The sequence below is a fragment of the Rhinoderma darwinii genome, chromosome 1 (assembly GCF_050947455.1).
Source record: "Rhinoderma darwinii isolate aRhiDar2 chromosome 1, aRhiDar2.hap1, whole genome shotgun sequence".
NCBI lineage: Eukaryota > Metazoa > Chordata > Amphibia > Anura > Rhinodermatidae > Rhinoderma > Rhinoderma darwinii.
In genome coordinates, this window is record NC_134687.1 from 219,574,291 (window position 1) to 219,646,379 (window position 72,089).

General features: G+C 43.1%; 1 long non-coding RNA gene across 1 annotated transcript; it reads left to right on the plus strand.

Annotated features, from left to right (window-relative positions):
- Positions 1 to 20,736: 20,736 nt before the first annotated feature.
- LOC142740031 (uncharacterized) lies at positions 20,737 to 22,314 on the plus strand. Its single transcript, XR_012880620.1, has 3 exons — positions 20,737 to 20,815; positions 20,910 to 20,958; positions 21,446 to 22,314. It is a non-coding gene; the product is annotated as an uncharacterized LOC142740031 (long non-coding RNA).
- Positions 22,315 to 72,089: the final 49,775 nt, after the last annotated feature.

Sequence of the window (72,089 nt, forward strand, 5' to 3'; positions counted from 1 at the left end):
TGGGGTCCTACTGAAGGCCCCCAGGTCTACCAACATTGTGCTCCTATTATAAACAATATACTGCACTACAAATGTAGTGCAGTATATTGTGCAAGTGATCCATCAATCACTAATTCAAGTTCCCTGGGGGACTAATAAAAAAAAAGTAGAAAACAGTTATGTACAACAAAAAAAATGTTCAAACACCCACATTTCCCATTTTCCACCTAAAGTAATGTAAAAAATTAAACATAATTGGTATTGTTGTGTCCACAAAAGTCCGAACTATTTGGCTAGATTCACACGAGCGTTGCGCATCTCAGACGTGAAAAATGGCTGTTTTCCGTGCTTTTAAATGAGGGATGTGTTATCACGCATCCCCCATACACTAGAGTCTATGGAGGGATGCGTGAAGCGCAAAAAAATAGGACATGTCCTATTTTCCCACGGACCCTTCTCATGTTCCATTGAAACAGTGGCCGTGTGAACGGTCACATTCAATTATATATGTCCGTGTGATGGTCGTTGTTTTAACGGCCGCCACACGGACGTATAACACATTCATGTGAACAAGGCCTTAGAATAAAACATTATTGTAACAAAAAACAAATTCAAAGCGCCAGAATTTATTTTTTGTCACCTCGGCGCCAACAAAAAATGTATTATTACGTAATCCAAAAGTTCCATGCACCCCAAAATGATACCAGTAAAAACTACAGCTCGACCCGCAAAAACAAGCCCTCACACAGTTAAATAGACTTATGAATAAAGTTATGGGTCTCAGTAAATGGCGACACAAAATTATTTTATTTTTAACACTTCATTTTTTCTTTGTAAAGCAGTTAAATGTTAAAAAAAAACTAAATTAATTTGGTATTGCCGTAATTGTAGTTAACATGTCGGTTTTTTTTAACCACATATAAACCCTGTAAAAATGAAGCCCAAGAAACATTGGAGAAATTGCAGGGTTTTTTTTTATCATTCCACCCTACAAAGATTTTTTTTCCAAGATTCCCTGTACATTAGAGATTCCCTGTACAATAAATGGTGCCGTGAAAACTTACAATTCGTCCTGCAAAAAATAATCCCTCATATGGCTTTAGCAACGGCAAGCGTTTGAAAAATAATATTCTGGTATTATGTTTAAATGACGCTCAAATATTGATATATTAGAAAATAAAAAAACTTTACATGTGGTGTCCCTACTTTTTCACATTACTGTATGCTAGCAATATGCCATCATTTACTATAGTGGGAAAATTCCTCTAACAATTTTTCCGAAATCTCGGCCAATATGGAGGTTTTGCAGCTGTTAATCAGCTGTAGGTAACCGCTCGAGAACAAGCGTACTGTAGCTCCTAACTGTTACATTTTTTGCGGGAATGTTCTACAAAACGTCCCTCGAGGGTGGGGCTTATACAAATATGACCAAATAGTTCAATAACCAAATTAATAAAAAGAGAAAAGGCTTAATTCTAACCCCGTCCTGTCCCTGTCTCTAACCCTGCACCTGCTGAAACTAGAATTATCCTGGCTTAATTGCCTATGAGATCACAATAGGATTTCTTCCAATGTGAACCATGGACGTACAACCAAAGAAAATCCAGCAATGCTTGTTTATAAATAAACTCACAGAGCCTATGCTATATAGATAAAAGTATTGGGACACCTACACATTACAACTACACTTTTATGACATCCCATCCTAAATCTATAGGTATTAATATGGAGTTAACACCTATAATTGTATACCACCTGTATTTAACCTCTTGAAAAAGCTGACAAACACGTGTCAGGGTCCTGAGGTCGTGGTCTTCAGTGCTTCTTATGGGTCAGTAGTATATTGTGGCCATACTAGGGGTCATGTATGAATTATTTAGTGTGTTTACAATAATTCATATAGATTTGCTCTCTTTCTAATAGCTTACATTGATGGTAACATATTTGCTTGTGTGATTTTTATCTGTTTTCTTTGTGCCTTATTTGGGGGTTGAGGTTTAACCCCATATTTTGTCCCATTTGGGTCATTGGTGCTTCATTGGTATTTTTGTTTCACAGCATTTATATTTGGGACCTGTTGATTGCACTTTATAACTGTTGACTTTACATTGTACTTATGACCATCACCTCTGTTTTTATGTGATTTTAATTGTTTTTGAGACAACCGTTTGTTACTGGATGTAATAAAGGTGTATTGTATCAAATATGTATTTGATTACTATAGAAGGTGGTGCTATACAATGATTATGTGTGGTATACCTCGTCATGTACTAAGAGGGACATCAGTTTCTTGCATAGGGTTAATTAATATGGAGTTAGTCAGCACTTTGCAAACAAAATAGCTTCCACTCTCCTGGGAAGGCTTTCTACAAGATTTTTAAGTGTGTTTGGGTATGTTCACACGGCCTATTTTCAGATGTAATTCGGGCGTTTTACGCCTCGAATTACGCCTAAAAAGACGGCTCCAATACGTCTGCAAACATCTGCCCATTGCTTGCAATGGGTCTTAAGATGTTCTGTTCAGATGAGGTGTAATTTTATGCGTCACTGTCCAAAGACGGCGCGTAAAAAGACGTCCACGTCAAAGAAGTGCATGTCACATCACTTCGACGTAATTGGAGCCGTTTTTCATTGACTCCATTGAAAAACAGCTCCAATTACGTCCGTAATGGATGCCGCGAAAAACGCGTGCATTTGAAAAAACGTCTGAAATTCAGGAACTGTTTTTGCCTGAAAACAGCTCCGTAATTTCAGACGTATTTGGTTAAGACGTGTGAACATACCCTTTGTGGGAAATTTTTCCCATTCATCCAGGAGAGCATTTGTGAGACACTTATGTTAGACGAGAGGGCCTGGCTCACAATCTCCGTTCTAGTTCATCCCAAAGGTGTTTAATTAGGTGGTCAAGTATTAAGATTTTCCTTCACTGGAACTAAGGGGCCTATGCCAACCCCTGAAATACAACCCAATAGCATTATCCCTCTTCCACCAAACTTTACAGTTGGAACAATGCAGTCAGGCTGGTAACGTTTTCCTGGCATTCACCAATTCCAGACTCGTTCATCTGACTGCCAGATAAAGCAGCGTGATTCGTCACTCCACAGAACATGATTCCACTGCTTTGGTTTCCAATGGTGGTGTGCTGTTCACCACTCCATTTACGCTTGGGGATGTAAGGCTTGCATGTAATGGCGGATCATCAAATGGGGGGTTTTAAAAGCTGATGAAAAAATATATAATGGCTACTGCTGGCCGCATTACTACCTGCTGATGAAGACATGGGGGGGGGGGGGGGGGATACAGAGTACAAAGAGTCTGTGATCATATTAGCGGTGAAGCGGTGCCAGCCTGCCTCCTACAATCAGGCCACCTGACCCTATGAAGATAACACTTGCCGGCGCCTCTGAGTCTCTCCTTTTGTGGGCGGTGCTCCGGAGGTCCTCCGAGGCTGTGTCTGCGTAGCACTGCATTGGCCGCTGCAGAGCTCGTCTGTCAGAACTTGAGTGGCACAGTGACAGCCTGACAGGATAAAACCCTAGCCTAGCAGGAGAATAGGTTCACTAAGGCAGCAGTCTGGCTATAAAAAGTCCAGCAGTACTGTGTCAGTCAGACTCCTTATTACAGCCACTGCCAGTGTGTGCCGATCCCTTCCTAGAGGCAGAGGTGTCATTATTTCTTGTTAGGTAAGTTTTTCCCTTCTAAGGCTGTGCTGCAGTGGGCCCTTGAATAACTGTGTCATTGGTGATCGGTTTAAAAAAAAATAAAAATAAAATACATAATATAGGGTTATTCTCATCTTGGCAAATAGCTGCCGACATGGGAATAACTGGCCGCAGGTTGTGGTCACCAGGTTGGGCCTTACAGAAACAGGTAGACGGTGCTTTACATTGTTTCCGTAACTCCCATACAGGTGAATGGGAGCTACGGACGCAGTTTAAATCAGCAGTGCTATGCTGTTTCTGCAGCTCCCATTCACCTATATGGGAGTTACAGAAACAGTGAAGAGCAGCGCTGCTCACTTGTTTCCGCTAGTCCAGCCCTGGTGGCCGGAACCTGCGGCCAGTTATTCCGGTCTCGGCAGCTATTTGCCGTGATGGGAATAAACCCTTTAAAGGAGAGACCCCCCCCCCCCCGCACTCCTTTAGTAGAAGTGCAGAAAATGTCACAGTTGGGATTAAAGAGTTTCTTCTGAATGGGGGGAAAGGGGCCAAGTTGTGTGAACAACCCAGGGCCCATGGTACACTTTAATCTGCCACTGCTTACATGCAGCTGTTCAGGCATGGAAACCCATGCCATGAAGCTCCCGTCACACAGTTTTTGTGCTGATGTTAATGCCAGAGGAGGTCTAAGCACTCGATGAACCCGCTCTGTAATGTTACGTATTCTGAATGCTTCCTATTTAACCCCTTAAAGGGAATGTGTTGCCAGCAAAACATGTTTTTTTTTTTTTTAGTTAAACAATTAGTGTGTGGGTGATTAAACATTGTTCTAATTTTTTTTATTTTTTTCACTTGTCAGGAAATATTATAAATTGGATTCAATTTATAATATTTCCCAGCACTGGTCACTAGATGGAGCAATTCCCAAAATTGCAGCATTGCATGTGGTAAAGCAACCACATTGCTTTATGCTGCAAAATTGGGAAAAAATCCCTCGCTCTAGTGAGCTCTCAGAATCCCCCCTCCTTTATCCTGGCTAGTGCCGGGAGAAACGAGGGGTTTGAACGGTCTAACCTCCTACACTGTGTGTCGCCATTTTTTGAGCTAACACACAGTGTAGAAGGTTTACATACACTAGTAAACACACAGTATAACACTTACATACACAGAAATCACTTACCTGCTCCAGTCGCCGCCGCTCCCTCCGGTCCGTCCGCTCCGTCTGCTGCCGCTGCTCCATGTGCACAAGTCCGGAAGCCGCGACCGGAAGTAGTAATCTTACTGTCCGGCCGCGACTTCCGGTCCACAGGAAAATGGCGCCGGACGGCGCGCATTTCAAATTGGACTGTGTGGGAGCGGCGCATGCGCCGTTCCCACACACATGGCGTACACAATAGTGGATGGAACGGGCCCCGTTCACATTCCCTATGGGACTGGAGCTGCAGTATTCCATGTCTGTATGTGTCGTTAATCGACACACACAGAAATGGAAAAAAAAATGGCAGCCCCCATAGGGAAGAAAAAGTGTAAAAATAGAAAAAAGTAACGCACAAACACACAAATAAATATAAACGTTTTTAATAAAACCCTAACATAAAACTGATATAAAAAAAATAAATTTGGTGACACTGTTCCTTTAAGGACTAAGCCTGTTTTGGCCTCGTGGACACAGCCGATTTTTGCGAATCTGACATGTTACTTTATGTAGTAATAACTCCGGAATGCTTTTACCTATCCAAGCGATTCTGAGACTGTTTTCTCGTGAAGGTTGTACTTTATGATACTGAAAAAATGTGGTCGTTAAATTCAATATTTATTTGTAAAAAACACAAATTAAGAGAAAATTAGCAAAAATCTGCATTTTTCTAAATTTTAATGTATGTTCTTGAAAAACAGATAGTAATACCACACAAGATAGTTACTAGTTAACATTTCCCATATGTCTACTTTATGTTTGCATAGTTTTTTGAACGTCCTTTTATTTTTCTAGGACGTTACAAGGCTTCGAACTTTAGCTGCAATTTCTCACTTTTTCAAGAAAATTTAAAAAGGCAATTTTTTCAGGGACCAGTTCAGTTCTGAAGTGGCTTTGAGGGCCTTATATATTAGAAAATCCCCATAAATTACCCCCATTTTAAAAACTGCACCCCTCAAAGTATTCAAAACAGAATTCAGAAAGTATTTTAACCCTTTAGGCGTTTCACAGGTGATAAAGCAAAGTAGAGGTGAAATTTACAAATTTCATATTTTTTTTACGAAATTCATTTGTAATACAGTTTTTTCTGTAAGGGTATGTGCACACGGTGAGAGGCTTTTACGGCTGAAATGACAGACTGTTTTCAGGAGAAAACAGCTTCCTCGTTTCAGCCGTAATTCCTCCTCCTCGCGTTTTGCGAGGCTTCTCTGACAGCCGTAAATTTTGAGCTGTGCTTCATTGAGTTCAATGAAGTACGGCTCAAATTACGTCTGAAAGAAGTGTCCTGCACTTCTTTTGACGAGGCTGTATTTTTACGCGTCGTCGTTTGACAGCTGTCAAACGACGACGCGTAAATGACAGGTCGTCCGCACAGTACGTCGGCAAACCCATTCAAATGACTGGGCAGATGTTTGCCGACGTATTGTAGCCCTATTTTCAGACGTAAAACGAGGCATAATACGCCTCGTTTACATCTGAAAATAGGTTGTGTGAACCCAGCCTCACACAGAAAGTTTTACCAGACAAACGCAACTCAATATTTATTGCCCAGATTCTGCAGTTTTTAGAAATATCCCACATGTGGCCCTAGTGTGGTAATGGACTGAAACACATGCCTCAGAAGCAAAGGAGCACCTAGAGGATTTTGGGGCCTCTATTTTATTAGAATATATTTTAGGCACCATGGTTTGAAGAGGTATTGTGGTGCCAAAACAGTGGAAACCCCCCAAAAGTGACCCCATTTTGGAAACTACACCCCTCAAGGAATTTTTCTAGAGGTATAGTTAGGGTATGTTCACACGCAGTGTTTTTAGACGTAATTCGGGCATTTTACGCCTCGAATTACGCCTGAAAAATCGACCCCTAATACGCCTACCAACATCTGCCTATTGCTTTCAATGGGAATTACGATGTTCTGTTCCCATGAGCCTTTATTTTACGCGTCGCTGTCAAAATACGGCGCGTAAAATGACGGCTCGTCAAAAGAAGTGCAGGACACTTCTTGGGACATTTTTGGAGGCGTTTTTCATTGACTCCATTGAAAAACAGCTCCAAAAACGGCCGTAAAAACAACTGCGAAAAACGCGAGTTGTTAAAAAAACGTCTGAAAATCAGGAGCTGTTTTCGCCTGAAAACAGCTCCGTATTTTCAGACGTTTTTGCTCACTGCGTGTGAACATACCCTCAGCATTTTAAGCCCACAGGTTTCTTGCTAAATTTATTGGAACTGGTCTGTGAATATGAAAATCTACTTTTTTTCTGAAAAAACATACAATGTTTTAGTTTTTACAAGGAATAAAGAAGAAAAAGCACCCCGACATTTGTAAAGCAATGTCTCCCGATTACCGCGATACCCCATATGTGGTAATAAACCTCTGTTTGGACCCACGGCAGGGTTCAGAATTGAACGAGCGCCATTTGGATTTTGGAGCGCAGATTTTGCTGGAATGGTTTTCGGTGCCATATCGTGTTTGCAACCCCCTGGAGGGACCAAAACAGTGGAAACTCCCCAAGAGTGACCCCATTTTGGAAACTACACCCCTCAAGGAATTTTTCTAGGGGTATAGTTAGCATTTTGACCCCACACGGTTTTTGCAGAATTTATGGGAATTATGCAGTGAAATTGAAAATCGAAATTTTTTCTAATAAAATGTAGTGTTAGCTCAGATTTTTTCATTTGTACAATAGATAAAGGAGAAAAACCACCCCAACATTTGTAAATCAAACTCTTCTGAGCACAGCAATACCCCATATGTGGTAATAAACTGCTGTTTGGACACACGGCGGGGCTTAGAACAGACAGAGCACCATTTTACTTTTGGAGCTCAAGTTTTGCTGGAATGGTTTGCGGCCCCATGTCACATTTGCAAAGCCACTGAGGGGCCAAAATAGTGCAAACCCCGCAAAAGTGACCCCATTTGGGAAACTACACCCCTCGTGGAATTTATCTAGCGGTATAGTGAGCATTTTGACCCCACTGTTCTTTTGCTGAATTATTGGAATTATGCAGGGAAAATAAAAAATCGACATTCTTTCCACTAAAATGTTGAATTTTTTTCATTTTCACAAGAAATAAAGGAGAAAAAGAGCCCCAACAATTGTAAAGCAATTTCTCCCGAGTACGGCAATACCCCATATGCTGCTTGGACACACGGCAGGGCTCAGAATGGCAGGAGTGCTACTTGGCATGTAGATTTTGGTTGATTGTTTTTTGGGCGCCATGACGCATTTGCAGAGCCCCTGAGGTGCGAGTGCAGTACAAACCCCTGAGAAGTGACTCCATTTTGGAAACTATACCCCTCAGGGTAATCATCTAGGGCTGTAGTGAGCATTTTGATCCCACAGGTGTTTTATAGATTGTATTAGAATGAGGCAGTGAAAATGAAAAAATATTTTTTTCCCATAAATATGTAGTTTTGCACCCAATTTTTTTCCCACAAGGGGTAATTGGAGAAAAAACAACACTCAATTTGTTACCCAATTTCTCCTGAGTACGACAATACCCCATGTGTGGCCCTAAACTGTTGTTTGGGCACATGGCAGAGCTCAAAATGGAAGGCGCGCCATTTGGCTTTTGGAGCGCAGATTTTGCTGGACTAGTGTACGGACGCCATGTCGCATTTGCAGAGCTTCCTTAGGTACCAGAGTAGAGTGTAAATCCCTGAGAAGTGACCCCATTTTTTTAAACTACACCCCTCAAGGCATTTATCATTTGACTGGACATATGACAAGGCTTAGGAGTGAAAGTCGCATGTGAGGCCTATTTTGGTGATTTTCGCAGCATTAGCCCACAGTGGCAGGGCTCTGGGGTCAAATAGTAAAGCAAATCCCCAAGTAGTGACCCCCATTTTGGAAACTGCACCCATGAAGGCATTTTATTAAGGGGTGTAGTGAGCATTTTGACCACAGTTTTTTTTTTTCTATTAGAAATGAATTCTCAGTGGATGGTGCAAAGTGAAATTTGCAAATTTCCACAGGTCTATGCCATTTTAGTGCACAATATGTTGTGCCCAGTTCGTGCCACTGAAGACAAATACCTCAAACTGTTAAGAGGGTTCTCCCGGGGTTGGGCGATGCCATATATGTGGAGGTAAACTGCTGTTTGCGCATGCTGCGGGGCTCAGAAGGGAGGGAGCGCCATTTGGCTTTTGGAGCACAGATTTTGCTTAGTGGTAGTTTTGTTTGGGGTTTTGCTGGTATTTCAGTTTAGAATGTGGGGGCATATGTAATCTGTGCGGGTTACATCAGGGCATAATAAGAGGGAATAATGGGTAAATAATATTTCATAGATCTGTGGCCAGTGTTGCATTGATAAATGGTGCCAGATGTTATCCACTTTTGGACACTGCACATTTAGCGTTGCTATATTCTGAGAGCCAGAACTTCTTTATTTTTTCTTCACCGGAGCTGTGTGAGGGCTTATTTGCTGAGTTGCAATCTGTAGATTTCATTGGTACCATTTTGGGGTACATGGGATTTTTTTATAACATTTTATTTCATTTTTTTGGCAAGCAAGGTGACCAACCAGCAATTCTGATGTTTTTTTGGTTTTTTTTTTTACGGCGTTCGCCATGCTCTATGAATGACAGTTTTACTTTATTCTGCGGGTTGGTACGATTACGACAGCGTTTGCACAATAAAATCCTTTTTGTTTCAAATTTATTTTTTGTGTCACCATATTCTGAGAGCCATAACTTTTTTTATTTTTACGTCAAAAAAGGTGTTGGAGGGCTTGTTTTTTGCGGGACGGACTGCAGTTTTTAATGGTATAATTTTGTGGTACATGCAACTTCTAGATAACTTTTTTTTATTCTGTTTTGCGAGGGGTAGTGACTAACAAACAGCGATTCTGGAATAATTTTTTACTTAATTTTCTTACGGTGTTCACCGTGCGGGTAAAATAACGTGATATTTTTATAGTTTGGGTCATTACAGACGCAGGGATACCACATATGTGTACTTTTTTTTTATGTTGTTCGTTTTTTCCTATTATAAAAGACTTATTAATGGAAAAAAGGCTGTTATAGTATGTTTTAACATGAAACTTACTTTTTTTTACAACATTTTTATTAACTCGTTGTAACTTTTTTTTTTGTCCCACTAGGGAACTTGAAGGCATGAAGCCCTGATCGCTATTCTAATACACTGCACTACGTACATAGTGCAGTGTATTAGAGCTGTCAGCTATTCACTGACAGCAAGCCTATTAGGGTATGTTCACACGGCAGCCTCCGTTACGGCTGAAATTACGGAGCTGTTTTCAGGAGAAAACAGCTCCGGCATTTCAGACGTAATGGCAAGTGCAGGTGCTTTTCGCTGCATCCATTACGGACGTAATTGGAGCTGTTTTTCCATGGTGTCAATGGAAAACGGCTCCAATTACGTCTCAAGAAGTGACAGGCACTTCTTTGACGCGGTCGTCTTTCTTACGTGCCGTCTTTTGACAGCGGCACGTAAAAAAAATGACCGTTGGCACAGTACATCGTAAAGCCCATTCAAATGAGGAGGGTGCCGGCGAGTGAAGAAGAGAGAGGAGAGGGATAGCAGAGCAAGTGCCCGGACAAGAGGAGAGAGAGCGCAGGACAGGTGTCCGGACAGGGGAAGTGAGAGCTGCAGGGAAGGTCGCTTGGAGAGAGAGAAAGCAGGAGCCTGACAACACGTGGGCTCCCCACTGCAGCCTTTGCAGGAAGAAGAGAGAGAACAGCATGTGTGCTTCTTCCGCAGCCATTCAGAAGGACAGAGGACCGGCCGGAGCACAAGGAGTGTGCCAACAGCCACAGGTACCGATCCCAGACCTTAAGACCCCTGACCAGGAGCTAGAGTCCCGTCTTAGAGAAAGTGCCCCTTTGTCATAGCCAGTGACTGTTCCCAGGAGTGACGTCCCTCGCTAAATACCGCCACCGTATGCACAGAAGACTAGTCCTAAAAGGGACAAACAACTCATCCTGAGCTAGGCCCAAGGGCAGGGCAGTCTTGCTTTCTCATTAACCGCGCCAGTGTCCCTGCGTGTCCTCCAGAGTGTAACCCACTGTAACCCTTGCATGAAACTGTTGTTGATGAATCACCGCCTGTAACCCTTGCATGGAACTGTTGTTGATGAATCACCGCCTGTAGTACTTGCATGGAACGGTTGTTGATGAATATTGTTGGAACAGGAGCAGACAGAAGGAACGGTCGGGTTGACGGGACTTCATTGGACTATTAGCTGGACTTTGTGTAAACCTTAGCGTCAGCCCGCCAGTTCAGTTGCGTCCTAGGGGGTCCACCGTTCGGACCACCGACTGAGGAGAGAGAGGGTTTGGCATGAAAGGTAGAGGATAGCTCCGCAAGGACCCGCGAGGTACATTAGTCGCTGATTCCCATGACGCGACCCGTGGGCCGAGAGTGTGACTCTTACCCTAGGGTAGGCTGCCAGTAGCGGGTAGCTCCTGCCGTGACTGACAGCGGTGTGTCCTTAGCCAAGCCGGCAACGTGGGGTCAGGCACAACCTCTCTCCGGGGGACTTCCAGCAGGATCGAAGTCCTCAACCTCAGGATTCCTGTCTGCTCCATAGAAGAGAATTTATTGTTACCTGCTCGCTGAAGTAAAGAAGTTGCACAAAAGAAGGTGCGTCTCGTTCATTGCGTACCGACCGCTGTAGTGCCTCCTACAAGATGTTTGCCGACGCTTTGGTGCCGTATTTTTGGACGTAATTCGAGGTTAAAACGCCCGAATTACGTCCGTAAATAGGGTGTGTGAACCCAGCCTTAGGCTTCGCCTCCCGGCGGGACTTAATAGGCTTCCGTACTAGGAAGCGATTGTTAGTCTATGGTTGCCATAGCAACCATCTGAACACCCGCGGGTGCCGATGGTTGCCATTAGCAACCATAGGGTGCGATCTAAGGGGTTAATCAGCCGGATCGGAGCCTAGCTCCGGTCCTGGCCGTTAGAGCATGATGTCAGCTGTGACAAACAGCTGACACCCGCGCCCGTGGCAACCATCATGGTTGCCGACAGGCTAGAAGACACTTCGATGCAGCGATCGCTTTGATCGCTGCATCTAAGGAGTTAATTGGCCGGATCGGAGCCTAGCTCCGGTCCTGGCCGTTACAGTGGGGTGTCAGACAGGTGATACCCGGTGGTGATGGCGCTGGCTCAGCTTCTGAGCCAGTGCCATCACATACACCTTCTCAGGGAGCTGTGACTGACCAATCACTGCAATCGCCGGCCGGGGACCGCTGTGATTGGTCCCCTTCTGTCTTACTGTGCCGATCAACTGTCATAAACAGTTGACGGCACAGTTCAATCTCCCTGTCCTTTGACAGGGTGACAGTTTTAGCCAGGACGCACCGGTACGTCCCGGTGCCTTAAAGCACTGCAATACAGGACGTACCGGTGCGTCCTGGTGGGGTAAGGGGTTAAAACAAAAATCACAGTTGATCATGGAATATCTAGAAGGGAATTAATTTCACTAACTCAGTTTTTGTAACGGTGGCATTGAATTACTGTACCACACTCAAATTCAGTGAACTCTTTAGAACGACCCATTCTTTCACAAATTTTTGTAAAGGCAGACTGCATGGCTAGGTACTTGATGTTATACACCTGTGGCAATGGGACTGAATGAAACACCTGAATTTAATGATTAAAAGGTATGTCCAAATAAATTTGTCCATATAGTGTATATCATAAGAGACGGTTCAGAGCTGTGAAGCATGCTCCTTTCTGATCACGCATACAGAGGTTTAAAATCTGGTTCAAACACACTACTCCGCTGTCGGCTCAGGTCCAATAACGTCACACAGTGAGGCACATCAGCAGCGACTGTGATTGACCACCAGAGGCATAGCTAGGGATTTATCACAGGGGGGGGGACACATCTGAGTGGGCCCCCCACACAGTATAATGACCCCTTAGTGTGCTTCACATGGCATAATGCTCCCATAGCTGCCCCCACACAGGATAATGCCTCTATAGCTGCCCCCTCATAGTATAATGACCCCTTAGTGCCCCCCCCCCACATAGTATAATGACCCCTTAGTGGCCTTCACATAGTATAATGCCCCTAAAGCTGCCCCCACACAGGATAATGCCCCTATTGTTGCCTCCACACAGAATAATGCTCCCATAACTGCCCCCACATAGTATAATGAACCCTTAGTGCCCCCCAAATAGTATAATGACCCCTTAGTTGCCCCCACACAGTATAATGCCCATATAGCTGCCCCCACACAGGATAATGCCCTTATGGTTGCCCCACACATTATAACACCCCTACAGTGCCTCCCCACACAAAATAGTGCCCCTATTGCTGTCCCCACACAGTATAATGCCCCTATAGCCATCCCCACACAGTATAATGTCCCTATAGCTGTCCCCACAGTATAATGCCCCTATAGCTGTCCCCACAGTGTAATGCCCCTATAGCTGTCCCCACACAGTATAATGCCCATATAGTGCCTCTTACACAGTATAATGCGCCATAGCTGCCCACATACAGTATAATCCCCCATAGCTGCCCCACACAGTATAATGCACATTAGCTACCCACATACAGCATAATGCCCCATAGCTGCCCACACACAGTATAATGCCCCCATAGCTGCCCCGTACAGTATAATGCCCCCATACAGTATAATGCCCCCATAGATGCCCCTGTACCGCATAATGCCCCATATCTTCCCCCACACAGTATAATGCCCCCACAAGTGCCCTCATACAGTATAATGCCCCTATAGCTGCTCCATACAGTATAATGCCCCCATAAGTGCCCTCATACAGTATAATGCCCCTATAGCTGCTCCATACAGTATAATGCCCCCATAAGTGCCCTCATACAGTATAATGCCCCCATAGCTGCTCCATACGGTATAATTCCTCCAAAGCTGCCCAAATATAGTAAACTTCCTTATTGTGACCCCCCATACCCAGTATAATACCCCCATAGTTGCCACCACACAGTATAGTGCCTAATAAAAAATAATAATTTTTTTTTTTACCTATCCCTGTTACCACGACGAGTGGAGGAGATCCCTCTGCTCCTCTGCTTTGTGCAGCATGTGGCTCTGCGCAAACAGGCGCGATGATGTCACTACATCTGCCTTGAGCCACTCACAGCTGGAGCTGGCATATCACAGTGAATGCTGGAGCAAGGAGCTGTCCGCTCTGTGCTCCAGCATTGAATTCAACAGTATCTGTGTCCTGAGGACGCAGATACAGCTGAAACCGGGACACCACCGCTGGGGGACCGGCCCTGGGCCCCACTATCTCAGTGGGCCCGGGGCCACCGCATCCTTGCCCCCCCACCCCCGCTAGCTATGCTAATGGCGACCACTCAAGTTTGTCTCCTGGAGGGATTCATGAAAGTAACCACATAGGGAAAGTGCACCCATGCCAGTGGGAACGGCATTAACGTGAGGGAGAGAAATAGAGGACCGTATTCCCATGCGGAATGGTGAGAGAGGTTCTAATATGGCAATTAGTTTTGACACTTGCTATATGTTGTGAGTACTAAAGACGTATCCATTGGATAAATCTCAAATCCAAATTTACTTAGTACAGACCACAGATTTGGCCATTCTACCGAGTCAAATGCTTTCTCCAAGTCCAAGGAGCCATTAATCTGGGATCCATAGGGATTAGAAGTAGATGAGAGGTTAGTGAACAGTCTGCATAGGTTAATGTCTTCGACTGAGAAAGCCAGATTGGTCTGGGTGAATGATGTGAGATGTAACCTGTAAACGCAGAATCTTAGCTAGAATTTTAACATCACAATTGAGAAGCGAAATGGGCCGATAAGATCCACACTCTCTATGGTCTTTATGCGGTTTGGGGATCAGAACTATAAGAGCATCTCATAAAAGGGGGGGTTGCCTCATCACACAAAGAATGAAAAAGGTTGAGTAGCAATTAATTCCACATGCGTTTTATACCATTCAATAGGGAGTCCACCTAGACCAGGAGTTTTCTGATCCGGAAAGGAGCCAATAGATGCAGTAATTTCTTCTATGGTTAAATCTGCTTCTAAGAGATTTACGTTCTTCCTATCGAAAGTGGGGAAGTCTATAGTGTCTAAATATTCTTCCAGACTAGATAAAGTGTATGCCACTTTAGAGGCTATCCAGTACATTTTAAGAATGTCTACCTTACTTTTAACCCATTAAGGAAGCAACGAATTTTGTCATTGAAGGGGTATTCCCACCATAAACATTATAATATTAACTCCTAGGTGCACCACGACGCAACTGTACGTCCGGATGGCCAGTGTCTTAGCGAACGGGGACGTACAGTTACTGCGCAGTTCCCGGTGCACACTGTGGGCGATAGTGTGCATCGGGAACCAGGAGGCCAGCTGTCCCTGAAAGCTGACACGCCACTGTATGCCGATCAGCGGCTTATTTCCGCTGATTTCGGCAATTAACCCCTTAATTGCAGTGATTGATTGCAGTCGCCACAATTTAGGGGACTCTAGCACATCGGCAGACCTCACAATGAAATCGTGAGGTTTGCAGATGGCTAGCATGGCGACCGGAGGCCAAGTAATGGCCTCCGTGTCTGCCATGTATGGAAGCTTATCAGGACCAGCCTCCTGATAGACTTCCTGCCAGTCACAGGACGTCACTGCCGTTCGCGATGCACACTGTCGGCGACAGTGTCTGTAACAGTGTGCATCGGGAACGGGGACGTCAGCTGTCCCTGACAGCTGATACTCCACTGTTGCCGATCAGCGGCTCATTGCTGCTGATTTCGGCAATTAACCCGTTAAATGCGGAGCTCGATTGCGATCTCCGCATGTAGGGGGTTTGTAGCGCATTAGCAGCCCCCATACAATTGTGGGGGCTGCTGATGCTTGTGATGGCACCCGGGGGCCAGACAACGGCCTCCGGGTCTGCCATGTATGGAAGCCTATGAGGCTGGTCCTCGTAGATTAACTGTCAGAGTGACTGTGACGTCACACTGACAATTGGAATACGTTACTCTACCTAGGTAGTGTAATGTATTCTAGCAGCGAACAGAGCTGCAGGTAAAAAAAGAAAGTGTAAAAATTAAAGAAAAAAGTAAAAAAAGTTAATAAAAATGTTTTACAAAAGTGTAAAAATAAAAGATTTTTTTTTCCTATAATAAATCTCTTATTATAGGAAAAAAATGAAAACGTTAAAAAACAGTACACATATTTGGTATCACCGCGTTCGTAACGACACAATCTATAAAACTATAATGTTATTTTTACCGCACGGTGGACGCTGCAAAAACAAACAAACTAAAAACAATGCCAGAATCACTATTTTTTGGTCACCACCCCTCCCAAAATATAGAATAAAAACTGATCAAAAAGTCGCATCTAACTGAAAATAGTACCAATAAAAACTAGAACCCGTCCCGCAAAAAACAAGGCCTTACACAGCTTTTTTGACTGAAAAATAAAAAAGTTACGGCTCTCGGAATATGGTGACTTTATTGCGCAAAACATAAAGAAACCTATATACATATGGTATCGCCGTAATCATACCGACCCACAGAATAAAGTAAAATTGTCATTTATAGCGCATTATGAACGCCGTAAGAAATAAAGAATTTAAAACGCCAAAATTACTGTTTTTTGGTCATCAAAGCTCAAAATAAAATGTAATAAAAAGTGATCAAAAAGTTGTATGTACCAAAAAATGGTACCAATAGAACTACAGCTCGTCCTGTCAAAAATAAGCCCTCACACCGCTCAATTTATGGAAAAATAAAAAAGTTATAGCGTTTGGAAGGCGGGGAGTAAAAAACTAAAATGGAAAAGCAAAAAAGGATCAGTCCTGCAAAGGTTAATTAATTTCTATTAAAAAAAATTAATTATTACCACATATGGGGTATTGTCATACTCGGGAGAGATTGCGTTACAAATTTAGGGCGACTTTTTCTCCTTTAGCCCTTGTGAAAATGAAATAATTCAACATTTTAGTGGACAAAAATGATTATATTTATTTTCAAGGACTAATTCTACTAAATTCTGCAAAAAACCTGTGTGGTAGAAATGCTTACTATACCCCTAGAAAAATTCCTTGAGAGGTGTAGTTTCCCAAATGGGGTCACTTTTGGGGTGTTTCCACTATTTTGTTCCCTCCAGGGCGTTGCAATCGCGACATGGCACTAAAAACCAATCCAGCAAAATCTGCGCTCCAAAATCCAAATGGCGCTCCCTCGCTTCTCAGCCCTGCGGTGTATCCAAACATCAGTTTATTACCACATATGGGGTATTTCCGTAATCGGGAGAAGATGCTTTACAAATGTTGGGGTACATTTTCTTCTTTATTCCTTGTAAATATTACAAATTTCTATGTTTTTTCAGAAAAAAAGTAGATATTCTTTTTCACAGACTAACTCCAATAAATATAGCAAAATACTTGTGGGGTCAAAGTGCTAACTATACCCCTAGATAAATTCCTTGAGGGGTCTAGTTTCCAAAATGGGGTCTTTTTTGGGAAGTTTCCACTGTTTTGGCACCACAAGACCTCTTCAAACCCGACATGGTGCCTAAAATATAATCTAAAAATAAGCAGGCCCCAAAATCCACTAGGTGCTCTTTTGCTTCTGAGGCCGGTATTTTAGGACACTAGGGCCACATGTGGGATATTCCTAAAAACTGCAGGACCTGGGCAATAAATATTGAGTTGCGGTCCTCTGGTAAAACCTTCTGTGTTACAGAATTTTTTTTATTACAAATTAATTTCGGCAAAAAAAAAGAATGTAAATTTGCCCTCTACTTTGCTTTATTTCCTGTGAAAAGCCTAAAGGGTTCAAATACTTTCTGAATGCTGTTTTGAATACTTTGAGGGGTGCAGTTTTTAAAATGGGGTGATTTATAGGGGGTTTCTAATATATAAGGCCCTCAAAACCACTTCAGAACTAAACTGGTCCCTGTAAAATTAGCCTTTTGAAAATTTCTTGAAAATGTGAGAAATTGCTGCTAAAGTTCTAAGCCTTGTAACGTCCTAGAAAAATAAAATGATGTTTAAAAAACAATGCAAACATAAAGTATACATATGGGAAATGGTAACTAGTGACTATTTTGTGTGGTATTACTATCTGTTTTACAAGCAGATACATTTAAATTTGGAAAAATGCAAATTTTTCTAATTTTCTCTACATTTTGGTGTTTTTCACTAAAAAATATTGAATTTATCGACCAAATTTTTCCACTATCATAAAGTACAACATGTCACCAGAAAACTGTCTCAGAATCCCTTGGATAGGTAAAAGCATTCCGGAGTTATTACCACATAAAGTGACACATGTCAGATTTTAAAACATCGGCTGTGTCCTGAAGGGGTTAAAGGGATCCTGTCATCACCATCTTACCTTTTAAAACGTCCTGACCCTGTAGTGCCCGCTGCTGTCCATCGTGCATTGATGTGTTCTTCTCTCCCTTCCTCTTCTTCTTGCCCGAAATATAGCCATTAAACGTTTTCCCGCCTTTTATGCTAATTCATTTTAGCTTTGTGACTCACGATCTTGACTCCACCCACGTACTCTGCCTGTACAGCCCTAATTGCCGAACTCTCGGTTCACATCTCGCGCATGCGTGCCTCACCACACTTCCCTGCTTCATTCATCCTGAAATATTTAACTGCGCATGCGCCGCGCGGGTACACACCCCCCTCGTCGTATTGTATCCATCATAATAAATGTTTTCCAGCAACGAAAGAGGACGCAGGACGCTGGACATCGTTTCCTTCCTGGACACAACATCAACCACAGTTTTTCAGGTATGTAACTCTAAGTCTTGAAGTTCATTTTTGTTCAAATGTTCATTCATGTTGATTTTCCCTGTGTAAATTCTATAGTATGCTTGCCTAGATGTGTATAGGCCTATATATTATGCATTGCTGGTTATGTAGTGATGTGTTGCATTGCATTGCTGGTTATGTAGTGATGTGTTGCATTGCATTGCTGGTTATGTAGTGATGTCTTGCATTGCTGGTTATGTAGTGATGTGTTGCATTGCATTGCTGGTTATGTAGTGATGTCTTGCATTGCTGGTTATGTAGTGATGTGTTGCATTGCATTGCTGGTTATGTAGTGATGTGTTGCATTGCATTGCTGGTTATGTAGTGATGTGTTGCATTGCATTGCTGGTTATGTAGTGATGTGTTGCATTGCATTGCTGGTTATGTAGTGATGTGTTGCATTGCATTGCTGGTTATGTAGTGATGTGTTGCATTGCATTGCTGGTTATGTAGTGATGTGTTGCATTGCATTCTTGGTTATGTAGTGATGTGTTGCATTGCATTGCTGGTTATGTAGTGATGTGTTGCATTGCATTGCTGGTTATGTAGTGATGTGTTGCATTGCATTCTTGGTTATGTAGTGATGTGTTGCATTGCATTGCTGGTTATGTAGTGATGTGTTGTATTGCATTGCTGGTTATGTAGTGATGTGTTGCATTGCATTGCTGGTTATGTAGTGATGTGTTGCATTGCATTGCTGGTTATGTAGTGATGTGTTGCATTGCATTGCTGGTTATGTAGTGATGTGTTGCATTGCATTGCTGGTTATGTAGTGATGTCTTGCATTGCATTGCTGGTTATGTAGTGATGTGTTGCATTGCATTCTTGGTTATGTAGTGATGTGTTGCATTGCATTGCTGGTTATGTAGTGATGTGTTGCATTGCATTGCTGGTTATGTAGTGATGTCTTGCATTGCTGGTTATGTAGTGATGTGTTGCATTGCATTGCTGGTTATGTAGTGATGTGTTGCATTGCATTGCTGGTTATGTAGTGATGTGTTGCATTGCATTGCTGGTTATGTAGTGATGTGTTGCATTGCATTGCTGGTTATGTAGTGATGTGTTGCATTGCATTGCTGGTTATGTAGTGATGTGTTGCATTGCATTGCTGGTTATGTAGTGATGTGTTGCATTGCATTCTTGGTTATGTAGTGATGTGTTGCATTGCATTGCTGGTTATGTAGTGATGTGTTGCATTGCATTGCTGGTTATGTAGTGATGTGTTGCATTGCATTCTTGGTTATGTAGTGATGTGTTGCATTGCATTGCTGGTTATGTAGTGATGTGTTGTATTGCATTGCTGGTTATGTAGTGATGTGTTGCATTGCATTGCTGGTTATGTAGTGATGTGTTGCATTGCATTGCTGGTTATGTAGTGATGTGTTGCATTGCATTGCTGGTTATGTAGTGATGTGTTGCATTGCATTGCTGGTTATGTAGTGATGTCTTGCATTGCATTGCTGGTTATGTAGTGATGTGTTGCATTGCATTCTTGGTTATGTAGTGATGTGTTGCATTGCATTGCTGGTTATGTAGTGATGTGTTGCATTGCATTGCTGGTTATGTAGTGATGTGTTGCATTGCATTCTTGGTTATGTAGTGATGTGTTGCATTGCATTGCTGGTTATGTAGTGATGTGTTGCATTGCATTGCTGGTTATGTAGTGATGTGTTGCATTGCATTCTTGGTTATGTAGTGATGTGTTGCATTGCATTGCTGGTTATGTAGTGATGTGTTGTATTGCATTGCTGGTTATGTAGTGATGTGTTGCATTGCATTGCTGGTTATGTAGTGATGTGTTGCATTGCATTGCTGGTTATGTAGTGATGTGTTGCATTGCATTGCTGGTTATGTAGTGATGTGTTGCATTGCATTGCTGGTTATGTAGTGATGTCTTGCATTGCATTGCTGGTTATGTAGTGATGTCTTGCATTGCATTCTTGGTTATGTAGTGATGTGTTGCATTGCATTGCTGGTTATGTAGTGATGTGTTGCATTGCATTCTTGGTTATGTAGTGATGTCTTGCATTGCATTCTTGGTTATGTAGTGATGTCTTGCATTGCATTCTTGGTTATGTAGTGATGTCTTGCATTGCATTCTTGGTTATGTAGTTATGTCATGTACTGAAATGTTACATTGTGTCCCTTTTTCCAGCTTGGATTCTGCTTACTTGAAGTACAGCAAATCACATTTTCTATCTTAGTTTGAAACTTACAAAAGATAAAAAATAGGTAAGTACTAGTTTTAAAAAAATTTGAGGCTACATTAAAACGTTGGAAAACGTATCAAACATTTTTTAATTGTTATATTAATTTTGTACACTAGGCAATCAATAAATCTTAGGACGTACATTCGTTCATGTGTTGTGGCCTTGGTAAGTATATTCTAAACAATTTTGAATGCAATACTGAAACAGATAACATCGCACATGTCAACCAATCAACTTACCAAGGTAAAAACGTTAACTTATTTTTCTTAAACGTTGGTAAGTGTCTTTCTTACAACTAACCGTTTGTGGCCTCATGCACACGACCGTGCTGGTAATTACGAATCTTAATTACCAGCACGGGCGGCCACGGGCAGCCGGTCGTTTTTCCGAGCCGTGCTCCCATTATAAAGTATAGCAGCACGGCCCGTAAAATTAAAAAATAGAACATGTTATATTTTTTTAACGGCACGGGCACCTTCCCGTGAGAAAACGGGAAGATACCCGTGACTAACAGAAGTCTATGGGCCCGTTATTGCGGGTCGGAATTACGACCCGCAATAACGGGTGTTTTTACGGTCGTGTGCATGCGGCTTAATTTGATGGTTTTTTTTTCAATAGATTTCAGTCAATTTTCTTTTTTTTGCGATTACAGATAAATACAATGCCTTCATGCGTTATTAGCAATTGCCTGAGTAAGACAGGCAGAAAGGATCAAAGCATAGCTATCCGCTTGCATTCCTTTCCAAAGGATCCACAACGCATACAACAATGGCTAAATCAAACTGGTCAGAATTTTACAGACATCAACAAAATGATACAAACAATAATTGAAGATAAGTGCCAAAAATTCCGCATGTGCTCACTACATTTCAGCCAAGATTGTTATAAGGAAACCAAACATTGCCAAACACTCCGTCAAGATGCACTGCCTACCATTTTCCAACAAATTCCAGAGGGTAAGTGTTACATAGAAGAGACCCTGAAGAAGGACAGAAAGAAGAAAAAAATGAAGAGACCATTTGATCATGCCGTTGCTGGTACCTCGACCAGTGAAGATCTTGCCTTGGACGATTTTTGCAAAGAAAGTCTCTCTGAGTGTCATCCAAAGCAGTGTTCTGTGTCTACTCAAACAGATTACACCCTATTAAATGCGATGATTTTTTACATCTCTGGAACAGATACATCGAGAGAAATTTCAAGTAACAGTGATGTTCTTTCTCTCTCTCCAATAACTTTAAAATCTAACCCAAATTTTCAAAAAACAAGCAGCCCAAAAACGGTAAGTAGCTCTGAATTCTCTTCTCCCCAAAAAAAAAAGGCACTTATACAGATTGAGACAAAAGAGACTTGCGACTTTCAAGAAGACGACATCAACTTTCAAGACATCATACCACTTTCTCCTATTGAAGAAGCTTTTGGGATACTAGAAGAAAGCATTGACACAGAAAGTGATGCTATTCTGGATAAAAATGATGGCTATAAAGATGAAGACTATCTACCCCAAGATACCAGTATGACAGATTCAGATTAAAATATTAAAATAACATGAACTGTGTCAAGTCTATTATTACTATTAGGTGTAATGTTTCTTTTCTGAAATTGTGTACGAAAAATACGAGTTTAGTGTTGTACATTTGTTTGTTTTTTTAAAGTCTAATATGGTGTATCAAGATTAAACAAAAGAGTACACGTTACCTTACACTAAGGGCCTGTTCACATCAGTGTTGGCTTTCCGTTGAGGGGTTCCGTCGGAGGTTTCCATCGTGGAACCCCGCAACGGAAAGCCAGTGTGAAACATTATCTTCCGTTTGCATCGCCATTGATATCAATGGTGAAGGAAACATTGATAATGGTTTCCGTCTGTCAACGTTCCGGCAGGTTTCATTTTTTTCTACTGAAGAAATTGCGCAGTCGAGGGGGCTGAGCCGGCGTCATCAGCGGTGGATGTCAGCTGTATGTTAAAGCTGACATCCACCTGTAACGGTGGATCCCTGCCATTAACCCCTGTAGCTCCAATCCCTGCCATGAACACCTTTGATGCAGCGATCGTAATCGATCGCTGCATCTTAGCGTTTGCGTTACAAGCCCTGCCGTGTGTCCTAACACCTGTTTATGATCACACGGGGGGTATTTTTTTGATACTGGGAAAAAATGTCTTTCAGAATTTTGTAATGCTTTTTCTCCTTTAGTCCTTGTGGAAATGAGAAAAAGAACTGCAAATCCGAATTTGTTAACAAAAAAATGTGGAGTTTTATTCTCACGGAATAAAAATGTGAGAAATTGCTGATAAAAGACAATTCAGAACTTGTTGCACTTTCGGTGGTAATATGTCAGATTTTACAAATGAGGCTCCTCAGGAAGGTCAATAGTGGCCAAAGCAGAAGGGGTTAAACGGCAGGAGTGTTGACGGTCGGAACACAAACAAAGTTCAATAGTTGAAATGCTGTTGACATTTTCACTTTTAATAAAGATTTCAAGCTTTTACAAAGGTTTAAAATGATCAATTGCATTAGCCCTAAACAAAAAAATAATAAAAGTGTATAAAGTGCAACATAATGCTTGAAGAACAGAACGAATTGAAAAATGAATTAGATCACTACTCAAAGGCCATGAATTCAGCTGGAGTATCACTACAAGGAAGGAATCCCATGTATTCTCCATCCAAATCGGGAAAAGCAGCGCGGACTTTGCGTACGACGCAGGACGGAATGGGTCGTCTATTTCCTATACCTAAATAGCCGTGAATCCACGCAGTAAAGGATCTATATGCAGTCTTTCTAAGGTGCCTACAGGTAAATGAACACAAGCAGAACGCAGGCATATCATAAAAATATTTTAGCTATGTCCTTGTATTTGTTTAAACTTTATAACTAATGCTCGAGTAATTTTCGCTGGCTGAATCACAACGATCATTACTAAGTTGGAGAATTAATGTTAGACATGAAGAGGTTAACACTAATCCACATTATTAACCTGCTACCCAGCGCCCCCAGGAAGAGCCGGGTACGATCTAGTACCCAACCATCTGTAGTGACAGAGGGGCACCAGCCGCAGTCTGGTATTAATAGGCTGGGAAAGGGCAAAAACTGTGACCTTCCCACCCTGGTAATGCTAGGCTGCTGTTGCTGTGTTGTATCTGGATGGTTATAAAAATGGGGAAACCCCACATCGTGCTGTGAAATTATTTTTAAAAAAAAATGACGTGGGGTCCCCCCCAATTTTAATAAACAGCCAGATACAACACAGCAACAGCAGGCTAGCATTACAAGGGTGGGAAGGGCCACTGTTTTTGGCCTTTCCCAGCCTAATAATACCAGCCTGCAGTCACCCCCGTGCCCGACCATCACTACAGATGGTCGGGTACTGGATCGTACCCGGCTCTTCCTGGCACCCCTGGTGGCGGTGGGTACCAGGGTAATAATGGGGCTTAGTGTTAGCCTTTTCACCGGCTAACACTAAGCCCCGCCTTAGTAATGGATACTGTCAACCTGTCAGCGGCCATTACTAAGTTGGTAACTATAAAGTTGTTAAAAAAAAATGACGTGGGGTCCCCCCCAATTTTAATAAACAGCCAGATACAACACAGCAACAGCAGGCTAGCATTACCAGGGTGGGAAGGGCCACTGTTTTTGGCCTTTCCCAGCCTAATAATACCAGCCTGCAGTCACCCCCGTGCCCGACCATCACTACAGATGGTCGGGTACTGGATCGTACCCGGCTCTTCCTGGCACCCCTGGTGGCGGTGGGTACCAGGGTAATAATGGGGGTTAGTTTTAGCCTTTTCACCGGCTAACACTAAGCCCCGCCTTAGTAATGGATACTGTCAACCTGTCAGCGGCCATTACTAAGTTGGTAACTATAAAGTTTAAAAAAAAAATGACGTGGGGTCCCCCCCAATTTTAATAAACAGCCAGATACAACACAGCAACAGCAGGCTAGCATTACCAGGGTGGGAAGGGCCACTGTTTTTGGCCTTTCCCAGCCTAATAATACCAGCCTGCAGTCACCCCCGTGCCCGACCATCACTACAGATGGTCGGGTACTGGATCGTACCCGGCTCTTCCTGGCACCCCTGGTGGCGGTGGGTACCAGGGTAATAATGGGGGTTAGTTTTAGCCTTTTCACCGGCTAACACTAAGCCCCGCCTTAGTAATGGATACTGTCAACCTGTCAGCGGCCATTACTAAGTTGGTAACGATAAAGTTTAAAAAAAAAAAAAGACACAGAACAAATAGATTTATTGAAATAAAACACCCCCACACAACCCTCATTAACCATTTTATTCACAATAAAGAAGGCGTCATCGAAGTAGTCCTCGAATCCGACGTAGTCCAACGACCCAACCTGCAAAAAAAAACACTAAAAAAAATTCATTAGTAAGAGCCTGTCCACATCACCGCTGCCCTTCCATTGATAGGTTCCGTCGGGTTAACCCCTCAACAGAAAGGCAAACTGAAACCGCCGCTTCAGTTTCCCTCACCATTGATCTCAATGGTGACGGAAACGTTGTGAAAGATTTCTGTTTCTCACCGTTGTGGCAGGATTCCGTTGTTTTGCGTTGTCGACTGCGCTATTGATTCTGCCAAAACAACGGAACCCGTTCACAACGGTGACAAACAGGAACCATTAGCAAAGTTTCCATCACCATTGAGATCAATGGTGATGCAAACGGACTTTACGTTGAGGGGTTAACCAGATGGAACCTCTCAACGGAAGGGCAGCGGTGATGTGAACAGGGCCTTAGATACAGGGCCCATGTGCATGTGTGATACTGTTTGTTGTACCCTGTATCTAAGCCTAAGGTAGGGTTAGATACAGGGTCCAGCAGACAGTATTCTTATGCAGTATAAGCTTGGGGTCTATATCTAAGCCTAACAAACGGTAGGCCTAAAAGGGGGTTGTACAGACACTAAACATTGATGGCCTATCCTCAAGGATAGGCCATCAATAGCTAATGAGTCGAGGTCCCACTAGCGGGACCCCCGCCATCCAGCTGTTTTGAAGGGGTTGCAGCACCTCGTACGAGCACTACTTCCCCTTCATTTCCCGCCCTTGCTCACACTGTGAATCGCTGACACGTCCGTGTCGGCAATTCAGTGTGAGAATGTGACCGGAATGAAGGGGAAGTAGTGCTCGTACGAGCGGCTACTACCCCTTCTAAACAGCTGAATGGGGGGGGTGTCGGACACCAACACATCAGCAAGACACTTACCTCCTCTTCGGCCACTGCTGCAGACACAAAGCGAGGGGAGAAGCAGCTGGAGATGAGAAGTGTGGTGGAGAGCAATAGAGAAAAGCTTACCTCTGCACTGCTGCGTTCACTCAGCTGTCAGGAGACGGGGGCTGGATTAGAACAGGAACCGACGGCCTGTGATGACGTCACACAGAGCGCCGCGCATGCGCAGTCCTATACAGTGAGACCATCTACTTTACAGTCTCAATGCGCAAGCGCGGGATTTCAAGTGCAGTGAAGTGAGAGAAGCTGTCAATCAACAATAAGGGGGCGGAGCCAACTCTGAAACGCCGGAGGAAGAAAAATCTGACTCTTTTCGAGTGAAGATTTGACTCTTTTGTGGTCATTTGCATACGGCGCGGGACCATTGAAAACAGGAATACTGAAGGTACAGAGCCGACATTTAACGTATTTAGAGGTTAGTTAACAATGATTTTTCACCCACTTTCAAATGGTATTGCAGGCTTCATACCGAAAATGCTGGTGACAGGTTCCCTTTAAAAAGTCAAATTAATATGCAAATATTTTGATATGTAGTCTTAAATTATAGCATTGCATAAGATATTTTTGCAGAAGTATTTTTTTTTTTCTACACAATGCAAACAAAACTACAATAGCTTCCACAGAAAGACCTGGGATTTAAGTTGAGGAAGTAAAGATTTGTTACTGTAAACTTTTACGGTCACAGAACTCCATTCACAGGAATGTTTGACAATCAATAGGGAAAATCATAGAATAGATTTTGCAATCCGTGCCAGGCAGCTGCTATCAACAGAAATATAATTGTTGGATGCATAAAATTGGGGCTAAATGCACATAATGAGATCACCACTGTATCACTAGTCAAACTATACATTGAATACTGTGCAGTGTTTTGGGGGCCTCTCTATAAGAATCCAAACAATAAATGTAATGTAACAGAATCAAATTAAAATAGGATATTTTTGCTACAAGCCTTTCTCAAGCAATGAATTGGTGCAACAAACAACAAGGGTAGTCACCTCAATGAATATAAAAAATATAAGAATTATGTGACATAGTTGTGTCCTTGAGCAATATATGAGCGGTTGGTATGTGAAATGTTTTACTTTAAAGTCTTTTCTGCTCTTGGAGACCTACCTGCCTGTGAGGGCTTATAATCTACAAGGGAAGGGGGGACTAGACAGTCGGAGAGGGTAGAGGTTATTTATGTGGTAGTGTAGTGGCATCAGGATTATTGTAGGTTGCACATTTTTCTGAAGAGGTGGAGTTTCAGGTTGTTTTTCAAGGTTTGGATGGTGAGGGAGAGTCCGATATGTTGGGGTAATGAGTTCTAGAGTTTGAGAGCAGCAAACTTGTGAGGACCAACATTACTTGTCGGTAGGTCAGAAATGTATTGGGGGGACAGGTTGTTAACAGCCTTTTATGTTGTTAAAATTTTAAGCTGAATTCACTGCATAGTTAGTGAAGGGATTGTCTGTCAGAGGTGGAACAAGGGCAGAGGTAGATTAACCGGGCAGCAGAGTTGAGGGTGGATTGGAGAGGTGCAAGAGCGTTAGGGTATGTGCACACGCAGTGTTTTCAGCCGTTTTTCGGGCCATAAACTTCCCGAAAAAGGGCTGAAAAATCGAAATCAGAATGCCTTCAAACATCTGCCCATTGATTTCAATGGGAAAAACGTTGTTCTGTTCCGACGGACCGTTTTTTACGCGGCCGTTTTTCAAAACGACCGCGTAAAAAAACGGCCGCAAAAAAGAAGTGCATGTCACTTCTTCAGCCACTTTTGGAGCCATTTTTCATTACACTATAGAAAAACAGCTCCAAAAACGGCCGTAAAAAACGCAGCGAAAATTGCGAGTGGCTTAAAAAACGTCTGAAAATCAGGAGCTGTTTTCCCTTGAAAACAGCTCCGTATCTTGAGACTTTTTATTTTGTGTGCACACATACCCTTAGATGTAAGGTCACAGACAAGGACGTTGCAGTAGTCTAGGTGGGAGATAAGGGCATGTACTATCATTTTTGTTGACTAGCGGTTGGGGAAAGTTGCGGACTTGAGAAATGTTTTTGAGGTGGAGGTGGCAGTGTAAGAGCTTGGATATGCGGTTTGACAGATGAGGCTTTTTCAAAGTTTAACTCGAGACAGCAGACTTGTAAAGGCTTGCCCACATGTAATGGAATTTCTGCAGCATTTCCGTTAAAACTAGCACACATTCCTCTGGGAAAAAAAACGCACCATTTCTTGCGTTTTTTACTGCAGAAAATGGTGCAGATTTTGCTGCGTTTTTCTCAATCCTGAGAAATGGTGACGTCTCCTCTGAAAAAGGTAGCAATTCAGTCCACTTTCCGCAGCAGGATTTGATATGCTGTGGTATGAAAAATATGCAGCGCAGGTGAATTTCTGCTCGGAAATTTTACGCAGTGCGTGGATGGAATTCGTTAAATCTCACCCACTTTGCTGCTACTGTATTCTTTTTTTTTAAATAAATTCTTTTATTTTCCATTTTCCAATAAACAAGAGGCGATAGTGCAAACATCAGCAGCACAAACATCGGCTCGCAGGCCAAAACGATTCTAGTATGAAGTGCAGACATAAGAATAACGCCCATCTGAAACAATAATGGACACAGTCGCCCTATGCACCCTGAACCCGCAGCCATGCACAAAGGACCATGAGTAGGTATAACAGAGAGAGAAAGTAAAGCAAAAAGAAAAGGAAAAGAAAGGAAGAAAACACACAATGCCCCCTGGGCCTGAGGAATATATTCAAGAAGCCATAATGTTCCTGAACTCGACAGAAGCTGCTACTGTATTCTGTTGCATATTTTCCGTCCGCAATTCTGGACGGAAAATACGCACCAAATCTGCCAATAACTGTGATTGATAGTTCTGCTAAGTTGGTTGAGTGAAGTGGGGAAATGATGGGGAATTCAGTTTTCTCCATGGTGATTTTTAGATATCAGGAGGAGAAGGAGGATATAACTGAAAGACAGTCTGGATAACAGAGGTAAAGCCTGGGCCAGTCAGTCAAATTTGAGTGTCATCCGCATAAAAGTGGTTCTGAATGTCATGAGATTTTTAGACCTGTCCCAGGCCAAAGATATAGATTTAGAAGTATAGGGGGTCTTAGGACAGAGCCATGGGGGATACCAACAGAGAGAAAGCAAGTCTAGGAGGTGTTTTGTGAGACACTAAATGTTCAGATGGGAGGTATGAGGTGTTCCAGGAGAGGGACAAGTCTCTGATGCCAGGGATGAGAGAATTTGTAACAGGAGATAGTGGTCAATTTAAATGCAGAGGACAGCTCTAGAAGGAGGATCACAGAGTAATTTTGTGAGGCTTTGGCAGTTAACAGATTAATAGTGACTATGCATAAAGGGAACCTGTCACCAGCATTTCACCTATTGAACTTATCCCTCACTGGCCACTGCTATCAAAAATTCATTGCCGTTATCACCTCTCCTAAACTCCTCCTCCGACTGTAAATAACGGTCTGCAAACATTTTGCTCTTTTTATCGTAATAATCCGCTGTCCCTTTGTGCACACACACCTGAAGAGGACATCAATGCACAAGCGCAGGATTTTGTGTGCTGCGGAAAGGCGAGGAGCTGTCAATCAAAAGTAAGGAGGCGGGGTAAGCTCGGAAAGACTTGAGGAATGAAGATATGACTCTTTTCAAACAAAGATTTAACTCTTTTATGCTCATTAGCATACGGCGTGGAGACACTAAAAAACGAAATACTAGAGCTACAGAGCCGACTAAGAAGATAATTATAGGTTATATGGAAATGAATTTTCACCCACTACCACTAGGTATTTCTGGTTTAATAGGTGAAATTCTGGTGACAGGTTCCCTTTAAGGCCGTTTCAGTAGGGTGGTGGGGACAGATGCCATAATGTAGATGGTCAAATAGAGAGGTGAGAGAACACTTCAAGGTAAACATGTTGTTCAAGGACTTTAGAGGGAAAGGAGTAGTGAGATGGGGCGATAGCTGGACAAAGGGTATGGGTCTGAATACTTATGAAGGTTGCATTTTTAAATGAAGGAAAGATGCCAGTTCGTGTTAGGTTGAAAAGATGAGTTACGGCTGGAATAAACCTTGTAGTAAGGTTTGGGGTGAGGTGGATGGAATTGGGTCAAGTGCACAAGTGGTTAGGTATGTTTTTGAAAGTAGGGCAGAAAGCTTTTCATCAGTAATGGTGGATAAGTAGGTTACAGAGAAGAGCACTGAGCAGTTGTGTTCAGCGGTTATGGGAATTGACAGTTTAAACTTTTTCTAATGCTGTCAAACTTGTGTTTGAAATATGTGGTGACGTTCTCAGCTGAGAGTTGAGAGGGGCAGGGGTGTTGCTAAAGCCTCATGGGCCCCGATGCAAAGATTCTTCTTGTATGTGTATATATATGAGACAGCATATCTATAGCACTACGACCCCATAGCTATGGATAGGATTAGATACGGTGGCTCAGCCGACAGTATCACCCATGATACGATTAGATATAAGGCCCAGCAGACAGTATCACACATGATGGGATTAGGGGATTAGATACAGAAGCTCAGCAGACAGTATCACACATTATAGGATTAGATACAGTGGCTCAGCAGACAGTATCACACATGATCGGATTAGATATAGGACTCTGTTCGCTGACATTGCGGCTCCAGCGTTGGACCCAGGAAAGGTAAGAATAATAATTGTTTTGCTTTTTTTATGTTTTACTAAGGCCTTATTCACACAAACGAGTTATACGTCCGTGCTACGCGCGCGATTTTCACGCGCGTCGTACGAACCTATGTAAGTGAATGGGGACGTTCAGACTGTCAGTGAATTTCACGCTGCGTAAAACTCATGACATGTCCTATACTTGCCCGTGTTTCGCGCAGCTTGCACCCATTGAATTCAATGGGTGCGTGCACATCGTGCTCGGCCCACGGAAGCACTTCCGGGTGCCGCCCGTGATTCGCGCAGCAGTAGTAAAAAGAATGAATGAAAACAGAAAAGCACCACGTGCTTTTCTGTTTGTAAACATAAAAACAGAGTGTCATAATGATGCCGGCTGTAAAAATCACGCAGCCACGCACTATATGCTGATGCCACATGTACCTTTTGCGTGCGCAAAACGGACACGTCCATGTGAATAAGGCCTAATTTTTGTGGTTTTTTTACAGGTTCGGTTGTTGGACTACGTCAGATTCGGGGACTACTTCGATGACTCCTTTTTTTTTCATTCTCAATAAAATGGTTAATGAGGGTTGCGTGTGGGATATTTTTCCTATGTCTTTTTATATTTTTCTAAACTTTATTATTACCACCTTAGTAATGGCCGCTGGCTGATTGACAACATCCATTACTAAGGCGAAACTTAATGTTAGACATGAAGAGGCTAACACTAACCCCCATTATTACCCCGGTATCCACCACCACCAGGGGTACCGGGAAGAGCCGGTTACGATCCATTACCCGACTATCTGTAGTGATGGATGGGCACTGGCGCGGCCACAGGCTGGTATTATTAGGCTGGGAAAGGCCAAAAACAGTGGCCCTTCCCACTCTGGTAATGCTAGCCTGCTGCTGCTGTGTTGTATCTGGCTGGTTATAAAAATGGGGGAACCCCAAATCATTCTTTCCAATTTATAATTATATATTTTTTTTAAAAATGACATGGGGTCCCCCCCATTTGTCATAACCAGCCAGATACAACATAGCAGCAGCAGCAGCAGCCTAGTATTACCAGGGTGGGAAGGGTCACTGCGTTTGGCATTTCCCAGCCTAATACTACCAGCATGGGGCCGCCCCAGTACCAGACCATCACTACAGATGGTCGGGTACTGGATCATACCCGGCTCTTCCCAGAACCCCTAGTGGAAGTGGGTACCAGGGTAATAACGGGGGTTAGTGTTAGCCTCTGCACCTAACACTAAGCCCCGCCTTAGTAATGGACGCTGTCATCAGCCAGCAGCTATTAAAAAGGCGATAGTAATAACGTTTAAAAAAAATACAAGGGCATAGAAAAAATATTTTATTGAAATAAAAAATCCACACAACCCTCATTAACTGTTTTATTGATAATAAAAAAAAAGCCCTCATCGAAGTAGTCCTCGAAACCGACGTAGTTCAACGACTGAACCTTTAAAAAAACACAAAAAAAAAAAACATTAGTAAGGGCCTGTTCACATCACCATGACCTTCCGTCGGAGGTTTCCATCGGGTAACCCCCTCAACGGAAAGGCAAACTGAAACCTCAGCTTCCGTTTCCTCACCATTGATTTCCATAGTAACGGAAAACGTTGCTAAAGGTTTCCGTTTGTCAACACAGCCTAACAGATATGGTAGGCTTAGATACAGGGCCCATGTGCATGTGTGATACTGTTTGTTGGACCCTGTATCTAAGCCTAAGGTAGGCTTAGATACACGGTCCAGCAGAAAGTAATCTTATACAGTATAAGATTACAGTCTGCTGGGGCCCTGTATGTAAGCTTACCACATGGTAAGCTTAAAAGGGGATGTCCAGTCCCTAAACATTGATGGCCTATCCTCAGGATAGGTCATCAATAGCTGATGGGTCAGGGTCCGACTCCCGGGACCGCCACCAATCAGCTACTCTGAAGGGGGTGCAGAGCTCATATGAGTGCTGCTTCCCCCTACATTTCCCTTACTTGCTCACACTGTGAATCACTGACACGTCCATGTCCGCCATTCAGTGTGAGAAAGAGACCGGAATGAAGGGGAAGTAGCACTCGTACGAGCTCTGCGCCCCCTTCAAAACAACTGATTGGCGGGGGTCCCGGGAGTCGGACCCCGACCCATCCGCTCCAGACAGTAATATTAACACACAGACAGTAATATTAATCTTACCCTCCTCTTCGGCCACAGCGGAGGTCCTGACTCCATCCAAGGTCGGGATGCTTTGCGCAGCGCATAGCGTTGTGACATCATGCACTGCGCACAGCGCCGCTGCTCTCCGGAAGGAAGAATGTAAGTACTGTCAGTTACTATAGTAACAGGGGCCCGTGTAGTTTATTACATAGGCCTTTCCCACAAAAACATTTTACACAGAATCCCCTCCCCCACACATAACATTTACAGTTCCCTCTTACCTGTCCTGGAGGAATCTTCATCAGCTGACTGGTACAAGTTGCAGGCAGGAGAGGAGGAGAGCTGTGTGTTGCTCCTCTCCAGCTTTTTCTTCTTCCCCAGTCCTCCCTGCTTGGGCACTATATGGGGCTGTGCAATGCAGCAAACGGCAGGGTACCCATATTTTATTGCAGCCTGGTCGGGACCTGTGATTCTCCTGCACAGACCTGGGGCAGCTGCATTATACATCAGAAGTGACGTCTTATAATGCAGCCACCCATAGTAATGCAGGGTGGCGGAGGTCACATGTTCTGTGCAGGAGAATCACAGGGATTCTCTCAAACTCTTCACTGCGCTACCCTTAACATCCCGGGTCCCTAAACTACTAGAGAACCTGCCCAGGGGCACATGCCTCCCTACCCCTGGTGAATCGCAGAGCAGGGAGCTCAGCTGATAGCTGCCTGCTCCACCATAGAATTAAACTGTATCTGCGTCCTGAGGATTACAATTACATGTGGCAGTCTCTGGGGATCCGAGGCACTGGGCCAAAAATCCGGGGCTTGGGCGCCGGATGCCCGATGCTAGCGACGCCACTGACCAAGACAGATTTATATGCATTGGAAGTAAACAATGAAGGTACTTATTGAATGTTTGCAAACAGATATCTTGAAAACTGTGAGTAATTGATGCATAGATTATACTGTAAAATTGTATAACTTTTCGTTATACAATGAAAAACATGTATTTGCTAAAACCAGATTATCCCTTTAACCCCTTCCCGCTGCAGTCACTTTTGCCTTCCTGACAGAGCCTTATTTTTCAAATCTGACATATCTCACTTTATGTGGTAATAACTTTGGATTGCTTTGACCTATCCAAGCGATTCTGAATGTTTTCTCGTGACATATTTGGTCAATACATTCAGTATTTAATTGTGTAAAACCTCAAAATTTAGCCAAAAAATTTGCATTTTTATAAATATAAATGTATCTGCTTGTAAGACAAATAACTATACCACACAAAATAGTTGCCAATGAACAAATGTCTACTTTAGATTGGCACCGTTTTTTGAACATCCTTTTATCCATCCATTATTTTTCTAGGACTTTACAAGGCTTAGAAGCAGCAATTTCTCACATTTTCAAGAAAATGTCAAAAGGCTATTTATACAGGGGCCAGTTGAGTTGCGAAGTGGCTTTCAGAGGCCCATAAAGTACAAACCCTCATAAATCACCCCATTTAAAAAAAACTACACCCCTCAAAGTGTTCAAAACAGCATTTAGAAAGTATATTAACCCTTTAGGCATTTCACAAGAATTAAAGCAACGTGGAGGTGAAATTTACAAATTTCATTATTTTTTTTGCAGAAATTCAATTTTAATTCATTTTTTTCTGTAACACAGAAGGTTTTACCATAGAAACACAACTGAATATTTATTGCCCAGATTCTGATGTTTTTAAAAATATTCCACATGTAGCCCTAGTCCGCTAATGAACTGAAGCACAGGCCTGAGAAGCAAAGGAGCGTGTAAAGGGAAGTGTCCATATATACAGTGAAGGAAATAAGTATTTGATCCCTTGCTGATTTTGTAAGTTTGCCCACTGTCAAAGACATGAACAGTCTAGAATTTTTAGGCTGTTAGTTTTACCAGTGAGCGATAGATTATATTTTAAAAAAACAGAAAATCACATTGTCAAAATGATATATATTTATTTGCATTGTGCACAGAGAAATAAGTATTTGATCCCCTACCAACCATTAAGAGTTCAGCCTCCTCCAGACCAGTTACACGCTCCAAATCAACTTGGTGCCTGCAGTAAAGACAGCTCTTACATGGTCACCTGTATAAAAGACTCCTGTCCACAGACTCAATTAATCAGTCTGACTCGAACCTCTACAACATGGGCAAGACCAAAGAGCTTTCTAAGGATGTCAGGGACAAGATCATAGACCTGCACAAGGCTGGAATGGGCTACAAAACCATAAGTAAGACGCTGGGTGAGAAGGAGACAACTGTTGGTGCAATAGTAAGAAAATGGAAGACATACAAAATTACTGTCAATCGACATCGATCTGGGGCTCCATGCAAAATCTCACCTCGTGGGGTATCCTTGATCCTGAGGAAGGTGAGAGCTCAGCCGAAAACTACACGGGGCGAACTTGTTAATGATCTCAAGGCAGCTGGGACCACAGTCACCAAGAAAACCATTGGTAACACATTACGCCGTAATGGATTAAAATCCTGCAGTGCCCGCAAGGTCCCCCTGCTCAAGAAGGCACATGTACAGGCCCGTCTGAAGTTTGTAAATGAACATCTGGATGATTCTGATAGTGATTGGGAGAAGGTACTGTGGTCAGATGAGACTAAAATTGAGCTCTTTGGCATTAACTCAACTCGCCGTGTTTGGAGGAAGAGAAATGCTGCCTATGACCCAAAGAACACCATCCCCACTGTCAAGCATGGAGGTGGAAACATTATGTTTTGGGGGTGTTTCTCTGCTAAGGGCACAGGACTAATTCAACGCATCAATGGGAGAATGTATGGAGCCATGTACCGTCAAATCCTGAGTGACAACCTCCTTCCCTCCACCAGGACATTAAAAATGTCTCGTGGCTGGGTCTTCCAGCACGACAATGACCCGAAACATACAGCCAAGGCAATAAAGGAGTGGCTCAAAAAGAAGCACATTAAGGTCATGGAGTGGCCTAGCCAGTATCCAGACCTTAATCCCATCTAAAACTTATGGAGGGAGCTGAAGATCCAAGTTGCCAAGCGACAGCCTCGAAATCTTAATGATTTACAGATGATCTGCAAAGAGGAGTGGGCCAAAATTCCATCTAACATGTGTGCAAACCTCATCATCAACTACAAAAACCGTCTGACTGCTGTGCTTGCCAACAAGGGTTTTGCCACCAAGTGTTAAGTCTTAATAAATACCTATATAGAACCAGACCTAACAATAAACGTTATGGTGAACGTCCACACATATCAGGAAAAAACAGACAATGAATACCTATAACTGTATGTGAGGACAAATAATGACACCCCAAAGGGGAGAAAATAATGACATCACATGCCACAAGAAATTTGCAAAACAAATATATCCTTTATTACAATAAATACAAGAACATAATGGCCATCAAGACCTAAAAACCACAAACAATTAAAATACACAGGGTGGACAACATAAGGCTACTCAAATGATGGCATATATATAGTATTTAGAATATGCCATACAGGGTCATAGTGACAGTCATGCCTTAATCGTATGTAATAAGCGTATACTGAAACAAAAAACAGGTAATGAAGACCCTGATGAGAAATGTTATGCAAAGAGGGCTAAATAGCCAACACTGTATTAGCAGTGTGAATGAAGTTGTATAGATACCAGGATATCACCAAAAGATTTCAATAGGTCCCAGGAGCCATACCAACCAGTGTTTTGCATAACAGGCCAAACTAATGAATGTCCACTGCAAGAGCCCCGACGCGCGTTTCGTGGTAGCTTTTTCAAGGGGTGCTGGATTCCGTTCACTATGGTTTTCCGAATATTTCCAACTCTGACTATCCGGAAGCTTTTTCTTGGGGTGCTTATTTGTATATGTTGTTTGCATATACTACACATCTATATATATATATCATACTTTATTATAGAATTTTTCATATTTTATTCATCAGTCTAATTTGTTACACTGTAGATATATATTTTCTAAAACACATCTTTAAATATTGATTTTCATATTAATTCCACCTTTTTATTAGCAAAAACCTATTAAATTGTATATATACTTTGTTATTTATATATTTTTTTAATACACTTATTTATTTATTAATTTTCACAATAATTTCACACATACCTATTTCTACTATTGCATATATATATTTCGGCCACGTATATTTTTGGTATACACATTACATTTTATACTACACTCACATGTACTCATATATTATTATTATCATTAATAAAATATTTTTTGGTATCATATTTTGGGTATGTATGTATTAAATCAGCAATAAACAGAAATGTACATTCTTAAATGTATTAATTGTCACGTGTGGTTCACTTTAATTATTTTCTTTTTATTATTTATTTATTTATTATTTATTATTATATGTATATTATAATGTATATTATATTATATTTATTTATTATTTATTTATTATTTATTATTATATGTATATTTTTTATCACTTCACCCTGCACGTTTTATTCACTTTCACTTCACTTTAATTTTATTTATTATTTATTATTTTATATTATATATACAAATTGCTCTTTTCTTCTATATTATGCATTATATGTATGGACGATGTGACCTGTGATCCATTTAATATAGATACATACAGGAATTAATTTTGTGATATTAGATGTGGTATATTTGTTTATAACTGTAAAATTTATGGTCTCATTGTATTCTGATGTTTTATATACCTGTGCCCCTCAAGTTGATTCCTAACCATTCTTATTAATTTTTACATATATGTTTTGACATCTGCTCCTGGCGTCTCTGAATTAGGGCATCTACGCAGTTACATCCCATACTTTTTCCCATACTTAAGATGGCCACCATGGTGTGATACGTCATCTATATGTGATGACTCCTTTCTCACTGCGATGCTTCTAATATGACGCGTCCGCGCATGCGCACTTCCCATATTTCGGACGTACCTGATACAGCCAATAGCATCGGCTCCGCTGCCCACCAATCAACGCTTAGGTAATTCTGAGTCGGCTCGACTCGGTAATGCACGACACCTGACACTCTTCAGGTGTTCTGTATTGCTGATTTGTGCTATCATTTGCTACCTGCGAACACACCTCTCTTATAGCTTAGTATAAATATAGTGTAGGTCACCTCACTAGCTAGCACCCCTCGAAAAAGCTACCGCGAAACATGCGTCGGGGCTCTTGCAGTGGACATTCATTAGTTTGGCCTGTTATGCAAAACCCTGGTTGGTATGGCTCCTGGGACCTATTGAAATCTTTTGGTGATATCCTGGTATCTATACAACTTCATTCACACTGCTAATACAGTGTTGGCTATTTAGCCCTCTTTGCATAACATTTCTCATCAGGGTCTTCATTACATGTTTTTTGTTTCAGTATACGCTTATTACATACGATTAAGGCATGACTGTCACTATGACCCTGTATGGCATATTCTAAATACTATATATATGCCATCATTTGAGTAGCCTTATGTTGTCCACCCTGTGTATTTTAATTGTTTGTGGTTTTTAGGTCTTGATGGCCATTATGTTCTTGTATTTATTGTAATAAAAGTGTTAAGTCTTGTTTGCCAAAGGGATCAAATACTTATTTCTCTGTGCACAATGCAAATAAATAGATATAATTTTAACAATGTGATTTTCTGTTTTTTTTTAAATATAATCTATCTCTCACTGATAAAATTAACCTAGCCTAAAAATTCTAGACTGTTCATGTCTTTGACAGTGGGCAAACTTAAAAAATCAGCACGGGATCAAATACTTATTTCCTTCACTGTATGTATATATATATATATATATATATATATATATATATATATATATATATATATATATATATATATATGTGTATGTAGTATGTATGTATACAGTGTATATATATATATATATATATACACATATATATAATATATATGTGTATGTATAGTACATATAATGTATCATGAGCCAGGGCTGTATCATAACCCTAGTGACCCTGATTATAAAGGCGGTAGTAATAGTGGGTGTCACTAACCAGTGAATCCCGTTATTACCACACCCCCTTTAACATTGAATTGAAATCAGTATGGGCTGGCTCGCCAATGTTAAAGGGGGTGGGGTAATAGCGGGATTCACTGGTTAGTGACACCCACTATTACTACCGCCTTTATAAACAGGGTCACTAGGGTTATGCCTAGTTCCCCTACCTTTTCCTTATACAAACGTCGATCTAATTGCTTTAGCGGCTACTCAAGGGAATAAGACCGTATAGTAAATAAAGGTAATATTTATTAACATACAGTAATCACTCTCATATGTATAATACAGTAACTAATCACAGTACAGTATAAACACGGTATCACAATATTATACCGCCACCCACTTACCTAAACATACACAGAATACAGTTACGTTACAACACAATACACATAAGTTACTTGTGATTCTCACACGCTCTCTATCTCTATCCCACTCCCTCCTAATATAACTTTCCTATACACTAAGGGTTAATACAGGATAAGGAGGAACAAGGGGAATGGGTTACTGTGTGAAACAGACAGCAAGGGCTAACTCAGGGACTCTGGGGCAGCAAGGGTTAACTCAGGGACTCTGGGGCAGCAAGGGTTAACTCAGGGACAGCAAGGGTTAATTCAGGGACTCTGGGACAGCAAGGGTTAACTTAGGGAGAGCAAGGGGTTAACTTGCTCAGGGAGAGCAAGGGGTTATCTCAGGGAAGCAAGGGTTAACTCTGGGACAGTAGGGACTCAGGGAGAGCAAGGGGTTAACTTAGGGAGAGCAAGGGGTTAACTTACTCAGGGAGAGCAAGGGGTTAACTCAGGGAAGCAAGGGTTAACTCAGGGACAGTAGGGACAATACTCAGGGAGATCAAGGGGTTAACTCAGGGAAGCAAGGGTTACAGCAGGAGGAGACATGGAGAGACAGGGTTAAGTGTAGCTGCTGCTACACTTGATACTTAGCGTGGCTTTGTGGAGCAGCAGAGGCAGGAGCCCAGGTCTTTGGAGGAGAGAGAGAGGTGAGCCGTCGGTGGTGTGTGAGGCAGGCAGGCATCTCTCAGCTGATCGTCTTCAGCTAGCTTCGGCTCCTGAGCTCGGCTCCTGAGCGTACCGACGCAGGGCTATTTAACCCTGTCGGTACGCTCGCAGCGGGGAGTATGGCGCTTGCCCCAGGCTAGCATGGGTCGGAATGGTGATAATGTATCACCAGCCGACTCATGAGAGCCCTCACGAGACAGTCCGTCCGCGCGGGAGACTTGAAAAGGAGACAGGGGATAACTATCCCTTGTCTCCATGGTTTCCTAACAAAGCAGGGACATGCTAATTGTCCTGCTCTGCTTCCAACCGTATTCATGACCAGGGCTGTTGTTGTTACAGCCCTGGCTCATGATACATTATATGTACTATACACACACATATATGTTATATATATACACACATACACTGTATACATACATACCATATATATATATATATATATATATATATATATATATATATATATATATATATACATTGTGAGGGTTTAGCATAATAGGGCTTTGCCTGTGTTTTTATTCTTGTCAAAGAAACAGCCTCTTGTACAACAAGGCAAAATACAAAATAAATCCTGCTCGTCTGAGCACTAACTAAACAAGGTATTATCTAACTATACCAAGTGCCTTCCTACCAGGCACTGGACACAAAGTAACACAGGTCTTTACTCACATAGAATACAGGCTACTCCACAGTGGCGTAACTACCGCGGTAGCAGCAGTAGCGGCTGCTACGGGGCCCGGGGCTTGAGGGGGCCCGGTGGCGCCGCTAGCAGCCGTTATGGCTACTACAGCGGTAGCGTCGCTACTGTGGGGCCCGCGACGCCGAGACTTACACAGGCCCTCTCATGCCTGTAGGTGTCGCTAGCACCGGAGGGGGCCCCAGTGCTAGCGGCAGCCAAATACATGTATTAGCACTGAATGGCCGGGCATGTTCCGTGCCTGACCATCCAGTGCCTTACAATGACACTGATTGGCTAGCGGCGCGATGACATCATCGCGCCGCTTCCATGCTTAGAAGGTGCTGATTGGCGGGGCAAGTCATTCTGCCCCGCCAATCAGCGTCATAGGAGGACGCTCGTTCAGCTCCTGCAGACATGCTCAGAAGAGAGCATGTCTGCATCGCCAGTGAACAGCGTGGGAACCGGAGAATGTGAGTATGTCAAGTTTTTGTTTTTTCCCCCTCATAAAAATGTGAATGGCATTATCTATAGTGGGGGGGGGGTCATCTTTATGTGGGCTATTATATATAGAGTTCTATATGTGGGGCAGTAGCTACAGGGGGGTCTATATGTGGGGCAGTAGCTACAGGGGGGGTCTATATGTGGGGGTGTGGGCCACTATATACAGGGGGCTCTATATGTGGGCCATTATATACAGGGGGCTCTATATGTGGGCCACTATATACAGGGGGGGGTCTATATGTTGGCCACTATATACAGGGGGCTCTATATGTGAGCCATTATATACAGGGGGCTCTATATGTGGGCCACTATATACAGGGGGGGGTCTATATGTGGGCCACTATATACAGGGGGGTCTATATGTGGGCCACTATATACAGGGGTGGGTTACCTGTGGGGCACTAGCAACAGGGTGGCTATATGTAGTGCACAGTCTACAGGGGTGGGCTATATGTGGGACACTATATACAGGGGGAGCTATATGTGAGACACTATGTACAGAGGTGGGCTATACGTGGAGCAAGAACTATAGGGGAAGCTATATGTAGGGCAGCACCGTGGCTCAGTGGTTAGCACTATTGCCTTGCAGCTCTGGAGTCCATATGTGGGCACTATCTATAGGGGCTTCTATGTAGGTCACTATCTACAGGGGCCACGTTGTGTGTTTGTGACAGTTATATTTAGATGTGTTGAGAATTTTAACTTTGTTTACAGGTGCAGAAATGTTTTAAAAGTGAGAAGCTGAAGACATCTGAACGGAAAACTGCAGAAATGGGTCATGGCCGGTAGAAATCCATCATAGATGTCTGAACCGGAGGGAGAAGAAAAGAACTAGAATCTGAGACGTCACCGGTGAGTCACTTAATGTAAATGTTTATTCTGCCTCTAATCAGTAATGTAGTCACTGTATGATCTGCAGCGAGATGATGGTGATAGGATTTTTTTTGTGAAACCGCATCTCCCAGCATATCCTTATCATTGTTCAGGCCATGCTGGGAGCTGTAGTTTTACGCCGTACAAACCTATACGCAGTGGCGTAACTACCACTATAGCAGCCGTAGCGACTTCTACAGGGCCTGCAGCATGAGGGGGCCCGTGCCACCCGCCGGCACGGCCCCCTCCCATGGCAGCAGGCTCCGCTAGCAGCCGCTATGGCTGCTACAGCACGACGCCACTGAAGGGGTTGTTCCTACATAAGACATGTATCCCCTAATCACAGGATAGGGGATACATGTGTGATCGCTGGCAGCGATGAGGAGAACGGGGGACCGAAAGTCCCCCCTAAGTTCTCCATGACAAACCTCGGACTTCCGGGGTCTGTGTCGGCAGCTCCGTAGAAATGAATGGAGCGCCGGTCGCGCTTGTGCGCATGCGTGACTAGCGCTCCTTTCATTTTTATTGAACTGCGCAGACGCCGGAAGTCCGAGGTTAGTCATGGAGAACTTCGGGGGACTTTCGGTCCCCCGTTCTCCCTATCGCTGCCAGCGATCACACATGTATCCCCTATCCTGTGGATAGGGGATGCATGTCTTTTGTAGGACAAACTATAGGCCGTTTTTTTTGGAGGGGGGGGTACATTGCGTTATCTACAGAGGGGTTCTGTATGGCATTTTCTAAAGGGGGGGCTGTATGGCATTCTCTATAGGGGGGACTGTATGGCGTTATCTACAGGGGGGCTGTATGGCGTTATCTACAGAGGGGGTCTGTATGGCGTTATCTACAGGGGGGCTGTATGGCGTTATCTGCAGGGGGCTGTGTATGGTGCTATCTATAGGGGGGCGCTGTGTGGTGGAATCTATAGGGAGGCACTATCTACAAAGGGGGGGGGGGTTGCGTGATACCCAGCAGAGGGGGGGCCCTAGTCAAAAGTTTGCTATGGGGCCCAGTCTTTCCTAGTTACGCCCCTGCTACTCCAGCCTTAGTAATCTCCAGTCTGAGTCAGGGGTGAAACTCCCACACACTCTGCCTGCACCTTTTTATACACAGGCTACAGGTGCAGCTAATTGAGCAGCAGCCTTGTCCTACAAACAGAGATGGACTAGGGATTGGGGAACCCGCCCTGCTCTTCTCCAATCCAACTCCAGGCCCTTTTTTTCCGGCTTTTCCTTAAGCCGAGATTGGAAAACTAAAGCTTTCTATTGCAAGAACTACTCATTCCCTGGAGCCTAGGATACATATGACAGGATTCTAGGGGAAATATACCTTCCCTCAATGACTTTACCTGTCACTGTCTCACAACATATATATACACACATATATGGACACTTCCCTTTACAGAGCGCCTAGAGGATTTTGGGGCCTTCTTTTTATTCGAATATATTTTAGGCACCATGTCAGGTTTGAAGAGGTCTTGTGATGCCAAAACAGTGGAAACCCCCCCCCCCCTAAAGATACCATTTTGGAAACTACACCCCACAAGGTTTCCAATAAGATGTAATTTTAGCTAAAAAAAAAAAATAAATCCACAAGGAATAAAGAAGAAAAAGCACCCCAACATTTGTAAAGCAACTTCTCCAGAGTAGGGAAATACCCCATATGTTATCATAGACCGCTGTTTGGGCACATGGCAGGGCTTTAAAGCACAGATTTTGCTGGATTGCTTTCTCTGCATGTCGCATTTCCAAACCCCCTGAGGGACCAGTACAGTGCAAACTCCCCAAAAGTGACTCCATTTAAGAAAGTACACCCCTTGAGGAAATCATCTAGGGGTGTAGTGAGAATTTTAACCCCGCAGGTGTTTCATAGTTTTTATTAAAATTGGGCAGTGAAAATTAAAAATAGTTTCGTTTTTTTTCAACATAGCTTTAGCTCAAAATTTTTCATTTTCTCAACAAATAAAGGGAGAACAAGCACCCCAAGATTTGTAAATCCATTTCTCCCGAGTACGGTAATACCCCATATGTAGTCATAAGCTGCTGTTTAGGCACACGGTGTGGCTTAGAAAGGAAGGCGCGCCTTTTGGCTTTTGGAGTACAGATTTTGTTGGATTGGTTTCTGGGCGCTATATCGCGTTTGCAAAGCCCCTGTGGGATCAAAACAGTGGAAAGCCCCCAGAAGTAACCTCATTTTGGAAGCTACACCCCTCAATTTATTCACCTAGGGGTGTAGTGAGCATGTTAACCCCGTAAGGGTTTTCCAGAAATTAGCATGCCCTCAATGTTGCAGAGTAAAAATGGCAATTTTTCCATAGATATGCCAATATGTGGTGCCCAGCTTGTGCCACCATAACAAGACAGCTCTCTAATTATTATGCTGTGTTTCCCGGTTTTAGAATAACCCTATATTTGGCCCTAATCTTTTGCCTGGACATCCGACCAGGCTCGGGAGTGAAAGAGTACCATGTGAAATTGAGGCCTAATTTGGCGATTTACAAAGTATTGGTTCACAATTGTAGAGGCTCTGCTGTGAAATAATAAAAGAAAGAAACTGAGAAGTGACCCCATTTTAGAAACTGCACCCTTCAAGGCATTTATTAAGGGGTGTAGTGAGCATTTTCACCCCACAGGTCTTTTCCATAAATGATTGCGCTGTGGATGGTGCAAAGTAAAAATTGCAATTTTTCCCCAGATATGCCATTTCAGTGGCAAATATGTAGTGTCCAGCTTATGCCACTGGAGACACACACCCCAAAAATTGTTAAAAGGGTTCTCCCCGGTATGGCGATGCCATGTATGTGGAAGTAAACTGCTATTTGGGCACACTGTAGGGCTCAGAAGGGAGGAAGTGTCATTTGGATTTTGAAGCGCGGATTTTGCTTTGTAGTAGTTTTGTTTGGAGTTTAACTGGTATTTCAGTTTATAATGTGGGGGCAGAGTACATCAGGGCATAATAAGAGGGTATAATAATGGGGTAAATAATAAAATTAGCAAGCCACAGATGTGTGTTAGGGCACGGCAAGACGTAGCAGAATTGCTGTGGAATTCCGCTGCGGACAGTCCGCAGTGGAGTTTTCCAGCGACCGTTTTTTACAGTTGTTTCAATACATTTTTAGGCAAGTTAGTTCAGACGTTGCGGAACACTAGCTGCAGTGCGGAATTTTCCCTCCGCAGCATGCACTGTTGCGGAGAAGAATCGGAATTTTACTGCGGATTTCAGCCTTTGCAATGCAAAAACTGAAATCTGTGGCAAGTCCGCTGTCTTTTCTGCAACGTCTGAATTACCTGTCAAATATGCAAATGTTGGTGCAGATTTGTTGCGTATTTGCCCCAAATCTGCACCAACATTTGCAGTGGAAAAACTCTGCCACTTCTGGCCGTGCCCTTACGCTGTGAAGCAATCCTTTAAGCACAGCCCAGTGTCGCACTGATAAATGGTGTCGTTTCTTATCCCCCTTTTGGTACACACTTTGCACCATTGCAGTTTGGGGAATTTTGCTGGGAAAGTGTTTTCCTAGTATAATACGGGTACCCACGCTTCCAGCAGATATGTTTGAGCCCTACCATTCCTGGTTCCGTAATTTTAGGGCCTTGATAAATTGCCGATTGAAAAAGAAAAAAAATTGCATTCGGTCTCGCAAAAGTGCGTTTTTCTTTCTTGACTTATGGGAGCCTTAACTTATTTAATCTTTTCATAGATGTAGTGGTATGTTTTTTTTTTGTGGGACAAGCTGTAGTTTTTATTGGTACTATTTTTGGATACATGCAACTTTTTGATCAGTTTTTATTCCAATTTTTGGAAGGCAAACTGAACAAAAAACAGCATTTCTAGCATTGTTTTTATTTGTATTTTTTTTACAGCATTCACCGCGCAGGATAAATATCATATTTTTATAGTTCAGGCCGTTATGGATGCAGCGATACCAAATATGTATGGTTTATTTATTATTTGCAATAATAAAGGACTTGATAAGGGAAAAAGGGTTATTGTGTTTGATTTTATTACTTGAAACATTTTATTTTAATTTTTACAACTTTTTTTTCCCCACTTTTATTAGTCCCGCTAGGGGACTTGAAGGTCCGACTGTTTGATTGCTGTTCTAATACACTGCACTACCTACCAGTCATTCACTGACAGCAAGCCGATTAGGCTCCGCTTCTGGGCAGGGCCTAATCGGCTTCTGTAAATGGCAGAGCAGGAGGATATTGCCTGCTGTTGCCATAGTAGACGTCGGAAGCCCTGCGATCACATGGCAGGGCTGCCAATTTGCTACAAACCACTAAGATGCAGCGATCGCTGCATATAAGGGGTTAATGGCAGGGATCACAACTAGCTCCGGTCCCTGCCGTCACAGCACGGTGTCAGCTGTAACATAAAGCTGACACCCACCGTTGATGACGCCAGCTCAGCTTCTGAGCCATCTTGCCTTCGATACCGGAAGCATTTTATGCCCCACCATAGGAGGCTTCCATAGCCGGCAGACCGGGAGGCCAGTTTTATACCTCAGGTTGCCATTGCAGCCATCGGTAACCCAGCGATCACGTTGCTGGGGTGCCGGTAGCTAAAATCCCCTTAGATGCTGTGATCTCCATTGAGCGCAGCATCTGAGGGATTAATCGGCTGTTACAGTAGGGTGTCAGCTGTAACATATAGCTGACACCCGGTGGTGATGGTGCGGGCTTAGCTTCTGATGTAACTGTACTTCACTTTGCGAGAACTCCTTCCCGACAGCGTCGTATATATACGGCAGATGTCGGGAAGGGGTTAAACACATGAGTTGTTTTTTTTATTTATTTTTATTCCAAAAATCGGTTTATTAATTTTACTGAAATTGAAATCGGTGCAACCAGGGTTGTCAACAGTATGCAAATTTTAGGACAGTCCATAAAAATAGGGGACTTTTGTCTACTGTCTCTAGTATAAAACAGATAATGCGTACCCATCAGTTTTTTGAAGCTGGAAAAACATGTGCAGGTTATTTATTAAGTTACAGGTTGTAATTATCATAAATTTACAGTTCACAGTAAATGATGCTAATAGGTTTAGATTAGTATCCTCACCTCTAGACATATATCACTTTTTCTTTTTTTCAAAATTGTTCATAAAAATTTTGTTTGTACGTAATGTTTGGCTAAGTTATCCAGAATAAACCGAAAAGGACATAGGCAGCTCTGGCTGCAGCCTATTCTAAAATGACAGTGCACCGCGCAATTCTGGTGACGGCATAGTGAACTAAAGTCTATCTCATCCACAAATACTCAGCAGATGCACAAAAACTTTCCCTAGTAAATGACAGTCCCTTGTCTGTGAGCAGGGAGCATGAAATGTGCATGGAATAGTATATACACAGGTACAATAACACAATTCGTCAGGGGTACACAATTTAACATAACCAAAGAAAATAAAGAGGCAATATGCACAAGAAAAGGATATATATATATATATATATATATATATATGCAAATACCTCATGTAAAAAGATGACCTACATTACATATAAACATTCCTATAACTGCAGTGGTATATTCTTACAGTTGCAAGAATAAGTAACTGAACTATTTGGAATTACTTGGATTTCTGCTTTAACTACTAATAAAATGTAATCTGATTGTTATCTAGGTCACAATTAGGGTATGTTCACACATCTTAACCAAATACGTCTGAAATTACGGAGCTCCTGAATTTCAGACGTTTTTGCAAGTGCACGCGTTTTAAGCGGCGTCCATTACGGACGTAATTGGAGCTGTTTTTCAATGGAGTCAATGAAAAACGGCTCCAATTACATCCCAAGAAGTGACATGCACTTCTTTGAGGCGGCCGTCTTTTTACGCGCTGTCTTTTGACAGCGACGCATAAAACTACACTTCGTCTGAATAGAACATCGTAAGACCCATTGCAAGCAATGGGCAGATGTTTGCAGTCCTATTGGAGCCGTCTTTTTAGGTGTAATTGGAGGCGTAAAACGCCAGAATTACGTCTGAAAATAGGCCGTGTGAACATACCCTTATAGACAAACACAATCGAACGAAACTAATAATACACAAACAGTTGTACTGTTCATGTCTTTTATTGAACACATTGAGTAAACATCCACAGTGGATTTAATAACTGTAAGGGTATGTTCACATGGCCTATTTTCGGCCATTTTTCGGGCTGCAAACGCCCGAAAAACGGCCGAAAACGGCCGAAAAACGGTCGAAATATCGGAAGCAGTAATAAAACGGCCGTGCAGGACACTTCTTGGGATGTTTTTGGAGCCGTTTTCCATAGACTATTGAAAAAAGCTCCAAAAACGGCCGTAAAAAACACAGCGAAAAACGGCGCGAAAATCACGAGTGGCACAAAAAACGTCTGAAAATCAGGAGCTGTTTTCTCTTGAAAACAGCTCCATATTTTGAGACGTTTTTGACTCTGCGTGTGAACATACCCTTAGATTCCCTTTAGCAGAAATCACCTCCACCAAATGTTTCATGTCGCTGCAAATAAGATTTGCAGAATGTTGAAGAGGAATTGTGGACCAGTCCTCCTTGCAGATGTGTATCCAGGTAATCTGTATATGCTACTGTGACATCAAATTCTAAAATACTTCCAAAACAAGAAATGGGGAACGACATGACAGTTTGTAGAAAAAAGCAAAATAATGATATCAACCCCTTCCCGCTCCTTGACGTACTATTAGGTCATGGCAGCTGTATTGTTCACGCTCCATGACCTAATAGTACGTCTCGGGAGTGACGGCCGTTTCGGCCGTCCTCCCGACCCATACAGTAGCTGTGACAGCTGCTGTCTCGTACAGCAGCTGCCGCAGCTCCTACAGCGGGGACCGATCGCTGTGTCCCCGCTGATTAACCCCTTAAAAGCTGCGTTCAATAGAGATCGTGGCTTTTTAGGGGTTAAGCTGCCATCGCCGGCCTGCTACACGATAGCGGCCGGCGATGGTGACTATGGCAACCGGACACCAAACAATGGCGTCCGGCTATGCCATTGACGGAAGCCTAGTGGGTCCTGACAAAGTCAGGACCCACTATGCTTGCTGTCAGTGAGTAGCTGACAGTTCTAATACACTGCACTACGCATGTAGTGCAGTGTATTAGAATTGCGATCAGGGCCTCCTGCCCTCAAGTCACCTAGCGGGACAAAGTAATAAAGTTAAAAAAAAGTTAAAAAAAGATGTGCAAAAATAAGAAAATAAAAGTTTTAAAAGTATTAAAAGTAAAAATCCCCCTTTTTACCTTATCAGTCCTTTATTATTAATAAAAATATATAAACAAACAAATAAACTATACATAATTGTTATCGCCGCGTCCGTAACGGCCTGAACTACAAAATTATTTCGTTATTTATCCCGCACGGTAAACGCCGTAAAAGAAAATAATAATAAACCGTACCACAATCACAATTGTTTGGTCACTTCACCTCCCAAAAAATGGAATAAAAAGAGATCAAAAAGTCGCATGTACCTAAAAATGGTGCTGATCGAAACTACAGTTCGTTACGCAAAAAATAAGTCCTCGCACAGCTTTATTGATTGAAAAATAAAAAAATTCTGGCTCTTAGAATAAGGTAACACAAAAAGTGAATGATTTTTTACAAAACGTATTTTATTGCGCAAACACCATAATAAATAAAAAAACTATAAACATCTGGTATCGCCGTAATCATATCGCCCCGCAGAATTAAGTGAATATGTCATTTATAGCGCACGGTGAACGCTGTAAAAAAAAATAGAATAAAAAAGCAATAGTAGAATTGCTGTTTTTTAGTCACCACGCCACTTAAAAATAGAATAAATACTGATCAAAAAGTCGCATACACCCCAAGAAAACTACAATGAATTCCGCAAGGTGTCTAGTTTCCAAAATGGGGGCACTGTTTTGGCACCACAAGACCTCTTCAAACCGGACATGGTGCCTAATAAAAAAGAGGCCTCAAAATCCACTAAGTAGTCCTTTGCTTCGGAGGCCGATGCTTAAGTCCATTACCACACTAGGGCCACATGTGGGATATTTCTCAAAACTGCAGAATCTGGGTAATAAGTATTAAGTTGCGTTACTCTGATAAAACCTTTTGTGTTATAAAAAAAAATGGTATAAAGAGGATTTTCTGACAAAAAAAAATATTTACATTTCACTTCTACTTTGCTCTAAATTTCTGTGAAACACCTAAAGTGTTCATAAACTTTCTAAATGCTGTTGTGAATACTTTGAGGGGTCTAGTTTCTAAAATGGGGTGTTTGATAAGGGTTTCTAATATATGGGCCCCTCAAAGCAACTTCAGAACTGAACTGGAACCTAAAAAAATAAATAAATGAAGCAATACTTCACTTCTTACATTATACGGATAATAAGCCGTGCCCACCCCGAGATGACCCCAGTTTTGACCGTTTGTATAAACGGAGACCCCTATTAGACCGTTTCAGTGCCCGGTTTTCCCAAGCATACACCCCCGAGAAGTGTATTTCTATTGATGAGTCCTTGGTACATTTTAAAGGGAGGGTTCAATTCCACGAGTATCTGCCGGGTAAGAGGGCAAGGTATGGCGTGAAGATGTATAAGCTATGTGAGAGTGCATCAGGGTATACATACAGATTTAGGATATATGAAGGGAAAGACAGCAGTATTCAGCCCCCAGAATGCCCCCCCTTACTGGGAGTTAATGCAAAAATTGTGTGGGATTTGGTGCACCCACTGCTGGACCAGGGTTACCACCTCTACCTGGATAATTTTTATACCAGCGTCCCACTCTTCAACTGCCTCGCTTTCAGTCCTGCGGCATGTGGCACTGCTAGAAGAAATCTGAGAGGCCTCCCTAAGACTCTGCTTGGGCAAACACTCAGAAGGTGTGAGAGCATGGCACATTCTAGCAGCAACATATTGTGTGTCAAGTACAAGGACAAGAGAGATGTCCTTGTATTGACAACAATACATGGCCACACCAGTACCCATGTACCAGTACGAGGTACCAGTACAGAGACCCCCAAACCGGACTGCATCCTGGACTACAATAGGTACATGGGAGGGGTGGACTTGTCAGATCAAGCCCTGAAGCCCTACAGCGCCATGCGGTGTGGTATAAGAAGCTGGCCGTGCACATCATACCGATGGCTTTGTACGTGCTACGTCGATGTACAGGCCAGACGGGAACTTTCCTGGAATTTCAAGAGGTGATTATCAAGAACCTAATCTTTAGGGACCAAGAAGAGGGGGGGCACCCAGTACTTCTGGAAGCGAGGCCACACGCATCGTACCAGGGCAACACTTTCCAGGAGAAGTTCCCCAAACTGGCAAGAAGGGAAAAAGTCAAAAGAGGTACAAAAGTCTGCTATAAGAGGGGGATAAGGGAGGAGACAATATATCAATGTAACACGTGTCCCGAAAAACCAGAGCTCTGTATGAAAGAGTGTTTTAAAATTTATCATACATCCCTTGGTTTATAATTTACCCCAATTTTACTTAACCTCATGTACTCCGCACAGCTTATCCCCCCTCGTCTTTCCCCTCTGGGCCCTGCTGTGTGCCCAGGCAGCTGATAACAGCCACATGTAGGGTATTGCCGTACCCAGGAGAACCCACATTACAGTTTATGGGGTGTATGTCTCCGGTCAAAATGCTCACTACACCTCTAGATGAATGCCTTAAGGGTGTAGTTTTTAAAATGGGGTCACTTCTTGCGGGTTTCAACTGTACTGGTACCTCGGGGGCTTCTGCATACATGACTTCGCAACAGAAAATTCCCAGTAGGCCAAATGGTGGTCCTTTCCTTCTGAGCCCTCCCATGGGCCCAAACGGCAGTTTATCGCCACAAATGGGGTATTGCGGCACTCAAAACAAATTGCGCAACAGAATGGGGTATTTTATTTCTTGTGAAAATAAGAAATGTTCAGCCAAAACTACATATTATTGGGAAAAATTAATTTTGTTTTAATTCCCAGCCCAATACAAATAAGTTCTGTGAAGAAACTATGGGGTCTAAATGGTCACATTACCCATAAATGAATTCCTTGAGGGGTGTAGTTTCCAAAATGGGGTCACTTCTGGTGGGTTTCCATTGCTTTGATACCTCTGGGGCTCTGCAAATGCGACATGGCACCCGAAAACCAAACCAGCAAAATCTGCACTCCAAAGAACCCACAGCGCTCCTTCCCTTCTGAGGCCTCCTATGGGCCCAAACGGTAGTTTATCGCCACAAATAGGGTACTGCTGCGCTCAGGAGAAATAGGGCAACAAAATGGGGTATTTTGTTCCCTGTGAAAATAAGAAATTTTGATAAAAAATTACATCTTATTGGAAAAAATGAAATTTTTTTCATTTCACAGCCCAATTCAAATAGGAGCTGTGAAAAAACTGCGCGGTCAAAATTGTAACAACAACCATATTTGAATTCCTTGAGGGGTGTAGTTTCCAAAATGGGTCACTTCTGGTGGGTTTCCATTGCTTTGATACCTCTGGGGCTCTGCAAATGCGACATGGCACCCGAAAACCAATCCAGCAAAATCTGGACTCCAACAAACACATAGAGCTCCTTTCCTTCTGAGCCCTCCCATGGGCCCAAACGGCAGTTTATCACCACAAATGGGGTATTGACGCACTAGGGGATTCCTACTGTTTTGGCACGTCAACACCTTTTCAATCCTGGCATGCTGCCTAAAATATATTCTAATAAAAAAGAGGCCTCAAAATGCACTAGGTGCTTCTTTGCTTCTAGGGCTTGTGTTTTAGTCCACGAGCGCAGTAGAGCCACATGTCGGACATTTCTAAAAACTGCAGAATCTGGACAATACATATTTAGTAGTGTTTCTCTGGTAAAACCTTCTGTGTTACAGAAAATAAATGGAATAAAATTGAAATTCAGCAAGAAAAATGAAATTTGCAAATTTCACCTCCACTTTGCTTTAATTCCTGTGAAATGCCTGAAGGGTTAAAAAACTTTCTAAATGCTGTTTTGAATACTTTGAGGGGTCTAGTTTTTAAAATGGGGTGTTTTATCAGAGTTTCTAATACATAGGCCCCTCAAAGCCACTTCAGAACTGAAGAGGTACCTTAAAAAAAGGCTTTTGAAATTTTCTTAAAAATATGAGAAATTGCTGTTTATGTTCTAAGCCTTGTAACATCCAAGAAAAATAAAAGAATGTTCAAAAAACAATGCCAATCTTTAGTAGACATATGGGAAATGTGAACTAGTAACTATTTTGGGTGGTATAACTGTCTGTTTTACAAGCAGATGCATTTAAATTCTGAAAAATGCTCTTTTTTTTAAATTTTCTCTAAATTTTGAAATTTTTCACCAATAAACACTGAATATATTGACCAAATTTTACCACGAACATGAAGCCCAATGTCTCACGAGAAAACAATCTCAAAATCGCTTGGATAGGTTTAAGCATTCCGACGTTATTACCACATAAAGTGAAATATGTCAGATTTGAAAACTGGGCTCTGAGCCTTAAGGCCAAAACTAGGCAGCGTCCTTAAGGGGTTAAAGTGATTTAAAAAGAACAAAACAAGAAAATCGAAAGCTTATACCTAATGATCAGAGAAACTGACAAGTGCAGCTCTTTTGCTGAATAGCAGGACTTCTTAAACTTATTTTTTTTTACCAGGGCCTTACCAACCAGAACCTGGTGATGGCCTCACCATTTGTTGTAGTCCATGGCAAAATGTAAAAATAATAATCATAAATTGATTTTAAAAACATTCACCCCTGTAGGTCGGTTGAACAGAGACCAGCTGGAGGAGCAAGAATGCGTCACTACGGGAGTGCCAGGGAAGGTGAGTATGGTATTTTATTATTTTTTATTCCCCCTTATGATCTTTCTTTATTTCTTCTTCTCCACACCGGCAAATCCACCTGAAAAGCTGCACTAAATCCAACACAATTTGGTCCAGACTTTTGGATGATTTCACTGCGGAATCTAGGTGGGTTTTCCACAGCAAATTCGATCCATGTGAACTTACCCTTAGAGGCCTAGTAGAAGTCCAGGAGATTCCCGCTGCAAATCCGACCCAGATTCCGCAGGGAATTATGTTTGAAATGCTGCATCACATTGTGTTTGATTTGGTGCAAATTTTAAGCCGGATTTGCTGCTGCGGAGAAGAGGGAAGGAGAGGGGAAATAAAAACATTAAAAAAGGACTATAGTCTCCTCACCTGGCACTGCCATAGCAAGGAGTCCTTGCTCCCTTCAAAGTTGAAAAATGTTTTTTTCTTCTTCTTGTTTTTTTGTTTTGTTTTTTTTTTGCTGCAGAAACACTATTCTGCAGCAAAAATAACACATTTGCCATTTTGCTGCACTTTTTCCCTTTCCCATTAATCCAAATTTTGCCAAATTGACAAGGCAAAGAAACTACACAGACAAATCTTCACTTTTAGTACAATGGATCTACTAGGGCCAAGTAACATACAAGATTTAATAATTTTTTCACTATGTTCCCTAAAATGCAAGTTTGCTCTTTACAGTATAGTTCCTGAACCCCACAAGCAAAAATAAAATGTCTGCATGTTACTTGGCTGAACAGGAGAAGTTGCCAAAACAACACCCTCCTTCTCTGACATCCTTTTCCGCTATGAAGCTATTGGCTGAAGCTAAACTTTACAGACTTTCTGCTCTGCCCACTCCCTATATGCACTCAATATACTAATAATACTTAGGCTATGTTCACACGTATTTTGCCGAGTTTTTTGACGCGGAAACCGCGTCGCAAAACTCGGCAAAAACGGCCCGAGAACGCCTCCCATTGATTTCAATGGGAGACGTCGGCGTCTTTTTCCCGCGAGCAGTAAAACTGCCTCGCGGGAAAAAGAAGCGACATGCCCTATCTTCGGGCGCTTCCGCCTCTGACCTCCCATTGACTTCAATGGGAGGCAGGAGAAAGCGTATTTCTCGCTGTTTTATGCCCGCGGCGCTCAATGGCCGCGGGCGAAAAACGGCGCGATAATCGCTGCGAAAATCGGCGTGCAGGGAGAGGAATATCTGCCTCAAAGTTCCAAATGGAATTTTGAGGCAGATATTCCTCCCCCAAAATACTCCGTGTGAACATAGCCTTAGAGCTCTCTGCTCCATTTTATCTGCTTTCAGTATTACCACTGTTATGTGCAATGTGCTGTTTGTACTGTTTAATATGCTGCTTAACAGTATTGCCATCTGCACTGTTGATGTTTACGCAATGAAATCCGTTGCGTAAAATCCGCAGTGTTTACGCTATGTGTGGACATACCCTAAAATAAATGCTCAGTGCTACCCCATTAACATTCCCTCCCCTGTCCCTCACATGAACACTGGGGCCTATTTCCCTTATTATTGATCAGGTCACAGTTTATTACTTTTTTGAAGAAAAAAATACTCCTGCAGCGGCCCCCTTCCCGACTGGAGCAAAAAAACTCCCTGCCGGTTACCTCAGTACATCGTTATACTTTTAAAAGTAGGCCAATGAACGGAGGTAACCTGGGACCATGTGATGTAAACTAACCAATGACCGCTTAGAGCTGTCACTGCTTAGTTTACTAAGCCTTGTAAGTGACACAGGATCACAGACCCATGAAGGTAAGTATAATAATAGTTTTGCTTTGTTAGCTATTCGTGTTACTAATGTGTTTTTTTACAGGTTCGGTTGTTGGACTATGTCGGATTCGCGGACTACTTTGATGATGGCGTTTTTATTTTCAATAAAATGGTTAACGATGGTTTTGTGGGGGCTTTTATTTCTATAAAATATTTTTTCTGTGTAGGTGTTTTTTTAACCTCCTTGCTACTGCCTTAGTAATGGCAGCTGTTTGAAATACAGCATCCATTACTAAGGCGGGGCTCAGTGTTAGCCGGTGAAGAGGCTAACACTAACCCCTAGTATTGGGTGCTAGAAAGAGCCGGGTACAATCCAGTACCCAACCATTTAAAGTGATGGTTGGGTACTGGGGCGGATTCAGGCTGATGTTATTAGCCTGGGAAAGCCCAATGGCCCTTCCCACCCTAGTAATGCTAGGCTGCAGACAGCCACCATTACTAAGGCAATAGTAATATAGTTAAAATATTTTTTCTGTGTATGTTTTTTTTAAAATTGAAATAAAAAACCCTACACAACCCTCGTTAACCAACTTATTGAAAATAAAAACGCCGTCATCTGAGTAGTCCTCAAATCCGATGTAGTCCAATGACCGACCCTTTAAAAAAACAACAAAAAACACAAAAAGACATTAGTAACATTAAGGCTGGGTTCACACGAGCAAGTCCCGGACCGAACACACTGCAGGGAGCCGGGCTCCTAGCATCATAGTTATGTACGACGCTAGGAGTCCCTGCCTCGCTGCAAGACAACTGTCCCGTACTGTAATCATGTTTTCAGTACGGGACAGTAGTTCCACGGAGAGGCAGGGACTCCTAGCGTCGTACATAACTATGATGCTAGAAGCCCGGCTCCCTGCAGTGTGTTCTGTCCGGGACTTGCGGCCGAAATACTTTCTGTCCTTTACGGATATAACATGCTCGTGTGAACCTAGCCTAATAAGTAAAAAAGCAAAACCATTATCATACTTGCCTACCTGGATCTGTGACAGTTAACTAAGCAGTGACTGCTCTTAGCTGTCATTGGTTAATTTACATCAGGTGTTCCCAGGTTACCTTAGTTCATTGGCTTATGAGGTACTAGTGTCGGCAGGGCACAGCAATAAAGTTTCCGTTTATGCAGGCCTGCTCTTTTCTCATCAGGCCTGCTCCATCAAAATGACGGAAGGCGGCACGATAACGTCATCGGACTGCCTGCGCCACAAGAAAGCGAATGATGCTAGGGAGCTAGTGGTTCAGTTGCTTCACCTGCACTTTCAATTATATCCACTTCCTAAGGACGCGGATACAATTGAATACAGTACATTACATTAGGGTTGCCCCGATACCAGAACTTAGACTTTGATACCGATACTTCGTGTAGTATTGGGATTCTCGATACCAAAACGATACTTTGCCAACAATAATAAAAAAGTTCTTCCATTTTCTGATGTGAGGCACGTGGTGTGATGAATTTTGAATCTCCATATTACTCACATTGAGGGTATGTTCATACACAGTGTTTTCAGACGTTTTTCGTGCCGTAAACGTCCCGAAAAACGGCTGAAAAATCGGAAGCAGAATGCCTACAAACATCTGGCCATTGATTTCAATGGGAAATACGGCGTTCCGTTCCGACGGGGCAATTTTTCGCGTAAAAAAACGGATGCGAAAAAGAAGTGTGTCACTTCTTGGGACGTTTTTGGAGGCGTTTTTCATTGACTCTATAGAAAAATGCGAGTTTCTCAAAAACTTCTAAAAATCAGGAGCTGTTTTCCCTTGAAAACAGCTCTGTATTTTCAGACGTTTTTGAGTTTGTGTGCACATACCCTAATAGTAATTAGCCCCATCGGGTTTCTCAGTCATAATGGACAACATTGGGTTAATGTGTGAGGTACATGATGGGGTTAATTACTATTAATGAGAGGCACATGGAGTTATAAAATTCATAACACCTCATGGCTTAATAAGTGAAAGAATGCAGTTTTAATTTTTTTTTTTTTATACTGTACACATCATAAATGATGCTATAAATTTGTTGCGCAGGTTGTTACGGTCTCAACAAAACCGAATGTGTGTATATTTTATGTATTGAGACTTTTATATTGTGATTCACTGTAAAAAATGGGTGTATGTATTTATTTTTTTAATTTTTTATTTAACATTACTTTATATTTGCTTTTATTTTTATACTTTAAAGGAGTATTCCAGTTACAACAAGTTACCACCTATCTGTAGGGTAAGGGGTAACTTGCTGATCGGTGGGTGTCCGACAGCTGGGACCCCCACCGTTTACGAGAACAGGGGTCCTATACCCCTCGTTTGAACCGATCGGATGGTCGCTCATGCGCACTGCTGCTTCATTCATTCTCTATGAGAGCGCCGGAGATAGGCGAGTACAGCGTTCGGCTATTTCTGGCGCTACCATAGAGAATGAATGGAGCATTAGTGCGCATGAGCGACCTGCCGCTCGGTTCAAATGAGGGGTACGGGTGCCCTGTTCTCGTAAACGGTGGGGGTCCCAGCTGTCAGACACCCCCCGATCAGCAAGTTACCCCCTACCCTACGGATAGGGGGTAACTTGTTGTAACCGGAATACCCCTTTAATGTACTGGCATATATCTATATGCCAGTACATTAGCCTGTGTACTGATAGTACACAGGCAGTTGTTAGGACATACCTAAGTATGCCCTAACAGGAAATATGGTCAGACAGCCCTGGGGTCCTTCAATGGATCCTAGGCTGTCTGCCCATATATGGTATGTCCCTAAAGTCGCGTCACAGGGATGTCCTGTGATTCGTTCCCCTTGAATGCTGTGGTCCGCTTTGATCGCAGCATTCAGGGGAATAGCGGCGGAGATGAGAGGCGGCGCCGGCCCTGAAGACGGAGAACGTGGGGGTGTTTTTTAGTGCGCCCACATGTACTCTGTCCTCAATGCCGCTGCTCATTAGTGCAGCGCCGGCCACATCACCTCATGCTGACCGCGCGCACACACTTTTCAGGAGTGGGTCAATGACACGATCACACAGCCGCAGCTCCTCACTACATTTATGTGTTACAATACGAAGCTGTGCGGCCGCACAGCTTAGTATCGCAATACATTAATTAACGGTATTGAACCGTTTGAGGGTGCATGGCATCGAAATAGTATTGATGCATCGTGTAACCCAACACTACACTACACATGCAATACTTACCTGATATGCTGCGCTGCCCTCTTGTCCTGCTCTGTCGTCCACTCCACCTACAGCACTTCTGAATCTAATCCACGCCCACTGTTCTCGGATTGGCCACAGCTGCTCTGGCTAATCCATTAACAGTGGGCGTGTCTAACAGACTAAGGAGCGCTGGTGAAGCGCACACCCCTCTGCCCTGTGAGTGACCTGAGCGCTGGCCGGTCAGGTCCTGAGTTAAGTTTTTAGTAAAAAAAAAAAAAGATCATCCAGCCACCCCCCCCTGCTCGACGCCCTGGGCACTACACCCCCAGTGCCTAGTGGTAAATATGGTCCTGCCTATAGTGTAACTTGCATTTCAGGGACCAGAATGAAAGAATTAATAGCTGTGGTGTGTTAAATGTCCCTAATAGGTCCTTTCTACTATCTATGTGTTGCTCCCCTCTCCTCGCTTCTGCTGCGGGTCTCTGGTGACGGCTACGGCACTTGCAGGCACTGTGTCGGGTTGCTAGGCATTTGGTGAGTGAGACAGGAATTTGAGGGTTTCTAATTATTCTGCTGGGGGAATATGGCATTCTATTTCTATAATAATTCTATTTATTTACACTACCGTTCGAAAGTTTAGGGTCACTTAGAAATTTCCTTATTTTTGCAAGAAAAGCTGTTTTTTCAACGAAGATAACATTAAATTAATCAGACATATACTATATACATTGTTAATGTGCTAAATGACTATTCTAGCTGCAAACGTCTAGTTTTTAATGCAATATCTACATAGGTGTATAGAGGCCCATTTCCAGCAACCATCACTCCAGTGTTCTAATGGTACATTGTGTTTGCTAACTGTGTTAGAAGGCTAATGAATGATTAGAAAACACTTGAAAACCCTTGTGCAATTATGTTAGCACCGCTGTAAAGCTGTTTAGAGGAGCTATAAAACTGACCTTCCTTTGAGCTAGTTGAGAATCTGGAGCATTACATTTGTGGGTTCAATTAAACTCTCAAAATGGCTAGAAAAAGAGAGCTTTCATGTGAAACTCGACAGTCTATTCTTGTTCTTAAAAATGAAGGCTATTCAATGCGAGAAATTGCCAAGAAACTGAAGATTTCCTACAACGGTGTGTACTACTCCCTTCAGAGGACAACACAAACAGGCTCTAACCAGAGTAGAAAGAGAAGTGGGAGGCCCCGCTGCACAACTGAGCAACAAGACACGTACAGTAGAGTCTCTAGTTTGAGAAATAGCTGCCTCACAGGTCCTCAACTGGCAGCTTCATTAAATAGTACCCGCAAAACGCCAGTGTCAACGTCTACAGTAAAGAGGCGACTCCGGGATGTTGGCCTTCAGGGCAGAGTGGCAAAGAAAAAGCCATATCTGAGACTGGCTAATAAAAGGAAAAGATTAATATGGGCAAAAGCACACAGACATTGGACAGAGGAAGATTGGAAAAAAGTGTTATGGACAGACGAATCGAAGTTTGAGGTGTTTGGATCACACAGAAGAACATTTGTGAGACGCAGAACAACTGAAAAGATGCTGGAAGAGTGCCTGACGCCATCTGTCAAGCATGGTGGAGGTAATGTGATGGTCTGGGGTTGCTTTGGTGCTGGTAAAGTGGGAGATTTGTACAAGGTAAAAGGGATTTTGAATAAGGAAGGCTATCTGTTAAGGATCTGCCAGGCACAGCGTCTGTATCCACGCCCATAGGTAATCAGCCTGCACCTGCTTCTATGTCTGTGAGACTGACTCCATCTTCCACCACTCAGGATGGCAGGCTTAGGAGTGGGAGAGCCTATCACAGCCTGGCCAGACGGAGCTAGCTCCCGCCCTCTGTCTATTTATACCTGCCTTTCCTGTTCCTCCTTGCTTGTGATTCTTGTTTTGTTTCCTGGCCCTGGCCCTGCTGCAGCTTCTTTAACCATTTGACCCTGCTTCATATCGACCCTGGCTTACTGACTACTCTCCTGCTCTGCGTTTGGTACCTCATACACTCCTGGTTTGACTCGGCTTGTTCACTACTCTCCTGCTCTGCGTTTTGTACCTCGTACACTCCTGGTTTGACTCAGCTCGTTCACCACTCTTGTTGCTCGCAGTGTTGCCGTGGGCAACTGCCCCTTTTCCCTTGCTTCTTTGTACCCTTGTCTGTTTGTCTGTCGGGCACTTATTGAGCGTAGGGACCGTCGCCCAGTTGTACCCCATCGCCTAGGGCGGGTCGTTGCAAGTAGGCAGGGACTGAGTGGCGGGTAGATTAGGGCTCACGTGTCTGTTTCCTTACCCCCATGATTACACTATCACTCCATTTTGCAACGCCTTGCCATACCCTGTGGACAGCGCTTGATTGGAGCCAATGTCATCCTACAACAGGACAATGACCCAAAGCACACCTCCAAATTATGCAAGAACTAGTTAGGGAAGAAGCAGGCAGCTGGTATTCTATCTGTAATGGAGTGGCCAGCGCAGTCACCAGATCTCAACCCCATAGTGGTGTTGTGGGAGCAGCTTGAGCGTATGGTACGCAAGAAGTGCCCATCAAGCCAATCCAACTTGTGGGAGGGGCTTCTGGAAGCATGGGGTGAAATTTCTCCCGATTACCTCAGCAAATTAACAGCTAGAATGCCAAAGGTTTGCAATGCTGTAATTGCTGCAAATGGAGCATACTTTGACGAAAGCAAAGTTTGAAGGAGAAAATTATTATTTGAAATAAAAATCATTATTTATAACCTTGTCAATGTCTTGACTATATTTTCTAGTAATTTTGCAACTCATTTGATAAATATAAGTGTGAATTTTCATGGAAAACACAAAATTGTCTGGGTGACCCCAAACTTTTGAATGGTAGTGTATTTCCAAGGTTGCAGTTCCAGAAGTTCCGTATATGATATCACCTTTTGATCCATTGAATGGAAGACCTCTTGAATATCTTCATCGTGTTGGTCTAGTGATGATTAATATCCTCACTGAAGAATTACTACTTGGATTTGTGAAATGTAATATATGTATACCGTATATTTATATAATTTCTTTTTATACTGTTTCACTTATATATAAAGATGTACAGGTCAATTATTCACTTTAGTCACACGACACATACTTAGCTGTATTTCATTCCTGATATGCACTTATATTTAATTTTACCCTTCAGGGTTAAATATTTATATCCCTTCTTCCCTTGTATTTTTAGTTACACATATTATACACTTTTTTTCTATTTACACCATACACACTTTAGTATAAGGGTATGTTCACACGGCCTATTTACGGACGTAATTCGGGCGTTTTTGCCCCGAATTACGTCTGAAAATAGCGCCTCAATAGCGCTGACAAACATCTGCCCATTGAAAGCAATGGGCAGACGTTTGTCTGTTCACACGAGGCGTATATTTACGCGCCGCTGTCAAATGACGGCGCGTAAATAGACGCCCGCGTAGAAGAAGTGACCTGTCACTTCTTTGGCCGTATTTGGAGCCGCTATTCATTGACTCCAATGAATAGCAGCGCTAATTACGGCCGTAATTGACGCGCCGTTCAAGCGCCTGCACATGCCGGTACGGCTGAAATTACGGGGATGTTTTCAGGCTGAAACATCCCCGTAATTTCAGCCGTTACGTACCCCCGCCGTGTGAACATACCCTAATAGCTTTTTTGGTTTATATGGAATATTGTTATCTAAGTACATCTAGGTATCTGGTTCAAAGGACATTACAGATGGACATGTATTTTCATATTTATAATATGATCGTCTTAATATATATTCTATGTCTGCTTGCCTATATATACACACATATATATTTGTCATCATTATAGACATAACCATTATAATGTCAATTGAAACCAATAATAAACGCAATCTCCTGATGTATATAGTTTTGTTTTTTTGTGAACTGGTGGGAAGCGCACTCATTTCCTCAGCTGCATGGATATGATGTTTACCTTTCTTCCCTCTACATTTATGGCCGTGTCCAGTGCTGTGAGCTTGCTACGCCCTAAATAGTCGATGCAAATGACAGTCAGTATAATCTTCAAGCCATCAACCGTTGGAGTATAATGCAAATTTTATTGAACAAATCTCCTAATGATAACAGATTTTTTTTTAGAAGTAAAAAACTCAAAATGCACTGTTTCAAATTATTATGCACAACAGAGACCAAAACATTTTAACCCCTTCCCCCTGCTTGCATTCTGGGCCCTAATGTCCAAGCCATTTTTTACATTTTTACATTGTCACATTCAAAGAGCTGTAACTTTTTTATTTTTGCGTCGGCATAGCTGTATAAGGTCTTGTTTTTTGCGGGACGACTTGCAGTTTTTATTGGTACCATTTTTGAGTAGATGCGACTTTTTGATCACTTTTTATCACATTTTTTTAAAGTCAGGATTAACAGAAAACAGCAATTTTTCCATTGTTTTTTATTTTATTTTTTACGGCGTTCACAGTGCGGGTTAAATAATGTAACAGCTTTATAGTCGGGGTCGTTACGGACGCGGCGATACCAAATATGTGTAACTTTTTTGTTTTATTGTAGTTTTTTTTAATAGTAAAGCATTTTGTAAGGGGAAAAAGTGGGTTTTTCATTTTTTTTGTTTCACTTTTTTTTTTTTATTAACTTTATTAAACTTTTTTACTTTTTTACTAGTCCCACTAGGGGACTTCCCTATCCTCCGATCGCTATTATAATACACTGCAATACTTTTGTATTGCAGTGTATTACTGCCTGTCCGTTTAAAACGGACAGGCATCTGCTGGGGCATGATCTAGCAGGCATTCGCTCCAGGCAGACCTGGGGGTCTTTATTAGACCCCCGGCTGCCATAGAAGACACAGACACTCGGCGATTTTATCGCCGGGTGTCAGTGAGATGAGAGGGAGCTCCCTCCCTCTCTCCAAAACCATTCAGATGCGGTGCTCGCTAATGTGCACCGCATCTGAAGGGTTAAACGGGTGAGATCGATACTAATATCGATCTCACCCGGCAGAGCAGGGACGCCCCCAGCCCTCAGCTGCCTCTGGCAGCTGAGAGCAGGGAGATTTCACGGCTCCCTGCTCTGTTTACTTTATTCTACAGCAGCGACGTAGAATAGCGGCGCTCTAGAATAAAGCCCACTAATGACCGCCGTAAAAAGACGTATCGGCGGTCATTAAGGGGTTAAGGGCGGATTTAAACGAGCGTGTGCGTTTTTGCGCACGCAAAAAACGCGGTGTTTTGCGTGCGCAAAAGGCACTTATCAGCTCCGTGAGTCATCACATAGGATGCGCGGCTGCGTGATTTTCGCGCAGCTGCCATCATTATGACACTCTGTTTGGATGTTTGTAAACAGAAATGCACGTGGTGCTTTTCTATTTGCAAACATACTTTTGACTGCTGTTGCGCGAATCGTGCGCGTCCCACGGAAGTGCTTTCGTGTGGTGCACGTGATTTTCACGCACCCATTGAAGTCAATGATGCGCGAAAAACGCAGAAATATAAGACCTGTCGTGAGTTTTATGCAGCGGACTCACGCTGCGCAAAAATCACTGACAGTCTGCACTGCCCCATAGACAAGCATAGGTCCGTGCAACACACGTGAAAAACACGCGCGTAGCACGGACGTATTACACGTTCGTGTAAATCCGCCCTTAAGGTTGTAAAGAGAACTAAAATGGTAATTTGTTGAATTTGCAGCATCAGGAGGTCATATTTACAGAAATCAAAAGGTCTTTCAATCAAAAAAAACTTAACAGGCCAAGTTACATGTTAACATATTAACCCTTCTTTGATATCACCTTCACAATTCTTGCATCCATTGAATTTGTGAGTATTTGGACAGTTTCTGCTTGAATATCTTTGCAGGATGTCAGAATAGCCTCCCAGAGCTTCTGTTTTGATGTGAACTGCCTCCCACCCTCATAGATATTTTGCTTGAGGATGCTCCAAAGGTTCTCAATAGGGTTGAGGTCAGGGGAACATGGGGGGCCACACCATGAGTTTCTCTCCTTTTATGCCCATAGCAGCCAATGACACAGAGGTATTCTTTGCACCATGTGATGGTGCATTGTCATGCATGAAGATAATTTTGCTACGGAAGGCACGGTTCTTCTTTTTGTACCACGGAAGAAAGTGGTCAGTCATAAACTCTATGTACTTTGCAGAGGCCATTTTCACACAGTCAGGGGCCTACCAGCTCTCTCCCCATGATTCCACCCCAAAACATGACTCCGCCACCTCCTTGCTGACACCGCAGCCTTTTCGGGACATGGTGGCCATTCACCAACCATTCAGTACTCCATCCATCTGGACCATCCAGGGTTGCACGGCACTCATCAGTAAACAACACGGTTTGAAAATTAGTCTTCATGTATTTCTGAGCCCACTGCAACCGTTTCTGCTTTTGGGCATTGTTTAGGGGTGGCCGAATAATAGCTTTATGCACACTTGCAAACCTCTGGAGGATCCTACACCTTGAGGTTCGCAGGACTCCAAAGGCACCAGCGGCTTCAAATACCTGTTTGCTGCTTTGCAATGGCATTTTAGCAGCTGCTCTCCTAATCCTATTAATTTGTCTGGCAGAAACCTTCCTCATTATGCCTTTATCTGAACGAACCCGTCTGTGCTCTGAATCAGCCACAAATCTTTTCACAGTACGATGATCACGCTTACGTTTTCTTGAAATATCCAATGTTTTCATACCTTGTCCAAGGTATTGCACTATTTCACGCTTTTCGGCAGCAGAGAGATCCTTTTTCTTTCCCATATTGCTTGAAACCTGTGGCCTGCTTAATTATGTGGAACGTTCTTCTTAAGTAGTTTTCCTTTGATCGGGCACACCTGGCAAACTAATTATCACAGGTGTCTGAGATTGATTACAATGATCCAAAGAGCCCTAAGACACAATACCATCCATGAGTTTCATTTAAAAACTAATAATTAAATGTTTATGACACTTAAAGAGGCTCTGTCACCAGATTTTGCAACCCCTATCTCCTATTGCAGCAGATCGGCGCTGCAATGGAGATAAGAGTAACGTTTTTTTGTTTTTTTTCAAAACGAGCATTTTTGGCCAAGTTATGACCATTTTTAAATTTATGTAAATGAGGCTTTCTAAAGTACAACTAGGCGTGTTTACAGTAAAAGTACAACTGGGCATGTATTATGTTCGTTACATCGGGGCGTTTTTACTTCTTTTACTAGCTGGGCGTTGTGTATAGAAGTATCTTTTACTAGCTGGGCGTTGTGTATAGAAGTATCATCCACTTCTCTAAACAATGCCCAGCTTCTGGCAGTGCAGACACAGCGTGTTCTCGAGAGATCACGCTGTGACGTCACTCACTTCCTGCCCCAGGTCCTGCATCGTGTCGGACGAGCGAGGACACATCGGCACCAGCAAACGCTGATGCTGCTGCAGAATCAACTGTAGCCTCTGGTGCCGATGTGTCCTCGCTCGTCCGACACGATGCAGGACCTGGGGCAGGAAGTGAGCGACGTCACAGCGTGATCTCTCGAGAACACGCTGTGTCTGCACTGACCAGAAGCTGGGCGTTGTTTAGAGAAGTGGATGATACTTCTATACACAACGCCCAGCTAGTAAAAGAAGTAAAAACGCCCCGATATAACGAACACAATACACGCCCAGTTGTACTTTTACTGTAAACACGCCCAGTTGTACGTTAGAAAGCCTCATTTGCATAAATATAAAAATGGTCATAACTTGGCCAAAAATGCTCGTTTTAAAAAAAACAAAAAAAAACGTTACTGTTATCTACATTGCAGCGCCGATCTGCTGCAATAGGAGATAGGGGTTGCAAAATCTGGTGACAGAACCTCTTTAAATCCAATGTGCATAATAATTTGGAACACGGTGTATACTCCATGGCTGACTCAGGTCTGTATCTGACTCTGTATATGACTTATTTTATATCTGCTTTAATATGACTATTGGTCTCTTCCGGAGTATTGTGATACTATATGCAGACCTAATGACAATCTTTGTGCTCATAGTAACATATGAATATTAGTTGGATTTCATAGCCTACTTATATTTGAAAAGAAGTACTGTTTATAGCATCTTTTAGGTAGTGTCAGTCCGTACTGCATGTGTAATTATTGCTTTATCACATACATACGTATATAATTGAGCAATATCTGCTGTGTCCTCCACCTCTTGTAACACTCTGTCATGTGTGTACATGTTGTGTCTGTGGATAGCTGTGTGCAGCTAATTGTGTCTAAATAATTGTCTTCAATAAATGTTGTCATTTTTGTAAAATCGTGGTATTTTTCCTTTATGGACATGGATTTTTGATTAGGGTTGCATAAAACAATCCAGCAAGGATCTCTGTTATACACATCAGGGGTACTCTGATTCAGATAATGGATTATCTCTGTAAAGGATCTGCCAGACACAGCTTCTGTGTTCAAAAATAGATATTGGGATGCACTCCTCAATCAATTGGCGTGGTGCTAGTAAGGTAGGGACGAGAATCCCACAATATTGAAAATATATAACCCCAGCACTCACAGAGGTACGCAAAAGATCCAGATGCAAACAAATTTAAGTTTTATTGCAACAAAAGATGGTAAAGTTGAGGTGGAAAGCGACTTGGTAAAGACGTTTCGGCCGAACCTCGGCCTTTGTCACGGTCGCTGTAAGGATATCACTGGTATGGGTTGTCCGCCGGATATTCCCTGTGTGTCGAATATCCGGCGGACAACCCATACCAGTGATATCCTTACAGCGACCGTGACAAAGGCCGAGGTTCGGCCGAAACGTCTTTACCAAGTCGCTTTCCACCTCAACTTTACCATCTTTTGTTGCAATAAAACTTAAATTTGTTTGCATCTGGATCTTTTGCACAGCTTCTGTGTTGACGCCCGTGGTTAATCAGTCTGCACCTGCTCCTAAGTCTGATAGAGTGACTCGATCTGCTACCACTCAGGCTGGGAGGCTGAGGAGTGGGAGAGCCTATCACAGCCTGGCCAGACGGAGCTAGCTTCCGCCCTCTGTCTATTTATACCTTCATTTCCTGCTCCTCCTTTGCCTGTGATTCTGTCTGGTTTCCTGGCTCTGCTGCTCCTGCTAGTACTATTAACCTCTGCTTCATATTGACCCTGGCTTTACTGACTACTCTCCTGCTCTGTGTTTTGTACCGCGTCCACTCCTGGTTTGACTCGGCTCGTTCATTATTCTTGTTGGTCACTGTGTTTCCGTGGGCAACAGCCCCATTTCCCTTAGCTTCTGTGTACCGTTGTCTGTTTCTCTGTCGTGCACATATTGAGCGTAGGGACCGTCGCCCAGTTGTACGCCGTCGCTTAGGACGGGCCTTTGCAAGTAGGCAGGGACTGAGTGGCGGGTAGATTAGGGCTCACCTGTCTGTCTCCCTACCCCGCCATTACATAATCACAAGCCCATATACCTTTTCTACCCTGGTCCCTGTCACAACTATGGACCCCCTTGAGACCCTGGCTCAGCAAATGCAGGGCCTCTCCCTACAGGTCCAAGCCCTGGCTCAGAGCGGCAACCAGCAAGATGCTACCCTAGTAGTGCCCCCCACCTCACCTCTTGAACCCCACCTCAAGTTGCCTGACCGGTTCTGAGGGGACCGGAAGACTTTTTTCTCCTTTCGGGAGAGTTGTAGGCTCTATTTCCGTCTAAAGCCCCACTCCTCAGGTTCCGAGAGCAAGCGAGTGGGTATAATTATGTCCCGGCTCCAGGAAGGGCCCCAAGAATGGCCCATCTCCTTGGCTCCTGACGCCCCTGAACTTTCCTCTGTTGACCTTTTTTTTTCTGCTCTCAGGCTCATATATGACGAGACTGACAAGACTGCTTTTGCCGAGAGTCAGCTGGTGACCTTACATCAGGGTAAGAGACCTGTTGAGGAGTATTGTTCTGACTTTAGGAAGTGGTGTGTAGCTTCTCGGTGGAATGACCCTGCCTTGAGGTGCAAGTTTAGATTGGGTCTGTCAAACGCCCTGAAGGACTTGTTAGTTAGCTATCCCTCTTCTGACTCTCTAGATAAGGTATGGCTTTAGCGGTACGTCTTGACCGACGTCTCAGGGAACGAAGACTTTAACGTTTTTGTGCCTTCTCCTCTGGCTCCCCCATGATGGCTCCCGAAGTTCCGTTGCTTCGTTCTTCCACAGAAAACTCGCATGAACCAATGCAACTCGGGGCCTCCATATCTCCCCAACAACGTAGAGATTTACGCAGGAAGAATGGCCTCTGCTTCTACTGTGGGGAGGACAAGCATCAAGTGAACAACTGTCCTAGGAGTAAGAATAAGCAGGCGGAAGAACTTCCGCGCCTAAGTGATCATCGGGGAGGTCATTTGGGCGCACAGGTATTTCCCTTAAATATGAAACCTAATAACATCTTTCTTCCCTTTTAGGTCTCTTTTGGTGGTAGGTCTGCTACCGGCAGTGCCTTCGTGGATTCAGGGTCTTCTGCTAATATTATGTCTGTGGAATTTGCTATGTCTCTAGCTATGCCATTGATTGATTTGCCTAAACCTGTTCCGGTAGTGGGTATCGACACCACTCCTCTTGCTAATGGTTATTTTACGCAGCATACCCCTGTTTTTTAACTCCTTGTTGGCTCCATGCATTTGGAGCAGTGCTCTGTACTGGTTATGAAGGGATTATCATCCGATTTGGTTTTAGGCCTTCCCTGGTTGCAGTTGCATAATCCCACGTTTAACTGGAATACTGGGGATTTTACCAAATGGGGTAATGAATGCATGACGTCATGTTTTTCTGTTAATTTTATTTCTCTCCCTGAGGAGGTGAACACTCTACCTGAGTTTATTCAGGACTTCGCTGATGTTTTTTCTAAAAAGGCCTCTGAAGCGTTACCTCCTCATAGAGAATACGATTGCGCAATCGATTTGGTACCTGGAGCTAAGCTCCCTAAGGGTAGGATATTTAATCTCTCTTGTCCCGAACATGAAGCCATGAGAGAGTATATCCAGGAATGCCTGGCCAAGGGTTACATTCGCCCCTCTACTTCGCCGGTAGGTGCTGGCTTCTTCTTCGTAGGGAAGAAGGATGGTGGTCTTAGGCCGTGCATTGATTACCGAAACTTGAACAAGGTCACTGTAAGGAACCAGTATCCCCTTCCTTTGATTCCTGATCTCTTCAATCAGGTTCAGGGGACCCAATGGTTCTCTAAGTTTGATCTACGGGGGCTTATAACCTTATCCGCATCAAAGAGGGGGATGAGTGGAAGACTGCGTTTAACACGCCCGAGGGTCATTTCGAGTACCTCGTCATGCCCTTTGGGTTGTGTAATGCTCCCGCGGTCTTCCAGAATCTCATAAATGAGATTTTAAGAGAATACCTGGGGGTATTTCTTGTAGTGTACCTTGATGACATCCTAGTGTTTACCAAGTACTGGTCCTCCCACATTGAGCATGTCAGGAAGGTGCTCCAGGCCCTTCGGGAAAACAAGCTGTTTGCTAAAACCAAAAAATGTGTGTTTGGGGTGCAGGAGATACAATTTTTGGGTCAAATCCTCACACCTCATGAATTCCGCATGGACCCTGCCAAGGTTCAGGCTGTGGCGGAATGGGTCCAACCTGCCTCCCTGAAGACGTAACAGTGTTTCCTGGGGTTTGCTAATTATTACAGGAGATTTATTGCTAACTTCTCGGTCATCGCTAAGCCTCTTACGGATCTCACTCGCAAAGGTGCTGATCTCCTCCATTGGCCTCCAGAGGCGGTCCAGGCTTTTGAGATCATTAAGAAGTGCTTTATCTCGGCCCCAGTGCTGATTCAGCCTAACCAAATGGAGCCATTTATCGTGGGGGTTGACGCCTCCGAGGTGGGAGTGGGTGCTGTCTTGTCCCAGGGTACCAGGTCCCTCACCCATCTCCGTCCCTGTGCCTACTTCTCCAGGAAGTTCATTGGCAACCGCGAACTCTTAGCCATTAAATGGGCATTTGAAGAGTGGCGCCACTTCCTGGAGGGGGCTAGGCACCAGGTAACGGTCCTTACCGAGCACAAGAATCTGGTTTTCCTAGAATCTGCCCGGAGGCTAAACCAGAGACAAGCTCGATGGGCGTTATTTTTTACTAGATTCAACTTTTTGGTCACCTATAGGGCTGGGTCTAAAAATATTAAGTCTGATGCACTGTCGCGTAGCTTCATGGCCAGCCCTCCTTCGGAGGAAGATCCTCCTTGTGTTTTGCCTCCAGGTATAATCATTTCCTCTGTTGATTCTGACTTAGTCTCCGAAATTGCGGCTGATCAAGGTTCAGCTCCCGGGAACCTTCCTGAGAACAAGCTGTTTGTTCCCCTGCAATTCCGGCTAAGGGTATTCAGGGAAAATCATGACTCTGCACTATCTGGCCATCCAGAAATCCTGGGTACCAAGCACCTCATTGCCAGAGACTATTGGTGGCCTGGGTTGCTTAAAGACGTTAAGGCCTACGTCGCCGCTTGTGAAATTTGTGCTAGGTCCAAGACTCCCAGGTCCTGACCAGTGGGTTTACTATGTTCTTTGCCCATTCCCCAGAGACCTTGGACACATATCTCCATGGATTTTATCACCGATCTGCCTCCATCTCAAGGCAAGTCGGTGGTATGGGTGGTAGTGGACCGCTTCAGTAAGATGTGCCACTTTGTGCCCCTCAAGAAACTACCCAATGCTAAGACATTGGCTACCTTGTTTATCAAACACATCCTGCGTCTCCATGGGGTTCCTGTCAATATTGTTTCTGACAGAGGGGTACAATTTGTTTCATTGTTTTGGAGAGCCTTCTGTAAAAAGTTGGAGATTGATCTGTCCTTCTCCTCGGCCTTCCATCCTGAAACTAATGGCCAAACCGAGAGGACTAATCAGTCTCTAGAACAATATTTAAGGTGTTTTATCTCTGACTGTCAATATGATTGGGTCTCATTTTCAAGAAAATTTCAAAAGGCTATTTTTACAGATGCCAGTTCAGTTGTGAAGTGGCTTTGAGGGCCTTATATATTAGAAACCCCCAAAAAGTCACCCCATTTTAAAAACTTCACCCCTCAAAGTATTCAAAACAGCATTTAGAAAATGTCTTAACCCTTTAGACATTTCACAGGAATTAAAGCAAAGTAGAGGTGAAATTTACAAATTTCATATTTTTTTGCAGAAATACATTTTTAATGCAATTTTTTTTATAACACATAAGGTTTTACCAGAGAAATGCAACTCAATATTTATTGCCCAGGTTCTGCAGTTTTTGGAAATATCCCACATGTGGCCGTAGCGTGCTACTGGAATGGAAACAAAGGAGCACCTAGAGGATTTTGGGGCCTTATTTTTATTAGAATATATTTTAGGCACCATGTCAGGTTTAAAGGGCTCTTGCGGTGCCAAAACAGTGAAAATCCCCCAAAAGTGACCCCATTTGGGAAGCTACACACCTCAAGGAAATTATCTAGGGGTATAGTGAGCATTTTGACCCCACAGGTTTTTTACAGAAATTATTGGAAGTAGGATTTTTTTTTCTCATTTCCACAAGGACTAAAGGAGAAAAAGCAC